This window comes from Panicum virgatum, chromosome 8N, assembly GCF_016808335.1.
Source record: "Panicum virgatum strain AP13 chromosome 8N, P.virgatum_v5, whole genome shotgun sequence".
Lineage (NCBI taxonomy): Eukaryota > Viridiplantae > Streptophyta > Magnoliopsida > Poales > Poaceae > Panicum > Panicum virgatum.
The window spans coordinates 19,347,804-19,419,892 of NC_053152.1; the positions used below are offsets into that span (position 1 = coordinate 19,347,804).

The 72,089-nt window shown below is 45.3% G+C and overlaps 3 protein-coding genes and 1 long non-coding RNA gene across 5 annotated transcripts; 2 read left to right on the forward strand and 2 right to left on the reverse strand.

Annotated features, from left to right (window-relative positions):
- Positions 1 to 21,901: 21,901 nt before the first annotated feature.
- Positions 21,902 to 30,091, reverse strand: LOC120686712 (ubiquitin-like). Of its 2 annotated transcripts, none has more exons than XM_039968921.1 (4): positions 29,989 to 30,091; positions 29,651 to 29,867; positions 29,517 to 29,583; positions 21,902 to 22,303 (listed from the first exon to the last, which is right to left on the reverse strand). In XM_039968921.1, the coding sequence occupies exons 1-4, from the start codon at positions 30,089 to 30,091 to the stop codon at positions 22,277 to 22,279; spliced, it is 414 nt and encodes a 137-aa protein (XP_039824855.1). In that variant the 3' UTR covers positions 21,902 to 22,276. The 2 variants fall into 2 exon arrangements, with proteins under 2 accessions (XP_039824855.1, XP_039824854.1); XM_039968920.1 differs by having other exon boundaries at positions 21,902 to 22,337; positions 29,506 to 29,583.
- A 15,405-nt stretch (positions 30,092 to 45,496) lies between these two features.
- LOC120686128 (ethylene-responsive transcription factor 2-like) lies at positions 45,497 to 46,938 on the forward strand. The gene has a single exon (XM_039968294.1). It carries the CDS (start codon positions 45,564 to 45,566, stop codon positions 46,692 to 46,694), a length of 1,131 nt encoding a protein of 376 aa, XP_039824228.1. The 5' UTR covers positions 45,497 to 45,563; the 3' UTR covers positions 46,695 to 46,938.
- Positions 46,939 to 55,751: 8,813 nt separating this feature from the next.
- LOC120686081 lies at positions 55,752 to 56,648 on the reverse strand. The gene is made up of 2 exons (XR_005679960.1): positions 56,171 to 56,648; positions 55,752 to 56,096 (listed from the first exon to the last, which is right to left on the reverse strand). It is a non-coding gene; the product is annotated as an uncharacterized LOC120686081 (long non-coding RNA).
- A 4,323-nt stretch (positions 56,649 to 60,971) lies between these two features.
- LOC120684867 (ethylene-responsive transcription factor ERF094-like) lies at positions 60,972 to 62,093 on the forward strand. Its single transcript, XM_039966733.1, has one exon. The coding sequence runs from the start codon at positions 60,972 to 60,974 to the stop codon at positions 61,941 to 61,943; it is 972 nt and encodes a 323-aa protein (XP_039822667.1). The 3' UTR covers positions 61,944 to 62,093.
- Positions 62,094 to 72,089: the final 9,996 nt, after the last annotated feature.

Here is a 72,089-nt window from a genome sequence, read left to right on the forward strand (position 1 = left end):
CCCATGAGCCAATAGAATTAGGTGCCAAAGATGAAAACCATGAGAAAGCGGTTCCAGTTAGAGATAAAGAAAATAAACGCACTTTCAACTCGTTTATTGAACCAGCTTCTCCTAATTGGGCAAGATACTGACTAATATGCTCAAATGTACTCCTAGTATCTTCCCCACTGAATTTAACAAACTCAGGCAACCTAAAACCAGCAGGGTATGCAACCGAATCAAACGAAGTAGGATACGGCTTTTGGTATGTGCGGGTTTTGCTTCTAACATCCACTCCAAAACTTTCTCTAAGAAGATTAGCCAAATCATTCTTATAATCAGTAAGCATTTTATCAAAATTACTTGAAGAATTTGGCTGTGTGGATATAGATACTTCTCGCTGGTTTGAAACAAACTGACCGGATGGACCGGTTGGACCGGTCGGTACAACCGGTCGAACCGGTTGGGGGGAACCGGTCTGACCGGGCTGATATACCGGTCTGACCGGTCTCTGCCGGTTTTGCCAACGCTGCACATATCGGTCAAACATCTCGTCGGAGATAGGACCGGGGTGTAGCACTGAATTCCTGGAGATTTCTGGTGGTGTGTACTGAACAATCTCGTTCGTTCGGCTAATGTTGGCCGAACCAGGAATACTCATAATAGGATCAGTGTATGTGGGTGTAACAGTTTGACCACTGAAATAATTTATCGGCATCCCATATTGAGGTTGACTCGTAGGAGATGCTGCCGATGGTTGAGGAACATAAAATTCAGAAGTAGAAACAGATGGAGGTTCATCGGCTGATTCTGGTTTCTTACCAGCCGATTCCCTTTCCTTAGAACTAAGCCAATTAACCCAATAAACATCACGCTCAGCTAATAATTTCTGAATTTGTTCCATAGTAACACCAGAGGGTGGAGCAGTTGCAGCAGGTGTTACATCAGTAGATGCATCCGAGGAGGTAGAAGTGAAGTCGATCTCTTTGATCTTGGTGACTTTGCCGCCTCGACCGACCTTGATGCTCGCAAGCGCCGCTTGTAGATCTTCTTCATCACGCTTCTTCTTGCGCTCCTCCAGCAGCAAACGAACGTCCTCCGGAAGATGCTCATATGAAGGGATGATGCTCTCCTTGTCGATTTCTGTGTTAGAGCCCATCTTCTTTGAAGTAGATTAGATCGGTTTTATTAACCAAGATCTTTCTTCCCCAGCGGAGTCGCCAAAAAGTATGTTTACGCAAATCTCGGTCAACACACGAACACACTAGATCGTGCGGCGCGAGAAAGAGCTCGATGCAGCTCTCTCTGCGTGAAGCGGTCAGACCGGTCTAAGGGACCGGTCGCCGGTGAGAATCGGCGACGGCCGACGAACGCGAACCCGGGAGGGACCCCGTCAGGGTAGGCGCACGTAGGGTTGTTCTAGGATCGGCAGGCCACCTAGAACGCCTTCAAACGGCGCGGAGACAAAGGAAGAACAGCAGAGGGGGTTGGAAAAGCTAGGGTTTGGAGAAGAAGATAAAAAGTAGAGTTTGTATTGATTTTGTTCGATTCATCCCTCTAATCGGCCGTGACCCTTTATATTTATAGGGTGGGGTGGACTTATCCCGCAAGAAATCCTGTTTACATATATAAATCTATAAAAATCTCTAGTTGTACTCGGACTCCATCTAGACCGGTCAGACCGGTCGAACCTACCGGTCAGACCGGTCGGCCCCTGTCGGACAGGTCACCGTGCCTTGACTGGTCAGACCGCTCGGTCCTACCGGTCAGACCGGTTGGTACCAATTTTGGCTGTCAACATAGACTAAAGTACGTCTTTAGTTTCGGTTGGTGGCTCTAATCGGCACTAAAAGCCCATAACATTTAGTTCCGAGTAGTAACACCAACCGGAACTAAAGGATAACTATTTGGTTCTGGTTGGTGGCTCCAACTCAGACTGAAAGAACATTTAATTTAGTCCCGGTTGGTGGTTCCAACCCGAACTAAAGAGTCCTTCATGAGTTAGTTTAAAAATAAAACATCCCATTCAAAGTCACATGTGCTGAATAGGTGGAGTGGTAAAAAATGTACGCGCAAGGTAAGATATCTTGTGTTCAAGTCGTCGGTGTAGAGTAATTTTTTTGCCTTGCTACGAACCTTTAGTTCCTGGTGTGGGAACCGGTTCTAACAATCCCGAATCTTTAGTCCCAGATTAGTAGTACCCGTTCTATACAAACGGGACTAAACATAAATAGCCTATTTTGTACCTCAAAAAAATATAGCCTATTTTGTTCTTGTGTAAGTACACTTAGAACATTATTACATGATATCCTTTCCAAATATAGATCCATGCTCGGACAATGTCTGATGCTACATGAATGAGCTAGTACTAAGTACTAATAGGTACATCAATGATTGGAGAAAATGAATTAATGCATAGGATAAGGCAAGTCACGCATACGCACTAACTAGAGTCTGCAGCTGCCTGCCGCTGGATTCTAGCTACGGACTTGCATAGCCCACTAAATTCAGACAATGCAATGCATTCAGCCTCGTTGGAAGATCTAACGCACAGCAAGTACTCTCCTGCTCCTTGATACGTGGCAGACAGGACTGCTAGCTGCTGTATCTGCACGGCATCGGGGCCAGACCAGCCGGCCGTCCCTGTCGGCAGCAGGCGGTGACGTGCCGACGGCCTCCACTCCGAGACAGGCAGGTAGGCAGTGGTCTCGATTCAGCGCCGGTGTCAGCGCTGATGCATCCGGGCCTACATCTGCTAACAGTAACAAAAATGTCAGAGCTCTGTACGGCACTAGTCATTCGCATCACTCGTTCGATAGCAACTCCAATCCCTCTGAGATTATATGGCACACACACACCTTGTTTAAGGTTTTAACTTTCTACCTTTTCATCTCGACAAGTCGACTAGCAAAGTAGCATACAGTGTACAAGTTTTTAGTGGTACGGGGTTCATAATTTCATACTCCAAGAAAAAACTTAATTATTAGGCTTATGCCATCGTGTACAATTTTTATTTTTACCATTTTTTCTAATATCAATTTTTTTTAAAGGAGAAACTCGGCTTTGATTGAAAGCAATAACAGTACATAGTGCAAAAACAAACAAAAGAGGACTGGGGATACCAGTTTACAGCAACTAAGCAAGAGCAACCGCTCACAAAACAACATCAGAAAGCTAAATGAAGCCAATGTCCGACAGGTCTGTAGCTGCAGAAATGAAATTCGTCGCCCAAGTCTTGAGGCCCTCCACCAATTCTCGAATCTTGTCATGATCAGAAGCCTTCGACAACGGAGTCCATCACTGCAAGAAGCCAAGACCAACGAAAAGAGGCTGAACACCATTGTTAGGAAAGGTGCCTTCAATGGCCATTTTGTTACAAGTGTTCCAAAGCGCCCATGCAATGCCCGCAAAGAGAAACATGCTAAGGGGTTTGGGCATTTTACATTTGGTAGGAACCCAAACAAGCACCAGTCTTCCCAAGTTTTTGGCCGCCCTGGCCAACCTAAAGCCCCACTAATGCCTGTCCAAATAAATCTCGAAAGGGAGCACTAAAAGAAAATGTGATCAGCCGTTTCCTGCTTTTGACAAAGGCAACACAAGTGACTCCCTCGCCAACCCCTATGTTTTAGCGTAGTGGCATTTTGCAGTTTGTCATTGTTAACCTGCCAGAGAAAGATTTTGACTTTCAGAGGCACCCGGATTTTCCAGAAGGAGCCTGAGTTTTGTAAGGTAACACCCATGTTAGTAATGAAAGAGTACAAGGATTTGGTCGAGAAAACCTTAGATTTCTCCAGATCCCACAGAACGTTGTCATTGCCATCTACCAAGTCAATCTGATTCAGCAGCAAAATCAGGTCATCAAGATCATGCTTTTCAGAGATAGACTCCTTCTAAAGGCAATGTTCCAATCAATGCCATCCCAGTGATCTATTACCCTAGCCTGAGGTTGACTACACATTTGGTAAAGGTCTGGATACAGGACCTTCATAGGAACTTCCCCAAGCCAAATGTCCTCCCAGAAAAAAAATATCTTCCCCATTCATTACTTGATATCTGGCCCCCCATTTAAACAAATGTTTGACCTTGTGTAGGCTTTGCCAAAATTGGGAGGTACCAGCACAAGGAGAACTAAAGAAGGAGCTAGATTGCAGATATTTAGCCTAAATAATTTGATACCACAGCTCATCCGAGCCCTATTGAATCTTCCAAATCCACTTGGCCAGTAGGCATTCATTCATGATCGTATTGATCATACCCAAACCATCTTGATTCCTAGGTCGATAGATAGTATCCATTTTGGCCATGTGGTATTTGAAATCTTCCCCAGCCCCTTGCCAGAAGAAATTACTCCTAACTTGATTCATTTCAGCATGTGTTGTTTTAGGCAGTAGGTAGAAACCCATAGTGTAAATAGGGAGGCTGGTTAAGCAGGAGTTGGTTAGAACAAGCCTGCCTCCTGAGGATAAGGTTCTGCCCTTCCAAGGATCCAACCTTTTCCTCATCTTGTCAACCACACTGGAGAAAGCCTGGATCCCCAGCTTGTGGCCAGGCAAAGGTAAACCCAAATATTTCATAGGCCAGTCACCTATTCTTCAGTTCAACATATTGGCCAGATGTTCTTTTTGCTCTTGATCAACCCCAAAAATATAAACATCACTCTTATGGAAATTGATCTTGAGACCAGAAAGCCATTCAAAACAGTAGAGGATCAGCTTGAGATAAAATTGAGTTGTAGGCCCCATCAATCATGGTAACAGTGTCATCAGCATACTGGATGTGGGAAATCCCTCCCGGGATTAGCCAATCCATGGCCCCAACCAGATGCCCTTTTTCCACAGCCTTATCAAATAAATTGCTGAGGGCATCAGCCACCAAATTGAAAAGGAGGGGAGAGAGTGGATCTCCATGTCTCAAACCCCTATAAGTTCTGAAAAACTGACTCCTCTGTCCATTAACATTTACACAAACTTTCCCTCCTTGGACAGTTTGCATAACCCAATTAGACCATTGGGAAGGAAAGCCTTTCCCCACCAAGATCTATTCAATTAAATCCCAAATGACTTTGTCATAAGCTTTCTCAAAGTCACTTTTCAGGATGATGCCTTTTCTCTTAGATTGTTTGAGCTCGTGAATTACTTCATGCAGCACAAGCACACCTTCCAGAATATTCCTTCCTTTCACAAAACCAGTTTGATTTTCTCCAATAACTTTTTGGGCCAGAGGAGAGAGTTTGTTGTTTAGCACCTTGGTGATTCCTTTGTAGTCCACATTCAGAAGGCAAATAGGTCTGTATTGTTTAATGTTGTTGGCCTTCTTAAGTTTAGGCACTAGGGTAATCACACCACAGTTTAGTCTTTTCATATTCAACACACCCTTGTGTAGATCTTTAAACAGAGCAAAGTAATCTTCATTTAAGAAAGACCAGGGGTTTTTGAAAAAGGAGGCACCAAATCCATTTGGGCCTAGAGCAGATGCATTCTTCATACTGGACAATGCTGATTTAACTTCTTCAACATGGAACTCCTTAGTTAGGGCTTCTTTATCAGCTTCAGTGAGAGAGGGTCTATTAGACCAAAAGGAGGGGGACAACTTTAAGCTCCTCGGAGGGCAAGAACCAAAGAGAGATTTGTAGAAGTTGGTAATATGTAAAACAATATCTTCCTGATTGGTTAGGGTGCCCTTATCTCCTTCTAAACAGCTTATGATATTTATCCTTCTCCTACCATTGGCAATCTTGTGAAAATAATCAGTATTAGCATCACCTTTGAGAATCCATTTCTTTCAGCACTTCTGCTACCAGGCTAGTTCATCCATCTGCAAAATTGTCTCCAACCTTTCCTCCAATCTATATCTTTCTGCCCATTCCTTAGGGGCCAGTGATCTTGCCTTTGCAAGATTATCTAAATATAGAAGTTTATCAGTTAAGGCATTCTTTTCTTTTAACTGCTCCCCAATCTGCTTTATATTCCAACCTTTTAAGTATTGTCTCAAGAAGCACAGGCTACCATGCCAAGCATCTAGACTGTCTATCTGTTGTGGTCTCCTCGCTGAGCTCTGCTCCCACTTATCCCTTACCATAGGGATAAAATTAGTAGAAAGAAACCACCTATTGTCAAAATGAAAGTATTTTGGTCTGAGAGCACCCTGCTCCCTAGAATCCAAGATAATAGGTGAGTGGTCAGAACCAATTCTTACTGGACTATAGGCATGTGTCAAAGGAAATCTGTTCTCCCAACCATCAGACATTAGGAACCTATCCAAGGTGACCATGGTAGGGGAAAGTTGCTTATTAGTCCAAGTAAATTTGGCACCACTTCTAGAAACCTCCCTCAGCTGGTGAACTCCAATGAAATTGTTGAAATCCTTCATCAAAGGTAGGCTATAGTTCTCAGTGCTTTTCTCCTCACAGCATCTTATCAGATTGAAATCACCCCCCCCAAGAGCAAAGGTAAGGAAGAATTTGAGCAAAGAAGATCTAGCTCCTCGAGGAAGAGAGTGGAATTATCATGGTAAGTAGGCCCATAAACTATAATAAGTGTCCATCTATAGTTAGACCTCCTGTCCCTGATGGTGGCACAAATGCTGAAGTCCCTGATCACATGTTCCTCCACTTCCAGCGAATCATAATTGACTCCAAGTAAGATACCTCCAAATTTCCTAGTAGCAGGTAACCAAAACCAGATAAGATTAGCCCCACCTGCTAATTCATGAAGGTCATGGTCTGTAAAATCCTGCTTCATAGTTTCTTGAAGACCAACAATATCAATCTTTTCTTTAGTGACATAGTCCCTTACTTGTCTTTTCCTAGCCTTTTTTCCCAGGCCCCTAACATTCCAAGAGAGGATTCTCATGAAGAAGATAAGAAATTAGCCCCTAGGAAGGGGTACACCGATGGCACATTCCTCTAGCTCCCTGCTACAATTGTCAATTCCATCCAATCCTAGACAATGAGAATCCTCCTCCCCTAGAGGAATTTCTCTGTTCCTAAGGTTGGCAAGGTAAGCCATATACTGAGCTTGGGCAAAATCAGCCCTAACAAGCTCTTCAACTTTTATAGCATCAAGATTCTCATCAAGAAAACTATCATTAACATCTAGATCTGTGGCAATTTTCCTAAGAGTATCAGTAGAATGATCATTTAAGATAGTGAAGGGGTTACCTGGAAGTTCATCTCTTTCCTGAGCCCTTCTGGCAGCTTTTTCAGCTATGGGCACCCCATCCCTAGGCACCCTGGAGCTGGTCCTTGTGGCTACAGCAACCTTTTGTTTACTTGGCTTAGTTTTCTTCTTTTTGGAGGGAGGTTTCACCCAATCCCCCTCTTCATTAGTGAGCTGGCCTTCCTGTGAGTTTTCCTGGACAGCTGACAACTCCTGCTCATTTTGAATCACCAAGGTAGGCCATTTGTTCTTGTCCATCAAGTATTCACCCTCCTCATTGTGGACCAGAATCTGTTGGGTAGGAATGAAGCTAGCATCCATTGGCATATCAGATTTAGTCAGGGCATCTTCTATCTCCTAAGACACCACTTGTGACAACTGGCTGCCATCTCCATAACCCTGCTCTTGCATACCATCAGGATCCTGACTCAGATCACCCTCCCTTGGGTCATTTGGTGCAAAATCATTAATAGGGACCACAAAATTAGCATGGGTTATGCCTATCTGTGCTTGGGAAAGATCCAGTGCAAAATCTTCCACATTATCAGCTTCCAATGGAGATCCATCCCTTATGAGATCTTCCATGCTGTCATCTTGAGATTCTTCATCCCCTTAGCTGACTTCATGATCTTTGACCATTGTTTTTGTTGGAAATATGCCCTAGAGGCAATCATATTTCCTTGTATTCATGATTAATAATGTGTTCCTTGAATATCCATGGATGACAACTTGTATTGATTAATGCTTATGTGAAGTATTTGTGAAACTCTTTACTTGTATGGATATCCTAAAATGTTTCTAGTCTGAGTTCATGTGAGGACACTCATCAATATTAGACTAGCACATGTATTAGTTGATTGACTACGTTTCACAAGTCATGGACATGGGGATGTCAAACTAATAATGTGGGTTCATGTGAGACATGAGACAGAACTGACCCACACGAGATGATGACTTCTCATTACACAATATGTACGTTGTGTCCTAAGACCTGAGATCATCGTATGTACTCAAGATGTGAACCGACTTACTTAGGAGCCATAAAACGCTGCACCGTAATAGGGTAGTCATAAAGGTGGCTTTCGGGTCTGTCAAGAAGTATGTTGTGAGACATAGTCAGTCAAGATGGGATTTGCCCCTCTCTACAAGAGAGAGATATATCTGGGCCCCTCGAGTGATTCGGATCAAGAAATGCATGGCCATGCTAGGTTTAAGAGTTAATCAAGGATTCCGAATCACAGGATCGAGAAAGAGTGGCCGGCTTCAAGCTAGACCAAATATCGTGAGGCAAAGAGAACATCATGTATAAGATTGTGATGGCTCGACAGATATGATTCGAGCATACTTAGGAGTTGACACGTCTTGCTAGAGACCGCTATCAACTATTGGCGAGTAGGAGTACTGAGCCATGTCTATTCACGCATGAGCCCATAGGGTCACACACTTAAGGGCTAAAAGCCTAATGAGGATGAGATCCAAATTAGACTAAGTTTTGATGCACTAATGGGCCTTGAGGGGCCCACAGGGTTGGACCTTCGTTGGGGGCTTAGAGCAGCCCACCTAAAAGGGGGCACCCGAGGTGGGGCTCACTAGGGCCCATCTTGGGGCACCCACCAGGGCTATAAAAGGAGGGGAGGAGGGGGGAGGGGGCACCCCAACCAGCAAACACTAGCCGCCCCCTCAGTTGGCGACCCCTCCCCCTCTCTCTGCTGCTCCTCCTCTCGTGCATCAAGCCCTGGTTGTTCTTGCGGATCTAGCAATCCGAAGTGCGACGCTTCTTCCTGTATGTGTAGACTTCGTGGAGGTGCTGCGCTTGCTGCACAAGGACGAGCCGATAGTGAGGTGGTTCACGCAACTGCACTGCCGGCTTCCATCTGCACTACACCGACGCGCTACAGAAGTTCCGCAACCTCGCGTCTAGTGGTAATCCCGTGATTTATAACTGCAGTAATCCTGGTTTATGCGGTAGAAAATTTTTGTTTTTGCTACACCATATTCCTACAGTAGTATCAGAGCCAGTGATGTCTTGTTATAGATTTGGATATGTGCATATGGAGATATGCGTAGTTTTAGATTGATCTATGACCTAGTTTCGTAAACTTGCTACGAAGGTTGTGCAACGACATACTCCTACCGGTCGGTTTTCCGCCATCAGAGTTGAGTGATCCACATAAATCCGGTCACTGCGGTTGGAGATCAATGTGATTGGTCGAATCAAAATTTAGGGCACAAGCCAGATGCATGAGATGCATAGGGCAGTAGATTGGATCCACTGTGAATTCCGTTTTGTTGTAAAAGCGTATTTTACTGTAAAACAGTCATAACTTTTGCATACGAACTCGGATTGAGGCGAATTTTATATCGATTTGTATCTACAGACAAAGTTAGACTTGTTTTAGAATAGCGTCCCTGTTTTCGTGAAATTTAGATTTGCGAAATTCAGCTCAGAAGATAGAGTTTTCGGCGATTTAAGTTCGGACGTCGGAATCGCATAACTCTATTTTGCAGGTTTTGTGATCGGTATGACCCCTATGTGTATGTGATGCATGTGTGTAATTGTTTCATGACCTGCGTGTCGTGATTATGAAAATTCGGCCAGAGACATATGAATTGTTGCATTTGATGTAATGGCCCGCATGCCAACCTGTGATGATCCAAGTCGTGAATGTAATTTTATTTACTAGCTATTAGGTGTAATAGCAAGTTCTAGTTCTTGGAGTTTTCATCACATGAAGGATGGTGCACATGTACATGGAGATGGATATCAACATGATGAATAAGTTCCATGAAGATGGAGATCTACATGGTGAACAAGTTCTATGGAGATGGAGACCACCATGAGAACAAGGGCTATACTGATTCACAATTATGTGCTTACCGTTCTTGACGTTTTACTACTACGAGCGTCATAGTAGAAGTAGAACGATCCCTCATTAATTTCGAGCAACATGTCCTACCAACTAAACCTTGCACTGTCCCATGTCTTATACGATTGGTGGTGGGTATATGAAATTAGGGCGGCACTGGTTTTCCTTGACTAGACAGGCTGTATCGGATACATGCACGCATAAAGGGTTGGTGAGCTTGACAAGATCACCTTAACGGTTAAGGACCTTAGGGCATAAAGGTTGGGAGCGAGACATGGAGATGTCACCCAACAACAAGAGTCATATAAGATATTATTAGCAAGAGTTGCTTACCGATCTACCTCGTCTTCTAGCAGTGATGCAAAAGCTCACTAGTGGACGTATTAGTTGTGGGTCTTGAATCACTAAGAATTGACAGAGGGATATTGATTTTTGTGGGAGTAAATTCTATTAAATTGTTTAATGTCATTTACTCCATCATGAATACTTTTGTCTTAGTATTTTGCATTTATTTATTGTAGATCAATGGCTCAAAACCAACCTTTTACTTTACGTTCTGTACTTGAGAGCAACAAATTGAATGAGACAAACTGCGCAGATTGGATCCGCAACCTGAGAATTGTTCTCAGGGCAGCTAACAAGGAAGATGTTCTAGATAACCCACTACCAGAGGAGCCTACTGCAGATGCCCCTACTGCTGAGAGGAATGCTTACAGGAGAGCGGTTCATAAAGATCGTGAAGTGAGATGTCTCATGCTAGATTGCATGGAACCTGAGCTGCAGATGCAGTTTGAGAATAACCATGTGGCGCACGATATGATCGTGGCGCTATGGGACATATTCCAGACTCAGGCCAGGACTGAAAGGTTCAATGTGTCGAAGGCCTTTGCTGAAACTAAGTTAGCAGAAGAAGCACCAGTAGGGCCGCATGTAATCAAGATGGTTGGTTACACACAGAGGTTGGAGAAGATGGGCTTCCCACTTGACCAAGAGTTGGCCACTGACTTCATTCTTGTCTCTTTGCCTCTGAGCTATGGAAACTTCGTCTCGAACTACCACATGCACGGGGCTGAGAAGGGCTTGAATGAGCTGTGCGTCATGCTCAAAACGGCAGAGAGTGACATCAAGAAAAGCACAAGTGGTGGCCATGTGATGGCTGTCCAGAATAAGCCTACTTTCAAGAAGAAAGGTTCTTCTTGGAAGAAGAAGAAGGGCAAGGCTAAGGTTGCGAACCCCAAGCCAAACCCTACACCCAAGGAAAAACATATACCAGCCACATACAAGGAGTGCTTTCATTGTCACCAACCAGGACACTGGAAGAGGAACTGCAAGTTGTACCTAGCCACACAGAAGAATCATTCTTCCACCTTGGGTACGCTTGTCGTTCATATTATAGAAATATTTCTTGCTGACTCTTATGTTAATTCTTGGGTATTTGATACCGGATCGGTTGCTCATATATGCAATTCGATACAGGGAATGACAAAGAGTAGAAGCTTTGAAAGAGGAGAAGTTGGCTTCCGCGTCGGCAATAATGCAAGAGTTGCTGCTTTGGCCGTCGGGACGATGCAACTACACCTACCATCAGGGTTTGTCTTGGAGCTTAATAATTGTTATTTTGTTCCTAGTTTGAGTCGAAACATTGTGTCTCCTTCATGTTTGATGAAGGATGGTTATTCTTTTGCGAGTGAAAACAATGGTTGTGTGATCTCTAAGAAAAATATGTTTGTGGCTTTGGCGTCCATTAAGAATGGGCTATTCATTTTAAATCTTGATGATTCTCCTATCTATAATATAAGTACTAAAAGGCCTCGACTAAATGATTTGAATCCTACCAACATGTGGCATTGTCGTCTCTGTCATATAAGCGAGAAACGCATGAAGAAGCTCCATGAGGATGGACTTCTAAGTTCGTTTGATTTTGAATCATTCGAGACATGCGAAGCTTGTTGCTGAGCAAGATGACCAAGACGTTGTTCACAGGTTTTCCAGAGAGAGCATTGGATTTGCTGAAACTCATACATACTGATGTGTGTGGACCAATGAGCTCGACTGCTAGAGGAGGATTCCAATACTTCATTACTTTTACTGATGACTTAAGTAGATATGACTATGTCTACTTGATGAGGCATAAGTCTGAAATTTTTGAAAAGTTCAAGAAATTTCAAAATGAAGTTGAAAATCAGTGAGGCAAGAAGATTAAAGCCTTGCGATCTGATCGTGGGGGTGACTATCTGAGTCATGAATTTAGCGATCATTTGAAGAGTTGTGGAATTGTTCCACAACTTATGTCGCCTGGAATGCTTCAAAGGAACAGGGTTTCCGAGCGACGTAATCGAACTCTGTTGGACATGGTTCGATCAATGATGAGCCAATCGGACTTACCATTGTCATTTTGGGGTTACGCTCTAGAAACAGCAGCTTTCACAATGAACAGGGTGCCGTCAAAATCCGTAGACAAGACAATATATGAGATATGGACTGGCAAGACTCCTAGTTTGTCTTTTCTAAAGATTTAGGGTTGTAGAGCATTTGTCAAACGACTCCAGTCTGATAAGCTTGCACCCAAATCGGATAAGTGCATATTCGTGGGATACCCAAAGGAGACCTTAGGGTATTACTTCTACAATCGATCTGAGGGCAAAGTATTTGTCGCTCGGAATGGAGTTTTCCTAGAGAAAGAGTTTCTCAAAGGAGAGAAAAGTGGAAGAACGGTGCAACTCGAAGAAGTTCAAGATGAGCCAATAGGACAAGACTCTACAAGTGACGCTAATGTAGCTGAACAAGTTGAGATGCCTATGGCAATAGAAGCACCTCCGCAACCACGAAGGTCAGCAAGGCTCCACGCAGCGTGGGAATTATTATTGTTAGACAATGATGAGCCTGCGACATAAGCAGAGGCGATGGCAGACCCTGACTCTGAGAGATGGCAAGATGCCATGAAATCCGAAATAAAATCCATGAAGGAAAATCAAGTTTGGAACTTGTTAGACCCGCCTGATGGTGTGAGAACCATAGAGTGCAAATGGATCTATAAGAAGAAGAAAGATATGGATGGAAATGTTCACATCTATAAAGCTCGACTTGTCGCAAAAGGGTTTCAACAAGTTCAAGTAGTTGACTATGACGAAACTTTCTTGCCCGTAGCGATGCTTAAATCTATTCGGATTATTCTAGCTATTGCTGCATATTTCGATTATGAAATATGGCAGATGGATGTCAAAATAGCTTTCCTTAATGGAAACCTGACCGAGGACGTGTATATGATGCAGCCCGAGGGTTTTGTCGATCCGACCAATGCTGGAAAGATATGCAAGCTTTAAAAATCTATTTATGGATTAAAGCAAGCATCTCGGAGTTGGAATATTCGTTTTGATGGAGTAGTCAAAGGGTTTGGTTTCATTAAAAACGAAGAAGAAGCTTGTGTTTATAAGAAGGAAAGTGGGAACTCTGTTGCATTTCTAATCCTGTATGTAAATGACATACTGCTAATTGGAAATAATATTCCTATGCTTGAGTCCATAAAGACTTCACTGAAAAATAGTTTTTCGATGAAGGATTTAGGAGAAGCAGCATACATACTGGGCATCAAGATCTATAGAGATAGATCAAAGAGGCTTATAGGATTAAGCCAAGATACTTACATTGACAAAGTGTTGAAGCGGTTCAACATGGAAGAGGCAAAGAAAGGGTTCTTGCCTATGTCACATGGCATACATCTTAGCAAGACTCAGTGTCCTACGACGACTGATGAGCGAGAGCGCATGAGCAAAGTTCCATATGCCTCAGCAATTGGATCTATCATGTATGCAATGATAAGTACATGCCCAGATGTTTCTTATGCTCTAAGTGTTACGAGCAGGTACTAGTCAGATCCAGGTGAGAGTCACTGGACAGCTGTGAAAAACATCCTCAAGTACATGAGAAGAACTAAGGATGTGTTTCTATTCTATGAAGGTGAAGAGGAGCTCGTTGTAACTGGTTACACTGATGCTAGCTTCCAAACCGACAAAGATGACTCAAAGTCTCAGTCCGGTTTCGTGTTCAAAGTAAATGGTGGTGCGATTAGCTGGAAGAGTTTCAAGCAGGAGACGGTGACCGATTCTACAACAGAAGCCGAGTACATCGCAGCTTCGGAAGCTGCGAAGGAAGGTGTTTGGATAAGGAAGTTCCTTATTGAGCTTGGTGTGTTCCCTAATGCCTCTAGCCCGCTAGATCTCTACTGTGACAACAGTGGAGCTATTGCGCAAGCCAAGGAGCCAAGGAATCACCAGAAGAGCAAACACGTTATGTGGCGATTTCATCTCATTCGAGAGTTCATCGATCGTGGTGAGATCAAGATATGCAAAATACACACGGACCTGAATATTTCAGATCCGTTGACAAAACCCCTTCCACAGCACAAGCATGAGAGGCACACAAGAGCAATGGGTATTAGATACATTCTAGATTGACTCTAGTGCAAGTGGGAGACTGTTCGAAATATACCCTAGAGGCAATCATATTTCCATGTATTCATGATTAATAATGTGTTCCTTGAATATCCATGGATGAAAACTTATATTGATTAATGCTTATGTGAAGTCTTTATGAAACTCTTTACTTGTATGGATATCCTAAAATGTTCCTAGTCGGAGTTCATGTGAGGACACACATGAATATTAGACTAGCACATGTATTAGTTGATTGACTAAGTTTCAGAAGTCATGGACATGGGGATGTCAAACTAATAATGTGGGTACATGTGAGACATGAGACAAACTGACCCAACACGAGATGATGACTTCTCATTACACAATATGTACGTTGTGTCCTAAGACCTGAGATCGTCATATGTACTCAAGATGTGAACCGACTTACTTAGGAGCCATCAAACACTACACCATAATAGGGTAGTCATAAAGGTGGCTTTCGGGTCTGTCAAGAAGCATGCTGTGAGACATAGTCGGTCAAGATGGGATTTGTCCCTCTCTATAAGAGAGATATATCTATGGGCCCCTCGAGTGATTCGGATCAAGAAATGCATGGCCATGCTAGGGTTAAGAGTTAACCAAGAATTCCGAATCATAGAATCGAGAAAGAGTGGTCGGCTTCAAGCTAGACCAAATATCGTGAGGCAAAGAGAACAGCATGTATAAGATTGTGACGGCTCGACAGATATGATTCGCGCGTGCTTAGGAGTTGACACGACTTGCTAGAGACCGCTATCAACTATTGGCGAGTAGGAGTACTGGGCCATGTCTATTCATGCGTGAGCTCATAGGGTCACACACTTAAGGGTCAGAAGCCTAATGAGGATGAGATCCAAATTAGACTGGACTTTGATGCACTAATGAGCCTTGAGGGGCCCATAGGGTTGGACCTTAGTTGGGGGCTTAGAGCAGCCCACCTAAAAGGGGGCGCCTAAGGTGAGGCCTACTAGGGCCCATCTAGGGGCGCCCACTAGGGCTATAAAAGGAGGGAGGAGGGGGGGAGGGGCGCCCCAACCAGCAAAGCCTAGCCGCCCCCTCAGTTGTCGCCCACCTCCCTCTCTCTCTGCTGCTCCTCCTCTCGTGCATCAAGCTCTACTTATTCTTGCGGATCTAGCAATCCGAAGTGCGACGCTTCTTCTCGTACGTGTGGACTTCGTGGAGGTGCTGCGCTTGCTGCACAAGGACGAGCCGATCGTGAGGTGGTTCATGCAACTGCACTACCGGCTTCCATCTGCACTACACCGACGCACTATAGAAGTTCTGCAACCGCGCATCTAGTGGTAATCCCGTGATCTATAACTGCAGTAATCCTGGTTTATGTGGTAGAAAATTTTTGTTTTTACTACCCCATATTCCTACAGTTTTATCAGTGTCATCTGTGGTGTCATTTTGCTTGTGATCCTGGTTCCCTCCATTGCTCTTATCTAGACCCTTTCTATCCCTTGTCATCCCAGAGCCAGAAACACCATCTTTGTTCCTGGAAGAGCTAGAACCTTTTTCATCCCAGAACTTGATTTCATACCCTACACCATTAAAGAAAATTTCCACCACTCCTCTCAATTTAGCTAGGTCTCGACAGTTAGCTCTAACTCTTACTGGTTCATTCCTAAGCAAACGAAGCTATCCACCTTGAGAGGTTCAGCAACCAGAGAGGCAACTTCTTTAACCACCTCCTCTTTCTTAGCAAATGCAGGTAACCCACCAATCCTTATCCAAGTAGAATGTAGAATAGAGGAAGCAGCTCGATCTATATTTGTTTTAGAGATCTTGACCTTGATTCTATAAATAGCTGAGCCCACATCAGTCAGTTTAGAGAAGGTGTTTAAAGACAGCTGATCAGGGAAAGCAGCACTGAATTCATTCCTGTCTAGCTCTTTGACATGGTAATACCAGTCTAATTTAATCAGATTCTTTAACTCCCTTTCCAGCTTCTCCTCAGTAGCTTGTCCTTCGATGACTGATAAGAGCCCCCGAAATTTTGTCAACTGCTTCAACATCAGGAATCTCAATAGAATAGAAGCCATATCTAGGAATCCCAAACCCAAACAATTTGAGCTTCTTCTCATGTCTACCAGCACACTCTGCCGCCATGTGACCAGGTAACTTGCATTTATAGCATATAGGATAATTGGTACATCCTAATTGGTGATGGCCAACTTCAGTACAGTGGAAGCAGATAACTGAGCTAGCAGCTTTACCTTTAGCTTTGTCTCCTTTGGGATTTGGTGGGATCTTCAAAGCCTCAGCAGCTGGGGGGGTGTTCATCCTCCATAGTTCTCACCCCACGCAGGCCACCTCCCATGGAGCCGCGCGTGTGTGGTGGAGGGGGCGCCACTCTAGGGTTGCCCCCCCCCCCGAGTGGATTGCGGAGGAGGAGGAGGGCACGAGTCCCTGTTCCGCCCATCAGATCTCCAATCCCTGGAGTGACCCTCCCTGCTTCCGCATTGAAGATTGTGACGGAGGTCCTGCTCCCTGGAATTATCCAGCATATCATCTTCCTCCATCCACTCTTCGAAATCCGGACGCCGCTTGCCAATCCCCTGCAGCGGTGGAACCCTCCTCGCCATCTCTCCCACCTTGAGAGCAGCCACAAAGGATTTGTTCAGCGGCGGCGGTGGACCAACACGACGAACTCTCCATGCACGATGCCCAAAATGACGCACCTCATCCTGACGGGCTGGGAAACCAACCCCATCAATAGCGCTTGCCTTGGAGATCCATAGCCAACATGGGCCGCTAGGTCTCCACGAGTGCGAGTGAATTGCCTCATGTGTGAGCCCAACACTGTAGTCCTTTTGGCCTTCGTCATCCTCCGGGTTTGAATCTTCCACCCCGCCAGGTTCCCCCCAATCACATGTTGTTCCGCCATGGAAGCCAGCCTGCAGTTTGCAGAGGGGATCCTGGACAGGGCTGCCTCCAACTTGGATGCAGCAAGCTTAAGCTCCTGCAAATCATCCTTCCCGAATAGAGACAGCTTGATTTCGCGAGCTAGATTCTCCCGCTCCACTCGCCGATCCCATGCCGAATGGTGCGGAACATAGTTCAACCCTGATCTCTGTTCACCACCCCAAGGCCGACCCCTTAGGATCGGAACCGATCTGGGATCCTCCCAACGTAGTGGGGGGAACTCCTCCATGGAGATCCCATTGTGAGAGGGGATCACCTCCTACAGCGAAGGCCCCCGCGGCGGCACGCTTCGGAGCAGAGGCGGCGAAAACCCCAGTGAGCGGTGGGGGGCCGAGGAGAGGCGGTGGGGAGCGAGGGAGCCCTCCAGAGACGACTTCATGAGAGGCCCATATGGGTGCCACACATTCTAATATCAATTTAGCCCCATGGTTTTTCTAGTATGTAAAACTAATGTCCGGGCCTGGTGGTCCCCGTGAAGTATGTGACTGCACAAGACCCTGTTATGAGCCTCGATCTTTTTCTGTGGTGGTAGTGGGGAGAGGTGAAACATCCCACCCAACACACTATTGGAATGTAAAACATGTCTAAACGTGAATACTCAAGCACTCCTCGTTCCCATATGAGACACGGGTGCCACTAGACGCCAGGACCAGGCCTGTGATTCCCATTCATCAACAACTGCCAACCAGGAATGGGCCACACTCGGCTCGGATATTCAAACACGTGGAGCCACCATATGTGCCATCATGTTTTTTTTTGATGTAACAGGAGGGGATGAGCATCCCCTACTGGTTATATATATATATTAATTGGAAGAACAAAAAGAAAGAAAGTTTTTACAGACCCACTCAAGACACAAAGAAAGAGAGAAAGAAAATCAAGCCAAGTAAACAGATTAACCAAAGCTGTTTATCCATTCAGCTAAACACTCTTTGTGTTTTGGCTTCACACGATGCAAAAGCAATGTGACTTCTTTCTTGAAGGTTGATCTGGCCAAAGAGATTGAAGCAGGATTATTCCTGAAAATGACATCATTTCTGGAGGTCCAGATGGCCCAGCAAAGTAAGATGATAATATCCAACGAGATGGGTGAATGTAGCTGTTCGTTGAAGCTGTCTATTGCCTCCAAAACTGTTACTTGGGAGGGGATATGAATAGTAATGAGGTTCCAACAGGTAGAGGCAAAGGGACATTCTAGGAAAAGGTGCTCCAGAGTCTCTTCCACTCCTGAGTTGCAAAGTTTACACTCGTATGAATCGAGTTCCATTGTTTTTTGTCTAAGCAAATTTCTAGTGCTGAGGCGATCCTTGAGCAAAAGCCAGAAGATAACTTTGTGTTTATTCTGATAACTTGAATTCCATAACCATTTGAAAATTTTGGGAACTTGTGCATGACCAGTCAGATGCAAATAGGCCTTTTTGGATGAAAACTGACAGTTACCCCATATATATTGCCATCAGTCCCTAGTATCTGAAGTTTGTTGATTGTTTAAAAGTTGTTGAACCTGCTCTAATTGTGAAAAAGCTTCCTCAGACAGATGTAAATGAAAGAGACTATGCAACGGTTCTGTTTGACGAACTGATTGGAAGGACAGGAGTTTATCTTTTCCAAAAGAGAAAAGCTCTGGGTATTGTTGTTGTTGCACCTGCCCCCCCCCCCCCCCCCCCGAGATCTGACCAAAATAGGCAGCTCGAGCCATTCTGGATATTAACCATTGCCATTCCTTTAAAAGAATCTAGGTGTTTGAGATTATCGCTCCACCAAAAGGAACCTTTTTTAATGTGACTTGGGAGTTTGCCATTCTTGTAGTGTTTCTCCCAAACCAAATTGACCCTAGGAATGTCTAGTTTATTATAAAACTTGTGCAAGTTCTTCAATAGGAGAGCTTCAATGTGTGTTTTCAGATTGATGACTCCTAATCCACCTTCTTTGGGTAAACATACCATTTGCCATGCTTCTTTTGGTGGCCCTTTATCATTTATATTTGTTCCTCGCCACAAGCAATGTTTTTGATATTTGTTAATCTGTTCAATCACTGTTTTTGGCAGTACAAAGCTCCCATTTGAAACATTGGTATAGCCGTGAAAACTGCATTCGTCTTTCGCAGGTGTCCAGCTTGCGATAAGAACAGATAGGTGGCCTGTAGACGTCTCTCGCACTTGGACACTAGAGGCAAAAAGTCCTCTACTTTGGGTTTGGTTGTTCCGAAAGGCAGACCAAGATAGGTAAATGGTAGGCTTCCTTTTGCACAATTAAAACTCACTGCTAGCGAGTCCAAAGTTTGCTCTGTTATGTTCAGAGGCACCATCAATGACTTGCTGTAATTAACTTGTAAACCTCTGGCTGCTGTAAAAACCTGTAGAATATCTTTCAAGACTTGAAGTTGTCTTAAGCAACCTTCCATAATTATCAAAGTGTCATCTGCATACTGGATAATTGGAAAGTGTTTATCTGAAGTGCAAGGGATTGGCAGATTGAGCTGCCCTTGTTCTAAAGCTTTGTTGATCAAGGATTGAAGTAAATCAGCTGCCAGAACAAAGAGGAGAGGAGAAAGAGGGTCACCCTATCTGACCCCTCTTCTGCAGTGGAAGGTTTTGCTGGGTACTCCATTGAGAAGTACTGAGGAAGTTCCTGAAGTAAAAATAGTTTGCATCCAACTTAACCATGTGTCATTGAAACCTCTTACTTTCATAAGTTCCAACATAGCGGTGTATTCCATTCTATCAAAAGCTTTCTCAAAATCCAACTTTAAGATAATGATTTCATTCCTGGATTGTTGACATAAATGCAGATATTCAAAGGACCAAGCCAGGCAATCTTGAATTGTCCTAATTTTGATAAACCATACTGGTTTTTGTGTACCAGTTGCATGATTACTACCTGAAGCCTGTTTGCCAACAGCTTGGTAATTATTTTCATGGAGCAATTTAGGAGTGAGATGGGCCTGTAATCTCCAACAACAGTAGGAGAGTCTACTTTAGGCAAAAGAGTAATAAAGGACCCATTGATGCTTTGTAGATTGATCCCTCCTTTTTGAAATCCTTCACAAAGAGCATAGAAATCTGGTGCTATAATAGGCCAACATTTCATGATGAATTCATTGTTAAAGCCATCTGGTCCTGGTGCTTTATGTGCAGATAAGCTTTTAACTATAGCATCAATTTCTTCATTGGTGAAAGGAGATTCTAAGAGATCCAGATTCTCTGCTAAACTGATTAGATCTTCTAGGTTTTGTGGTAAATGCAATGGGTTGGAGGACCCTAGTCTTTCTTTATAAGCATGCCATAACAGTTCAGCTTTTGCCTCATGATGGAAAACCTCAGTGCCATCACTAGATTTTAGGCAGGTGATCATCTTTTTTCTATGCCTTAAAGTTGCAGTAGCATGAAAGAATTTTGTTCCTGCATCTCCAAACTTTACCCATTTGATGGTACCTCTTTGCTTCCAATAGATTTTCTATTGATTAAGCAGTGAAATCAACTTAGCACTGAGAAGGTTCTTGAAATTCCATTCTTCCAGGGAGAGGTCTCTATGTTCTTCCAAAAGTTCCATCAGGGATAGCACGAGCTTGACATTGTCAATATTAGCAGAAAGACTGGAGATGTGTTTTTGCCAAGCTTTTAGGACTCTTCTTAAGTTTTTAAACTTAGCCATCAAACTTTTTGCTGCATCTGTCTGAGAAGTAGGTAGGGACCAGCCTTGTGAGACTACTTGTAGGAAATTCTCATGTTCCATCCAATAATTTTAAAATCGGAAAATGTTGCCTTTCGGGACATCTGTTGCCATCTCTATGATGCACGGAGTGTGATCAGACACTTCTGAAACCAGAGTTGAAGCTTTGGTATTTGGGTAGCAGAGTACCCAAGAGGCTGAGGTAAAAAACCAGTCCAATCGTTCCAAAAGAGGTGGGTGTTGCTTGCTTGTCCAAGTGAATTTTTTCCACTCAAGGGTATCTCTAAGAGCCCCAAGGCACTGATTGCCTCGTTGAAGAGAAACATTTCATTAATATCACATCCAACTCCGTTTCTACTTTCAGGAGATCTTATTAGATTAAAATCACCTACTAGAAGCCAATTTTGCTCATCTTGTATTTGAATGTTTTTGAACCACTCACAAAAGTTCCTTTTTCCCTCAGCCGTGCATGGGGCATACACATTTGTGAGCAACCACTAATTTCCATTAAATAAAGATTTCATTTCCAAAGACATTGAGAACTCATTTTGAAAGACTAATATTCCTTCGAGAAAGGCACCTTTCCAGGCCACTAACAAGCCTCCAGAAGCTCCAAGGGAAGGCTTGAAAACGAAATTGTCAAAGGAGCTAGGGCAGATATTTTTTAGAAATTGCACATCAGAAGATGTTTTTTTGCCTCCTGTAAGCATATTATGTCACAGCCACTTTCTACAATTTTATTTCTGATTGAGTTCCATTTAGAATCAGAGTTGATCCCTCTGACATTCCAGCTTAACACTTTGCAACACCTTTGCGAGACAGTTGTATTATTCATGAAAACCAAGAGTTTAATTGACAACTTGTGAAGGATATATAAATAACCTCCAGCTTAGTGACATAAGAGCATCTAGAAAGCAATACTGACAGAAGCACCCACTTAAAGTGTTTACATGAAAGACAGAGAAAAGAGGCTAGGAGCATGAAGAAAAAAAGAAGCCAACACAGCTGATTCAAGAGCCTGCAAAGGAGAGCCTTAGAATGCAGAACTAGAAACAAAAGCTTGTCTTCAGCCCAGCATGAAAGGGGCGGCTGACTACTTGCTTGACTTTTTGTCATTATTTTTGACATTTTTGGCTTGTTTGCATCCCTTCTTCTTTGGCTGCAGCACTTCACTTGCCTCAGCTTCATCTTTGAACTTCTTTCTAGGTTGGTCTCTAGGAGCCTATTTAATTGTCCTTTTGTGCCTTATCTCCAATTACTGACTTTGTCTTGGTTTTCTTTTTCTCCAAAGCTTCTAGAGATAGCTTAGCTTCTTCAATTTTGCAAAAGGCAACTCCCAGATTTTTTATGATGGAGGGGGAAATTGTTGCCGGTTCACTGTCACAAGCAAGGCAATTTTTGTGAAGGCAAGTGTCAGTCTTGAAGCCCCTCTGTCTTCTTAACTCTTAGACTTCTTCTGAGAGAGGAATCAACTATCACTTCCTCTATCTTTTTCTTCTTTATTTTCAAGCTACACTCACCCTGATCTGGTGCCAAGCTGCAAGAAGGAGATGTTGGTTGAGTCAGGTCCTCTAGAAATGCTTTGCCCTTCTTGTCTGACTAGCTAGTGAAATCCTTGTAGTGAACATCTGCAACAACTGGAAAACTCTAAGGAATGGAAGAAAGAACACTTCCTATATTTGTACTGAAGAACTCCCAGGCTTTGGATTGTAAAAACTTGCTGGCCCAATTGAAGTGAGTTGGTCATAGGAGCTGAGAAGTAAAGAAGTTACTCCATTCCGAGGGGATGCTGTCTATGGGTCTGGAGTTAGAGAGTTCCTTGAAGTGTTGAGCCCAAATATGAATTGCTTCAGCATTCTGCGGCACAGGAGCTCGTGAGGATAAGAAGTGAGCAACTCCAAGGTCCACTGAATGAGCATAAAATATTTCCACCATTCCCAGTTGAAGATTGTCCTGAGGAGGTAGCTGAGCAGGCTGATGGTTTGCTTCTTGATCTGTTGCAGCAGAATTACCTTCTAAAGCTAGTTCCGCATCACCCATAAGCATATCTTCTGGTATTTCCTCTACTAGCCAATTCATAGGTGCCTGTAACGCTTGAACAACATCCACATTTTCAACAGGTAAATCTTGCACTGGCTGATCAGGTAGAGAAATACTCAAGTCAAGTTCTTCTTCTATAACATTCGGGGCAACTTCTTCCATGATGATTTCTCCTTCAGCTGCAATTCCAACTCCTAGGTTTAGTACTTCACCACCATTAATTCCTTTCTCCACCTGATCCTACTCCATGGGTACCTCATTCAGATTGAGAGCCTGTTCAAGTAAAGGGACCTGGATGTTGGGTTGGGTTTCTTGAATGCAGCAGGCCAGGGCTCCCAATCTACTGCCGCCTATCAAGCATTAGCTTGATTTACATTTGGTAAAGCATGTAACGCACACACGGGAGGATACAGCGGAGGCGGGAAACCTGCAGTACGCCACCAAGGTGCGATAGGGGATGTCGTGGACCCAGCTGTCAGTGTCAGGATCATTGTATTGTAATCGCTTTCTGTAGTCGTGGACCCAGCTGTCAGTGTCAGGACTCGAGCATATAGGCCGAGCTCCTCTGTATCGCGGACATGAATCTTTCTTCTTGAGAAACAAGTATCGCAGGGACTCGGGGTTCGCCGCCCATCCCTCCTATCCGTCTCTGTGTTCTAACTGTGATCTTCTCACGCCGCGGCGATCGCCGGCGGCCACGGGTCGTGACAAAGCAGCATCTAAATCCTCTGCTTCTACTGGCCCTGCACCCACTTGTCCATGACCAAAGAAATCAAAAGGAGCATTGGGTCTTCATCAGGTGGCAGACCACCCAAGAGGTCATCATTGATTATTTCACATTGTATAGTCCATGATTCACCTTGAAAGTCTTCAGCATCTGAGAGTATAATATGTTGTGGGATAGATTCCAAATCCAAGACTCTAGCTTTCACTATCAGGCGAGCTAACTTTGAAAAATCTTTTTCTCAGGTCAAAACCTTGCCAAAGGAGCAGATAACATTATCAAGATATTCTTGCTCCCAATAATCTACTAGAAAACCCATCAACATAAGCCAACATTCTCTATTAAAATGCATAGATCTCCAGTTTCTGCCTCTATTGTGTTTAACGAAATTGAAGTTCACATCATCAAAAGCATGAGGGATGTTACAGATCAAATTATCATAGTCATGAATGAACTTGAATCTGACATAAGCATGGCCAAGGTGACAGGGCTAAATATCTATGATCTCTAGCCGTTTATGATCAACCAAAAATTCCTAAACCGCCTCTCTAATGTTGTGAAAAGAGATCAAGTTACCTGGGAAGGGATCCATTGTGACAATGGCGAGTTCCTCATTGTGCCTTCTTGGACGCACTGCTACAGCTCGGACCACTTGGGTTCTGTTCTCAATCGGCTGCCGTTGCATTCCTCGAGGGAGGAATGGCATCGGGTCTGCTCGCTGGAGCGCCATTTGATCAAGCAGAGGTGTCAATGGTGGGGGCGGCGGAGATCGCCGGAGTGAAGCAGAGTTGGTTTTTTCTTGTCTGAGGGTCTCGTGGAAGAAGAGGAGGGGTCACTGTTGATTATCACCTTTCCAAAGAGTACCCGATGTATATCGGAGAAAGACGCAAACAAAGGCGGACTGTACGATGAGGCCCCACCTGCCATAGGTGCTGAATCAGGTAACCTTGTAGCGTTACAAAAAACTGGCCCTGTGTCACTGAAAAGAATATTTTTATGAGATGCTGCTGCTGTCCATTCGTATGAGAAGCTTCCGAGGGAAACAAATTCAAGGTACCAACAGCATCACTCTGGGTATTCCCACTCTGGGTAATTTTTGCTCTCCAAAAAAGAGGATTAGTATGAGACAAAAAATGGCAAGAGGCTGCAACGTGTCCCCAACGTCTGCAAGTGTAGCAACGGATACTGTTCCGACAATTTCTCCTATCATGTGGGGGAAAGACAACGTGAACAAGAGGTTCCATGAAAGTCGCTTGCCTGATCAAGTCTAGGTGATAAAGCATCAAAGGTCCCACCAAGGTTTAAATCCAGATTAATTGCTTCATTACGATCTGAGTTTGAATTTGAAACATGCTCAACCGTATTTTTCGTTGTTTCCTTAAGACCCGCATTTGAATTTGAAACAAGTTCATCCGTGTTCTTCACAGCTAGAAAATTTCTGCCTGATGAATCTTCACCATGAGAATGAGGAGCTGACGAGAAATCTAGACGTTGAAAAGCTGAAATCCGCGGGTAAGTGATATGATTAAACACTGAACCCCGAGAGCCAATGGCTACTTGATTTGCTCCCGTTAAAGGATAAGCAGATTTTATTGCATCTGCATAAGAACGAGAACGTCTAGAGGAAACATGTGTCCAAGAGTTGAATTCTTCTTCGGCATAAATCTGAGCTTTTCTGATCCAAGAAGGCCCACCATTACCCCAAAGATGAAAGTACTGTTTGAAGAGATCATAGTAGAAAGAATGCAGCTTGTAAATCTAAAAGCCAACTTTCTTTGAGGAGACCACAAAACTGAAAACCCGATCCTGAAGCAAAGAGACCCAAAAATCTAGTGTTTGACCATCGAGTACAGCTTGAAGAATGTGACCTACTAGGAGAGGAGAGAGCTTGGATTTACATCGGCCAAAAGAGACAACCAGGATGAAACTTCCACGTTCAGAACCAGCGCGTGCGTTGATTGGAAGGCCAAACTTGTGCCGGATGAAAGCTTGGAAATCCAGACCCGGTTGAAGATCCAGAGAGAACTCCATGATCGGAGGAGAGGTTGAACGTACCTTTAGAAGAGGGAGAAGGTAAATCAAACGAGAGGAGAGAAGTGAACCTTCAGAGCGCCTCTCGAGTCACCTCCTTTTTTGTTCTGCCTCATTGTTCGGCTTCTCTCTTGCTTTCGATTTGGACGAGGTGTTAGTTTCACCGATGCTCCTTCCATTCTAGTGCGTTGATAATGTATAACTTTTCGTATGATCAAGTCGGCCATCATGTGATCCACTTAACTTTTTGTTGGCTCATTATGCTCGAGAAATATGATAATGTATAACTTATTGTAAAAGCTTCCATCCTAGGGCTTCGAAATCTCATGACCAACTCTGCTTGTTCGGATTTAGGGGGACGGGGGCTCCAACCCCACTACTGTCCAAGAACTCCATTTGAGGTAAAGGAGGAGGAGGAGGAGAACTGAGGGAAAAGAAGAAGAAAATAGGAAAAAAATGAGTGGAGATGGAGAAAGAAGGAATGAACCCGCTAAATTCCAAATCTGCCTCTGCCACTAGCAATTACCATGCCAATTTCATTGTCAAAGGTTTTTAGTTTTGGATCACAAGACTAGTACAAAGTAGCATAAATGTAGTATATATTACACAGTGGTGGAATAAATCTAATATTACAAAAGTTATGTTAAGTATCTAGAGAGGGAGGGAGAGAGAGACAGCGCTGTGGGTCGAGAAGTTGAGAAGAGGCCGTCTCGGAGAGGTGAACTTGACCATTTGATTAATTGAATTTTTTTAATGGAAAATCTAAACAAAAAGCCCTCTCCTTATAAGCTTATCTGTAGGGCCCGTGTCTTCTTCATTCCTTCCCTCGATTCCGAGCTCCAAGCTGTAGCTTGCGTTTAGATGGGGTTAAGGTTGGCGGTTTGGAGTTTGGGTGAGGGATTTGGTAACAGGCGAATGAGATGCATGGAGGAAGAAGATAATAGTGAAATTCGGAATTAAACTCATGCTGGATAATCGAGACATTAAGCCAAAGTTAACATGACATAAACGAGAGTGCCAAATACTCGCATCATCATTAACAGCACCGAAAATATGGTTCACTGACTTATTACAAAAACCTGCAAGGGAAAGCCGGAACAAGCCTCCCCAATTATTACCTTTACCAATGAATTGTCCATTTTTCGACATGACTAATTTATTGGACTCTAACACTACCTTAAACCCATCCTTACACAGAAGGGAGCCGCTCACTAGATTCTTGTTGATAGTTGGGACATGCTGCACGTTCTTCAGCTGCATGATTTTCCCTAAAGTAAACTTCAGATCTATCATACCAACACCGCGAACAGAAGCATGTGATCCGTTTTCCATTAGCACGCTTGAACCTTGGACGGCCTGATAAGAAGAAAATAAAGAGATGTCAGCACACACATGAACATTAGCACCCGTATCAAACCACCAACTCATGAATTGAAATACTGAAAGAACAGTAGATACATTACCATACCCATCATCATTGCTTCCTAGTGTCATCATGTTGACATCCTTGGATCCTGTCCCAGGATTAGCCTTTGCCTTACGGTCTGCACAATTTGGATAGTCTCTTGCAAAATGTCTCCCATCACCGCACGTGTTGTCTTCTTCTTCTTGAAGGTAGTAGTCTTGACAGGCTTGTGGGTAGTCTTCTTGTTCTTGCTGTGTGGGTGGTGCTTCTGCACCATGTTGGCGCTAGAGTTACCCTTGCCTCCTTTCTCAGAAGTATTCTTAGCCCGAGCTTTCTCCTCAAGAGATGCTATCAGGTTTTCAACTGATATTTCCTATCTCTTGTGTTTCAGAGTAGTGGTGAAATTCCTCCACGTGGAAGGCAACTTTGCAATTATGCATCCAGCCACAAACTTGTCAGGTAAAGGACACTTCAGGAGTTTGAGTTCTTTGACGGGAACTTGTACCTCATGAGCCTGTTCTATAACAGAACGGTTGTTCACCATCCTGAAGTCATGAAAGCTCTCTATGGTGTATAGTTCACTGCCAGCATCTGTTGCATCATACTGCTAATCAATGCATCCCACCACTCTTTTGCATCTGTTATGTGCATGTACACATCAACCAGTCGATCAACGAGAACACTTATCACGCATACCACGAAGATGTTGTTGGCATCCATGAACTTCCTCCTCTCCTCAGGAGAATGTTCACCTGCTGGAATACCAAGCCATGCTTCCCATAATGCAGCATAGTAAGCCAGATACAAACCTTGACTTACCATCTCTTAAAGTGCACACAAGTAAACTTGTCTGGCCTCAGTGCATCAGCAAAACAAGCCATCGTAAAATCAACAGATTGCCTAGAATAAGATTTTTGGATTGTAGAAATATTATGCAATTGCATGATTACATTTCAAAATAAATAAATCATGAATATTACTAGATCTAGCATGAACAACTCTATCATACTAGTAGCAAGGCACAACAGGATCATTGACTCTGAGAAGATAATTAAAAACTGGATGGAAAACCAGTTTACGTACCGAGCCTTGGCTTTTGAGAAGACGAACGGAGTTGACCGGACCAAGACGGTCATGTAGACGAAGTGCAGCAGTCGATGCCGCAGACGACGGTTCGCCGCAACGCCTGACTTGGACGAATGACGAGCCATGATGAAGATCTTGGAGCAGTCGCGCCGGGCGCTTCCCAAAAACCATATTCACCCTCTCCCGGTGCAGGACCTTCAGGCGCTTCCCAGAAACCATATTCACCCTCTGCCGGTGCAGGATCTCGAGGGCGGAGGTTCCAGAGACTTGCTCTCCCGATCATCGGTGCACGCCGGTGCTCGGGATGGTAACCCTAATTCGAGTTGATATGTTTGGGTGAAGGGCAACGAGTCATTTATGTAGGGAAGCCAAAAAAATAAAACAGCAAAAGGAAGCCGCGCCCGCGCAAGGCAAGGAGCCGGATTTTGGCACCACGGCACGCCCGGCGAGGGATCGACCACACGCATGTGGAGCTCCTTTTCTCTCCCACACACATAGCTTGGAGAGGTGAGTATAGCCTCACTATTTAAGTTAGCTATTCTCATCTTTCACAAGGAAGGTGGGACTATAGGTTGCACTATAACCTCCCTCATGCATACATATATGAGCCTTTGAGATTTATTAGGAATTTCTGAATTTTTCAATAGACCTAGCCTAAAATTCTAACAAGAAAAGCATAATCAATTCAACAGCCAAAAAGAATTCAGCATGAAAATTTCTTATCGAATCCCATAGCAACAAAAAAAAAGTCACAGTGTACATAAACAAAGATGGTCTATGACAGCAGGTACAAGATTCGACATGGTCAAATTTATATGAAATTTTAAAATCAACGCTAATCTTAAAATGACTGCAGGCATAGAAAAAGTTGGATGGGTTGCTCTGGTATCTAAAGCCAATAATGCATCAACATTTATATCTGAATAATGTCACATATATAAAAACACGCATTTTCGATCTGTGGAGCTGATGGTGGATGGTCGTTGTGCGAAGCAAGCGGAGAAGTGCCGGTGTTCTGGCGAGATGAGGAAAATGAACAGTTGCATCAGTCTGGACTGGTTTGTAATTTCGTTTATCTTCAGAGTCCTGGCTGTAAGATTTGGATGTACTGTGCTGTTTTTTCCCTTTTAATATATATTGCATCCTTATCTCGCAAAAAAAAAACACGCGGCTCACCTGATTGCTGTGGCCACATTTCTTCTTCCGGCAGTTTGTTGCCCTCATTGGAAGACTTGCGTAGCACCTACAAGGAACTGGTATATATCCTAACAAATACGGTTTGCAACCCGTTTGATCATGCTGATGCTTACTTGCGGCAGATCATATTCTTCTCGTTGTGCTGCAGCGCCAGGTTTCGAAGATTGAGGTCAACGTTACGGGGGTAGCAGCCGTTCCTGCCGCCGCTGCCACACGGGCGCAGAACCAGGTGGAGCGTGGACTCCTTCCGGATGTTGTAGTCGGCCAGGGTGCGGCCGTCCTCTAGCTGCTTCCCGGCAAAGATGAGGCGCTGCTGGTCCGGCGAGATACCTACAAGGTTGCAATCCAAGAAAATTATTGAAGCAACATCAGTAGAGAGCTACTAAAACCAGTACACAATAGTTTTCCAACTCGATGCCTTGACACTGAAGTCTAGGCTGGGCGTCTATACCTTCCATGTCCTGGATCTTGGTCTTGACGTTGTCGATCGTGTCGCTGCTCTCGACCTCCAAGGTGATCGTCTTCCCCGTCAGCGTCTTCACGAAGATCTGCATCTCGCCGGTTGTTGCTTTGCTTCAGAGCCGAGGGCCGGGATTTTCGATGGATGCTTGAGTCCACCGTCGTGGTCCTTTTGTATACGGTGCCGAGCACCGAACACGAACAGCCTACACTACTACGAGTAGGATACGGCCTCGGCAATCATCTGTATTGCCTCCTATTGAGCTCTTGCTTTCCCTTTTTCTTTGGAGCGAACTTTCCTTCCCTTTTTAGTGATGGCCGTGTAGGCGTTGGGATTTCTGCTACGCGGCCCATATTGCCGGCCCGAGATGTGTGGGCTGCATGTCCATTTTTCCAAAGTTTTGTTGCTAGTATTTTCTAGCTAGTTGCATATGCTGTTATGCACATTCTACAATTCACTCATATATATAGAATCGTTCCTTGTCTGAAAAGGATGCTGAATAATATACCTGGTTGTAGTTTTGCAGATGTACGCTTACCAATTATTAGTACCAACTAATATCGATGATTATGGTTCTTGCGATGCGCTGCACCTGCGCAAAAACATCACCTGAGAGCTACTAAAGCAACTATGATGGAGATAGTTTTCAGGATATTTAATACCATCTATTCACTATTATACACGCCTGCTAATGCTACCATATACATATGTAATAAACATCCACATTGTACTATGTTGTAAATTTGAGTCAAGTGTGCTTTTATTGAGTCGATCATTGCTAACATCACTTAAGCATATTGCTAGCATCATTTAAACATATGACCTCCGCATATGTGATGAATGTCCCGTTGCAACGCATGGCGTTAATCTAGTCTGTACAAGTTTTATTAGGACCACAAAGTCTAAACGTTCCTGGTTTCCAAAATATAAGGCCCCAACTTTGGCAAAAGAATATGTCGTTTCTCAATCTTTCAGTTATGTGCAGTTTGATTATTTTGGCGACATTTCAAATTGATTTGAAGTGTGAAAACGTAACAGAACCTATCCAAATTTGCTGTGCATGTAGATCAAAGACCTAATATCGCAAAGTTATGTAAAAACATTAGAGGTTTTACATGTAAATTTAGGAGAAACAGACTCCTCAATGTGTGATTTCTGGCTGTCAAAATGGCAGACTTGGCCAAACCTCTGAGGTGGCTGTGACAGAACCGCCAAGTTAAACGGCTTAATTAAGCGTAATGACCATCATTTGAACACATCAGGCGCATTAGCTTAATTAAATGTAACCTGACAGCCTGTTTCCAACCCACAGGCCGATCGAAACACACCAAAAGTCTCGCGCGACGGCAAGCACAGACGGTACCAGCATAATATAATTTCACAAAAATAGATAACAACATAAATATTTACAAAACAGCTTTAAATTTAGAATTTACATAAAATAAATGACAGCAGCGGAAGATAATATGACCTAAGAGAAGGAAATTTGATTGAGAACCAATAAAACAAAACAATAACTATGAACACGTGAGGACGTCACATCGAGCCCACTGATGCGAATCCTGGTTAGCTTCTATACCTGAAACAGGGTAAACAACAAACCTTGAGTATACTAATACTCAACAAGACTTACCCGACTTTTGGGTATACTTAGCCCACATATCTAGACATGCAAAGCTTTCTGGCTGGTGGATTTATTTGCAGAAAAGCATCTAAGGGTAGATCCTTAATTTCAAAATTTTGGCTCCAAATTTTAGTTATAAAGTTGCTACACATCTATGATTTGCAGATCTATAACAATCAATGTGAAAACATAATGGATTAAATAACATCAATATGTATCATATCATTTCGTTTCATTTCCTTACTACGATGTGACTCGAAGATCAAGGTGCTCATGTCCGATAGCGACTGACGGCGAATCGATCCGATTTAACCTTGCAAGGTCGACCTAACCAACACGGCACGTATTTGCCCCGTCAGACAATACGAACCAACTATTCCCCTCCCCGCCTCGAACTACAGAACCGCACCACCTGCATATAGTCAACCGAGCCCTACGAGAGACCACCAAAAGTAAACATATGCATCCCAATTCTCCGCGGCCACTCGACTGCCCTAAGGGGTGGGTAGAAGTTCTGTACTTTCGAAACAAGGCAGTACTAGGCTTACCGGTTTCGACTACCTCCTACTCCCGGTATGCGGTTAGTACAATTCAAACATGATCAGCAGGGCCAACAACGGTACGGTCCTCAATCGACTCGGACGGGGCTAAGACACCCAGAAACCCTGTCTTGCTGCCATACCTATATATCATCCACATTTCCCCGTCCGGTCTCAAATTTCCAATCATTCCATATTGTATTCCATATCTCATATACTTGAATATAAAGATAACTATAAATCTTGTGAGTAATCGGAAATTACTCGACTTCTAAGTATCCTATATCTCGCGAGTGCAAAAAGTCACTCGACTTCTATCGAGAAGTATTAAGCATAGCATTTCTATCGTCCTATACATGCTAGTATAATTCAGGGAAACCTAAGGATCATGCAACTAGGGTTCCAATCAACTCCTGAAATGTAATGCACAAGTAATAAATACATATATAGGTGTCATAATTTCAAATAATAGGATGTGCACCGGGGCTTGCCTGAGGGTAACACTAAGTTAGTGTTAATGCTATCAAGGCCTTGGGCCCTTCCGACATTGGGCCGGGTCTTCACGAGTTCCTTCTCCATCTTGCTTTGCCGATCCTGGGCTTCGCGATCCATCTGGAGTCGATGTTCTCACCACGGTTTCTATATGAATGCATATGAAATGCTGATCAATACAATGCACACTTTAAATCGTACAAGACAATTATTGGTCGAGTACAACTGCTAATATTTTACCCAATCTACACCTACCAGCCTTAGTACTACCGGTCAGACCGGTCCCTACTTCGTTCAGGCCAGAATGGTCGAGTCATGTCCTAGATTTATAGTTCGAAAACTACAACTACGAAACTCCTTCCTTAATTATACTTGGACGCTTGGTGAATTTAAAGAAGAAATACACTAGCAAGGGAATAATTGATTAACACACTATATGATGTAGCATGAACCCTAGCAACATGTTTCTAATATATGCTAACTAACTTCAACTTGAGCAAATTGGCGAGCTACTCTCGCCGGCGGCGAGGACGGCCGGCGCGAGGCAAGGTGGCGTAGCGATTAGCGCGGCTGGGCGAAGGTGACGCACGTAGCGGCACGACGCGGGAGCGGAGCAGGGACAGTCCACGGCGGCGACAGCCTAGCGGCGGAGGCAACGCTCGGAACGAGCGCGGAAACTCACGGAACGCGGAAGAACGAGGAGAGCACGAGAATCAGCACCTCACCTAGGTTCGATTTGAGCCTTTGGACGAAGGAAACGGTGGCCGGACGATGGAGTTACATGGTGTGGGGTGGAGTACTGTTTATGGGTGGTTCTGTGTCGCTGGGACAGCTGCTCCGGCGAGGGACTCGGCCGGCCGGGTGGGGGATAAGGGAGGAACTCCTGGGGCTACTACCTGTGCGAGGAATCAAACTTTGGTGGCTTGTGTGAGGAGTATTGACGACAGAAGCGAGCTCGAGCTTGAGCTCGTTAATGGAGGCACGAGAAGGATGAAGGGATAGGAAGGAGAGGGCTGCTGGGGGATAAGGTCGTGCTGATACACTGAACGAGGACGTGGGGAGGCTTTGGAAAAGCTCGGACTGCGGCTCGGACGCCCGCTCGCCGGCGTCGATGTTCGACGCGCGACGCGAGCGTGTGCGACCGGCACCATGGCCAATTTTGCCACGGTGACCACGCATAAAGGTGTAGCAAAATATCGGGGTGTTACAATCCTACCTCTTTAAAGAAATCTCGTCCCGAGATTTAAATAGAGAAAAAGTAATGGAGAACAATTGATAAACTCAGGGACACAAAAATCGGCCGATGTGGGATTCTAGTCTGTAGATTAATCAACGTGGATGGATTTTAATGGTATAAACATTGCCTACTGATCTGCTAATTCCTGGCTCGATATGGTTCTGGGAGGGATAAGTTTTATAGCAACCAGACTGGCATTGCCTAACTGGAGATTAACCGTGCCGCGGTGTGAACTAATCAATTTTTTTTTCACACTAAAAAGCTCCAGGGCTTCAGCTTTTGCAGCAAGTGACTGTGGATAATATATGTGGACACAATCACCATCAAAGTCGGCTGAAAAGGGCTGGTTGATTATTCTCGTACTAGCAGAAAGTATGATTTTTACAAAGAAGAGAGGTTCTAAGCTTCTCAACGAATATGAATCATGGAGATTTCTGAGAAGAATCAAATTCTCAATTTGGTGGTGATTCTAGATAGAAAAGACATCAAGGTGAGTTTTTAATGAACTCGGGGAAACTGAAAAGAAAGGGCATCAAAGCAAGTTTTTCTCAAGAATATTCTTGCTCGATATTGTTTATTAATTGACCTACATGATGCAAGATGCATATGCTGCCATGCATGTTAGTGTACTACTATCCCAGAAACTCAAACCTAAAACAGCCGGTTCGCGTCGTTATTTTCCTAGGGCCTACCCCCTTAAAATTGGACGAAGTAGAGAAAAATATTTTAAGGGTTGCATGAAAAGATAGTCGTAGCAAATCATATCCACACGCACTTAAGCACCAGCGCGCACCCAGTGGCTCAACGTATGGCTGCAGTCCACATGAGGCCCTAGATCCCGTCGCAACACTATAGTTCGAGGGACAATCACCACCACGTACGGAATCATAGAGAGCAATTCAAATAACACAAGTAATCAGAAAAGATTTACGGATTTTGAGATCAACATGAGTTCTACAATTAGTTAGTCGGCCACCCGTATTTCCCATGTTAAACCCATACCTATGCACCTCGGGATTATGCCATGCAACAAATATGCGACCTTATTCATGTTTATTTGAGCAAGAATGTAAGCGGATCGGAGTTAGGTGTATGAATCAAAACGATTAGAAATGAACGAATATGAACGCTGGAAGAACAACATGATGCTTCTGATCATCAAGAATAGCCGGTGGTGCGCTGTGGAACAAATGGATCACCACTAGAGTCACTGATGAGCGAAGCTAGACGGTCAGTCTTAGACATGGCAATGAGCTTTTGGTCCATGACAGCTGGGCCCGAGCCCACGTATCAGGTACAAGTATCTACATAAGCATAAACTAACTGCTCCATCCCAAGAGATAATAATAGTACTAAATACTAGTACTCTACTACTCAGTTGTTAGAACTACTAGCTTACTCCTTAGAGCTGACCCTGGGGCTGAGGCTTGACCTACGTTCAAATAAAACTAGGGCGCCAGAAGCTGATCGAACAACTATTAAATACTCTAGTGGAGATATTTTATGTGCATGAAGTACTAAACCAAGAATAGTTGGTCGAACAAATGGTCCCAAAGATGACATACGATTTCCAATTAACACTGACCAAATTTAGAAAACACCAATATTTGAATAATTTGGAAGGATCATTGAGCCACATATAGGAAAATTTTAGCTCATGCGATGGTATGTTAAGAAAAATTGGCTAGGAGATTCTTCTTAGGATAATATCCTTATTCGGACTTTCGAAGATAAAGAGAATGTTAAGAAAGACCTGACCATTACTACCGAGTCGTAACTATAAGCATCGAAAGCACTTGATCAAAGGGCCAAGTTTAGTATGGGGATCCATATAAACATTCCCCTAAGGTCGTTAAAATTTCTATAATATGTAAATCTATAATTTCTCACACCTTTCTCATAATCAAGTTTTTTAGGAAAAATTATTTGGATAGCTAGAAGTTGGACCGATAGTAGTGCAGTGCAAAATTTCAAAACAACGATATATGCTCTTAATGAACGAGTGAGTATTGGATGCACCAGAAAAACCACCCAAAACTCCACACATGATGATATGATGATGCATGCTCGTCTAATTTTGTCCTCTCCAAATTTGCCAACATAATTATATGGCAATATACGTGAATACTCGATGGCATACATACGTACTCTCCCTATTATATATCTAGTCGTTTTGTACTCGTTCTAACTCACACAATCGTTTGTTAGTGTACCTGCAGAAAATCACATGATATATATATATATATATATATATATATATATATATATATATATATATATATATATATATATATATATATATATATATATATATATATATATCCACGACTGGACCCTTCGTGCCAGCACACACGAACGGCCTCCATGTGTCCTACGCCACATGGGTAACGCATATGCAGTTGCCCACATATTCACACATACATCACCATCCACTATAGAGATGGCGCCCATGGGTTCAACGCTGCATGGACAGCGCTGCAAACGTTACCGAAGCAACGTATTCACTTCCCGTACAAATCGCCTTACGGGACACCCAAGGATAAACGTGCCCCAAGGTACACGGTCATGGCCAATCGCATGACAGATTTACATCTCGTAACATTGCCTTACAAGATGGCCGTGATTGCAATCACACGGCGGGAAGTCCGCACTCCATATCAGGCGGCAGATAGCGACAGGCTCATTTGAATGGAGCTTTATCACCTCCTTGTATACTCATCATACGGGATCCGCGCACGTATGAAACACGTGGGCTATTCTAAGGGACTACCAAGAATGCTTACCTTGCTTACCTTAGCGTAGATGCGTCGTTACAATATTAAATAAAAGTTATGCAAGAAAGTAAGTTTTGACATAAATGTAATGTGCTGGAAGTTAGTTCATATTACATAGAGCCACCCGATATAACTTACACTATATAGGACTTACGTACTAATCTTCCCTAATCCCTTAAGCGCAAAGAAACGTATTTTTGTAAAACTCATTTTTAAATTTTTAAAACACTAAAAATAATCATGCTAGTACCCTCCCTGGTGCATTTCAGCTCTGATACCAGCTGTGACAGAACCGCCAAGTTAAATGGCTTAATTAAGCGTAATGGCCATCATTTGAACGCATCAGGCGCATTAGCTTAATTAAATGTAACCTGACAGCCTGTTTCCAACCCACAGGCCGATCGAAACACACCAAAAGTCTCGCGCGACGGCAAGCACAGACGGTACCAGCATAATATAATTTCACAAAAATAGATAACAACATAAATATTTACAAAACAGCTTTAAATTTGGAATTTACATAAAATAAATGACAGCAGCGGAAGATAATATGACCTGAGAGAAGGAAATTTGATTGAGAACCAATAAAACAAAACAATAACTATGAACACGTGAGGACATCACATCGAGCCCACTGATGCGAATCCTGGTTAGCTTCTATACCTGAAACAGGGTAAACAACAAACCCTGAGTATACTAATACTCAACAAGACTTACCCGACTTTTGGGTATACTTAGCCCACATATCTAGACATGCAAAGCTTTCTGGCTGATGGATTTATTTGTAGAAAAGCATCTAAGGGTAGATCCTTAATTTCAAAATTTTGGCTCCAAATTTTAGTTATAAAGTTGCTACACATCTATGATTTGCAGATCTATAACAATCAATGTGAAAACATAATGGATTAAATAACATCAATATGTATCATATCATTTCGTTTCATTTCCTTACTACGATGTGACTCGGAGATCAAGGTGCTCATGTCCGAGAGCGACTGACGGCGAATCGATCCGATTTAACCTTGCAAGGTTGACCTAACCAACACGGCACGTATTTGCCCCGTCGGACAATACGAACCAACCATTCTCCTCCCCGCCTCGAACTACAGAACCACCCCACCTGCATATAGTCAACCGAACCCTACGAGAGACCACCAAAAGTAAACATATGCATCCCAATTCTCCGCGGCCACTCGACTACCCTAAGGGGTGGGTAGAAGTTCTGTAATTTCGAAACAAGGCAGTACTAGGCTTACCGGTTTCGACTACCTCCTACTCCCGGTATGCGGTTAGTACAATTCAAACATGATCAGCAGGGCCAACAACGGTACGGTCCTCAGTCGACTCGGACGGGGCTAAGACACCCAGGAACCCTGTCCTGCTGCCATACCTATATATCATCAACATTTCCCCGTCTGGTCTCAAATTTCCAATCATTCCATATTGTATTCCATATCTCATATACTGGAATATAAATATAACTATAAATCCCGCGAGTAACCGGAAATTACTCGACTTCTAAATATCCTATATCTCGCGAGTGCAAAAAGTCACTCGACTTCTATCGAGAAGTATTAAGCATAGCATTTCTATCGTCTTATACATGCTAGTATAATTCAGGGAAACCTAGGGATCATGCAACTAGGGTTCCAATCAACTCCTGAAATGTAATGCATAAGTAATAAATACATATATAGGTGTCATAATTTCAAATAATAGGATGTGCACCGGGGCTTGTCTGAGGGTAACACTAAGTTAGTGTTAATACTATCAAGGCCTTGGTCCCTTCCGACCTTGGGCCGGGTCTTCACGAGTTCCTTCTCCATCTTGTTTCGCTGATCCTGGGCTTCGCGATCCATCTGGAGTCGATGTTCTCACCACGGGTTCTATATGAATGCATATGAAATGCTGATCAATACAATGCACACTTTAAATCGTACAAGACAATTATTGGTTGAGTACAACTGCTAACATTTTACCCAATTTACACCTACCAGCCTTAGTATTACCGGTCAGACCGGTCCGTACTTCGGTCAGGCCTGAATGGTCGAGTCATGTCCTAGATTTATAGTTCGAAAACTACAACTAAGAAACTCCTTCCTTAATTATACTTGGACTCTTGGTGAATTTAAAGAAGAAATACACTAGCAAGGGAATAATTGATTAACACACTATATGATGTAGCATGAACCCTAGCAACATGTTTCTAATATATGCTAACTAACTTCAACTTGAGCAAATTAAATTCACCAAAGTAGATCATGAGTACATTCTAGTGATGAACAAAATCTAATATGATGTAGCTACTGGTACAGTGCTCTAGCTTAATTTACAAGATTATTCTCAAATACAAACTATTCCTTAACTCATAGATATACTAACATATGGAGAAACCAACTAACATATCAAACTATGTTTTCAGGATATGAAACTTTTATAGTGGACTACACATGGTTAAATTAAACTACTGCCAAAATTTCATAGTTCTTGGACTAATAAATTTGCATAAACTAATTAAATAAGCCTAAAACACAACCTAAATTTAACAGGAGCAAAAAGGTCGTTTCACAAGAATTAACATTTTTCCCCTGGAGATTTAGGTCTAAACATGCAAGCGAAATTGATTTTGTATTTTTAGGATTTTTCCTTAATTTACTAGACAATCTACAAGTTTTCGTCAAATGAATAAAAGCTGGAAATCCTCCTACCGGACCCGTTCTAACCGAGCCAGGGCCAGCACAGGGCCATGGCCGGCGGCGCGGCGAGCTACTCTCGCCGGCGGCGAGGACGGCCGGCGCGAGGCAAGGTGGCGTAGTGATTAGCGCGGCTGGGTGAAGGTGACGCACGTAGCGGTGCGACGCGGGAGCGGAGCAGGGACAGCCCGCGGCAGCGACAGCCTAGCAGCAGAGGCAACGCTCGGAACGAGCGCGGAAACTCACGGAACGTGGAAGAACGAGGAGAGCACGAGAATCAGCACCTCACCAAGGTTCGATTTGAGCCTTTGGACGAAGGAAACGGTGGCCGGACGATGGAGTTACATGGTGTGGGGCGGAGTACTGTTTATGGGTGGTTCTGTGTCGCTGGGACAGCTGCTCCGGCGAGGGACTCGGCCGGCCGGGTGGGGGATAAGGGAGGAACTCCTGGGGCTACTACCTGTGCGAGGAATCAAACTTTGGTGGCTTGTGTGAGGAGTATTGACGACAGAAGCGAGCTCGAGCTCGTTAATGGAGGCACGAGAAGGACGAAGGGATAGGAAGGAGAGGGCTGCTGGGGGATAAGGTCGTGCTGATACACTGAACGAGGACGTGGGGAGGCTTTGGAAAAGCTCGGACTGCGGCTCGGACGCCCGCTCGCCGGCGTCGATGTTCGACGCGCGACGCGAGCGTGTGCGACCGGCGCCGTGGCCAATTTTGCCACGGTGACCACGCATAAAGGTGCAGCAAAATATCGGGGTGTTACAGTGGCTGAGAATGGTGATTTGACCATGGTTTGGCTGAGATTTTGAACTATTGAGGGTGTGTTTAGTTCACTTTGTTTTGGATTTTGGGATTTTGGAAGGGAATCTTTCAACATTTGAAGTATTAAATGTGGACTAATCACAAAACTAATTATAGATCTCGTCTATAAACTACAATACGAATCTAATGAGTCTAATTAATCTATCATTAGCATATGTTTGCACAGCTTTATTGTAGCAATTTAGTGTCTAATCACGTCCTAATTAGGCTCATTAGATTCGTCTGGCGATTTACAGTCCATTTGTGTAATGCGATTTATTTTTCGACTATATTTAGTACACCATGCAGGCGATTTACAAAAATTTTGGATTTTGGGATTTTGGATCTAAACACGGCTTGGATCAAGCTTTCATACAACAATATCAGATCCATATCAAATTAAATACATCAGTCAGTCAAGTTTATTTTGACCTAATTGCAAGTAATTAGTTAAAATTTAATTTATACATCAATATAGATACTTTTGAAAATTTACAGCACTAACAGTTTTTCAAGTGATTGATATATTTAAACTAAAGTTTTCAATTAGTTTCCATGTGAAAATATGTTTATGAGCCACATATGATGCATTTGGCTGAGCATAAAAATCTATATTTAGACTTTTTGTATTTTTATTAACATTCAATGCAAATATAGCTTAAAACACCACTTGAATTGTTGTAAATTAATAATGATTCAACAAACATATACTCAGTTGCACATAAAAAATATTAATGACCAAAATGTACAGTGCCACATGCTAATGACATTCTTTGCGATGTAAGATTAATTATCTTTCTAAACACTAGAGGTGTCACATAGGAGGGAACACAACACTTTAATTTTTCTGAACACCTAAATGTGCAAAGCGCAAATATTTGCTTAAATATTCGACATCAAAATAAGTCTGTTAGATCAATGTTAAACATTCAAGTGTGTTAAACATTTCAAGTGGTATATTTAGATTTAGCCCAACCCAAGGTAAGCACAAACAATCTCTCAGTTCTATACTACTAAGAATGTTACTGTCCAATTAAAGCGTAAGCGCAACTTCGTGCTACCCGGTTGGTGGCGCGCGGTTTCGTGCAGCAAGAAGGCATTGACTTCGAAGATGCCTTCGCGCCGGTGGCGAGGATGGAATCTGTGCGGGTTCTCCTTGCACTGGCGGCGCAGGAAGGGTGGAAGGTGCACCACATGGACGTGAAGTCCGCCTTCAACGGCAACCTCAAGGAGGTGTACGTGCGACAGCCGCCAGGCTTCGCCATCGCCGGAGAAGAAGGGAAGGTGTACCGGCTGCGCAAGGCTCTTTACGGGCTAAGGCAAGCACCGCACGCCTGGAACGCGAAGGTGGACACCACACTGAAGAAGATGGGGTTCACGCAGAGCGCGCATGAAGCGGTGGTGTACAGGCGAGGGCAGTGGGCGCACTGTCCTGCTCGTCGGCGTCTACGTCGACGACCTCATCATCACCGGCGCCGATCAGGGGGAGGTGGAGAACTTCAAGGCCGCCATGAAGGAGCACTTCGACATGAGCGACCTCGGCCTCCTCTGCTTCTACCTCGGCGTCGAGGTGCGCCAAGATGCCGAGGACATCGTTTTTTGCCAAGCCCGCTACGCCGAGCGCATCCTCGAGTCAGGAGGAATGGCGGGGTGCAATCCAGCCGCCACACCAATGGAGGAGAAGCTGCGGCTCAACCGGGAGAGTAAGGCGGAGGAAGTGGATCCCACGCACTACCGGCGGCTTGTCGGTAGCCTGCGGTACCTCGTCCACACTCAGCCGGACCTCGCGTTCGCGGTCGGGTACCTGAGCCGGTTCATGCAACGGCCCACGGCGGAGCATCTACAGGCGGTCAAGCGTGTGCTGCGCTATGTGGCCGGGACCCTGGACTTTGGTTTGTACTACAAGAGGGCTCCGGGCACAGCGCGCTTCGTCGGTTACTGCGACATTGATCTCGCCGGCGACGTGGATTCAAGCAAGAGCACCAGCGGGACTCTGTTGTTCCTGGGAGATTGCTTGGTCAGCTGGCAGTCCGTGAAGCAAAGGGTGGTGGCATTGTCCAGCTGCGAGGCTGAGTACATTGCAACCACCACCGCAGCAACTCAAGCGCTATGGCTGTCTTGGCTGCTCGGGGAGCTCCTAGACAGGAAGATGGAAGCAGTGGAGCTTAAGGTGGACAGCAAGTCGACTCTAGCTCTGGCCAAGAACCCTGTCTTCCATGACAGGAGCAAGCACATCAGGACTAAATTCCATTTCATCAGGGACTATCTGGAGAAAGAGAGCATCAAGGCCAACTACATCGCCACCGCTGACCAGCTCGCCGACATCCTTACCAAGTCACTAGGCAAGACCAAGTTCCAGGAGATGAGGAGGAAGATTGGCTTGAAGCAGGTCACCTAGTGCTAGGCTTAAGGGGGAGACTGTTAGTGTTAAGCTAGCACTTGTATCTTACTTTATGCACTTTTTACTTTATCAAGTAGGGGTGCCTTGGCTCTCAAGTTGATCATGAGATGCCTTGGTTCCCAAGTAGCCTAAGCATCTTGCTTTGTGCTAGTAGAGGCCCTGCTCTATATAAGCAGCAGCCATCCTTTGTAACCGTGAGACAATTACCTTTACCATTTCAATCAAGCGGCTATAAGCCAAGCTGCCCTCGTTGGGTTCAGCTGCAATTGAGATGTTTTCCTGGGTATCAGTCAGGTAGAGAAAAGACATTCTACCAAAGCTAACCTAGCTCTAAAAATTCCATGCATGTAGATCAAGATATTTATGCATGTTTCATTTTAACACCATCAGAATGAGGAAAGATGGGTTTTCCTTTAAAATGGTTCTGCAAGTTTCAGCTCACAAAGCAAATTATTCTTTCATCAATGATTAGAACTAAAAAATTTCAGGAACCTATATAGATTTGTTAAGGTCAAGAGGAGTTTTGATGAAAGAAATAATCGTGGACAGGATGGCATAACGGGTACACTAAACTCAAGCAGGTCCAGGTTCTCCATAATCCCAACCTTTATTTTTAGGTTTTCAAAAAAAACCTTTATTTTTAGTGACATGAAATAAAGTTCCTGATCAAAAGAAAAGGATACATCTTTGCTCATCTAGCCATGTACAGCAACCGTACGTAGCAAACAAAAATGGGAAAATTCGATTCGTGCCACCACAACTCCGTGAAATTGGGTGTCACGTTCAAAATCATGCCACTCAATGGCATGATTTTGAACATGAGATCCAACTTCAAGAAATTGGAGTGGCATGGATCAAAATGACCCAACAAAAATCCACTATGCGCTTCTAGCAACCGGAACTACAAACCACAGGAGAATTAAAGCAAATTCCAAGAAAAATTTTGGAGATCCCCATCAATATTGATGCAAAGTGGCTACGCAAGATTGATCCAGTGGAATCCAACGGAAGTTAATGTACTTAGGGGCAAGATTGAAGGAGAAGCTGTGAGTGCATGTCTCAGGGATGCACCTGCTACACCGCACAGCTGAGCCGCCGCGCCGCCGCGAGCGGATCCGCCGCCCCTCCGCTCCGCCGCCGCGCGCCCTCCGCCGCACGGCCGCCGCGCGGCCCTCCGCGCCGCCGCCACCGCACACCCTCCGCGGATCCGAGGCAGCGCCGTCGGGAAGGCCGCGGCCTCCGCGCCGCGTCCGCCGCCGATGCCCGCACCCGCCGCCGGCCCGAGCGGATCCGGCCGCTGCTCGCCGGATCCGGGGCGGGGGCGGCGCGGGGAGGGGAGGGGACGGCGCGGGGAGAGGCGACGTCCAAGCGGGGGCGGCGCGGCGTCCGTGCGCGGGCGGCGTCGGGAGAGGGAGAAGGGAGAGAGAAGACAAAGAAAGAGAGAGGGAGTGCGGCCGCCAGAGAGAGCCCGTGATTTTCGCGTGGGTACGCGCGGGCTGGTAAGACCGTCCACAGTGGAGGGAGCAAATGAAGGAGCAAATACACTATTTGACATTATAGATGTACTGTTTGGCACTGTAGACAGAGAGGGCGTGGGAAACGAGGAGGGAGCAAATTTGCTCTTGCTCCCTCCGCTGTGGTCAGCCTAAGACTGTGTCCAATGCTACCCTCCAAAATCCACCCTAAAACGAATATTCTTCTCCCTCTAAACAGATTCCGCACTCCATATCAAAATCCTTTCCAATAATACACTTCATATCACACCATATATATCCCACCATCCAATATTTTATATTTCCCTCTCCAACTAACTCCAACTACCTATTCCCTTCTAATTACCTCTCCCCCCTCAAAACTAAAATAACTTGTTATTAATCAAAATCTGGACAGGAATACCAATGATAGTCTAGAGTGTATAATATATTTTTTGAAAAATAATTAATTAAGATAAGAATCAAATTTACAATTGCCTATTTTATTAATTACACGCAGACCACCCTGCGCCGTCTCCCCGACCCGCCGCCGTCGGCAGCTCGCGCCCTCCACGGTCCGCCAGCTCCTGCTCCCCCTCTGCTTGGGCCCCACGGGCGGTTGGAGTGCGTCCGTATGCCCCCCAACTGTGGAGGGTCCTGCCATCGCCCTCCATTTTGGGGGGCCTTTGACAGTGCTCCGTTGGAGCGGTTGGAGGAGGAGATGACCCCTAAAGGACGGTGCGGGGCGTGATACCGGCCGCCATTGTGGACGGTCTAAGCGGCTACGCGCGGTAAAAAAAATTTGTTTTTGGCACAAAAATTTTCCTTGACGCTGTTTTTGTCTCTCATCTAATTTGGTCAAGCACTAAACTCTTTCATGTGGGTCTAAAAGAGTTATTTTGTGAGAAGGATAGATGGGTTAGAGTGGTTGAGAATTGTATTCAATTCTTTTATCCTTTATAGTATAGATATGCAAACAGTTTGTTGACGGGTACCCAGATATACTCTGTTTTTTTAATACGTGTATATATTACGATTGAAGAAATCTTTATAAACACGCTTTGCCCACTAATTTCTCCCACTGCCTACATCAACAAATGTTAGCATATATATTAGCGACTGTTTAGCAAAGAAAGACATATTATTACTTGCAGTTCTGTAATCTTGAGGGCATCACAATTGATTTCCTTCCTCTTTCCTATGTCTCACACATGTCCTAGAAAGGCTCACATTTGTGGATCGAGGGAGTTCAATACATTATTTGTTCTCAGATTGCATTATATGTTCTAGATATGAAATGCAAATCTTCTGATACAACATTTGTACACAAAACATGCATTTGACTGACTTTTTATCATCTACTTAACCTTCCAAAATCCTGATATTCTCTGTAAAAGGAAACAAAGGGAGTATCTGACAGCAATTAATTTAATTCGATGCTTGTGTATTTATTCAGTAATACACACAGCAGAGGATCATCTCTTCCAGATATTTCTTGCCGGAACAGTACTACAGGAGAAGGAAGCAAGCATGGAAGCAGCGGTGGTGACGCTGGCAAAGCTTGTCGCATCCAGCCGCCCTACGTCAGCCGACGTTCCCGTGAGCGCTGCCGTCGAGCTGACCTGTGGTGCCAACGAGATATGGCGGGCCCCACGCAGGAAATTCCACATCAGCCGACGACAAGTCAAATCCGAACACCCATCAGCTCATCACGCCTGGAAACCAGGAGGCTCAAAACCTCACTGCTCACACGCTATCGAAGTCTATAAATCCCGGCGCATCGTCTCCCACCGCCGGCTCGACAAGCTTCTTCGTCTTCCAGCAGAGCTCCAGATGAATCACACATCCTCTGCCTCTGGCATCTACGACTCCGCCGGAGCTCCAACCGCGCCGCCGCTCCTGTTCGGCGCGGCCGATGACACCGAGGACATGCTCCGGCAGCTCGACGCCTTCCTCTTCGCCACGGACGCCGCCGAGGACAGCTCCGATTGGCTCTCTGCCTCGCCCTCATCTTCCTCCGAGCCATCTGAGGCGGGAATGGTGCCACTGTCGCCGAGCACGCCGGAGCAGCAGCGGCGGCCGGACGCGGGCGCTTCGCCGCCGGGCGAGAAGCGGCCGGCGACGGCCTTCATCGGCGTGCGCAAGCGTCCCTGGGGCAAGTTCGCCGCCGAGATACGGGACTCCACGCGCCGGGGCGCCCGCGTGTGGCTCGGCACCTTCGACACCCCCGAGGCCGCAGCGCTCGCCTACGACCAGGCCGCCTTCTCCGCGCGCGGCGCCGCCGCGGTGCTCAACTTCCCCGTCGAGCGCGTGCGGGAGTCGCTGGCGGCGCTCGCGCTCGCGGGCGCGGGCGGCGGCGGCTCCCCCGTCCTCGCGCTGAAGCGGCGGCACTCCAAGCGCACGCGCAGGCGGAAGGAGCAGCTGTCCCCTGCGACCGACACCGGCAGGAACCATCTCAAGCCGCGGCGACAACCCGAGCGCCAGTGCGCCGACGCGTCCCCCGTGCCGCTGCCGGTGCCGGAGCCGGAGCAGCGGGTGGCGGCGCTGTGCCAGTGCCACTGCGGCCGTGGCGGAGTCGTGGAGCTGGAGGACCTCGGCACCGATTACTTGGACGAGCTCCTCCGAGTGTCGTCGGAGTTGGAGTGTTCGTTGATACGTTGAGAGCATTGAGATTTGAGGCCGGTCGACGTCGTCGTCGCCGTCAGCCTCAGAACGTTCCAGGCTCCAGCACTGTCAAGCAATTGCCATCGCACGGCGACCCGACATTATTGTAAATTTCGGAATTAAGTAGTCGACCCGATTCTGCTCGTTGGCACACGTTATTATCATCTTGAATAGTTTAACTTATGCATACCACCCACTAACCAAACATAAACTCTAATACATCTCTCTCTTATGATGCCAATAGCTTAACACGAATGAGTTTCATGGGACATGACATGACCGCATGAAACTTTATTAAACTCGACAAATCAGGTACTCTCCTTTTCATTATTGTTGGATATCCAATTAAAAAAAATAGACTGATGAGCGAAGATGACAAATCCACTTGTACTTTAATTGTCTCTCTCAAGCGCTTTTATTGGCCGCAATCGGGGTATTAGCCATATGAGCTTTAAGGTGCTGTTTGGGAGGACTTCGCTTGAAACGGTTTTATTGGTGAAGCTAAAACTGGTGAAGCTAAAAAAATAGCTTTACGCGGCTACTGGTTCATTTTTACGGTTTACAAAACAACTTCACGCTAAATTGCAGATTATTACGACTTCAACCCAAGAATGCCACTTTGAGGTACCATGCAACCACCCTCTCAGTAACTGCAGTTAATTAGTGCTCATTGCATACGTTTCGCAATATGCCTGAACTGCTGAACCCGGCCCATTGGGCTCTCGTACATCTCATGCAATTAAAAGGGTGTTAATTTACCCAATGACCCGTATAACACGAAAAAAAATATTTCAGGTGTCAACTGAAAAGATGTCCTTCTCTACATAAATAGTGTACTGCAATTATCGCAAGGCAGGGAGTCCCAGGACTTGCAGCGTTATTCAGAAGTAATATATACATTGTTAAAAGCTAGTTGTGGGAATAATGCTACAAGACAACAACTCAATTAGTGTCACAATCAATGTAATACTGATACCAAAAGATTGGTTAGTACTCAACAAAAAAGCAATATAACCTTCAAACGCAGGACAAATAATACTGCTATTTTCATTTATATTTATTGTCCTGAAGGAAGTTGTCATGTTGAGGTGTGAACATTGTGAACAAGACAGATAATAAACTTGTACCTTCAAATAAAATAGTATTGATAAATACTACTAGAACGATTTTTTTTTGGACATCTTACCTAAGTCTCTATGATTGGTTCAATTACATGCCTGTGAAGATGGCGGGGTTGTCTCAGATCATAAGCCACTTGTTACTTAAGAATATTGCATCTAAAAGTGAAGTGTTTACGTAGGAGGATCCTTAAGTGACCCGCCGGTGAAAATTGGTTCAACAAAATCAAGGATAATTACCTTTTGTATAATTTAAATTAAATTTAATTACGAAAGTTTATTGATGGAAATATCATAGCCACCTCCAGCTCTTGTAAAATTTTGAGAATGCTAAAAACTATTTTAGACTAGTTGAATCAGAATATACACCATTGAGATATTTTCATGTGAAGTATAAGTGAAAATACAACATATATATATGTACATTCCATGTTCGGTAAACCAGAAAGATTGAAAACATTTTATGAATTTTATTATAGATGGGGATGGACAAGGAAAATCCCTCCATAAAATTTTGCTATTCAAAATTAAAAAAGTACAAATAAGATAAGTTTTACATCGATTTTGTGGAGCCATTTCTAAAGGTTGCTCTAGAAAGGACCTGCATGTGAAATGCTTTTCCAAAGGTTGTTCCATATTTGAGCTGCCTCTGAAAGTGGGGAAAAGAGTCATCTTTTCTATCTTTTTAATTAGGTTGAGTTTGACAATGAAATTTTATAGCGGGACGTATCATGCACATTCCCGCTCCCTCCATCCCAAAAAACAAGTCATTCTAAGATTAAATATTTGTTCTAAAAAACAAGTCATCTTACCCTATTTAGAAAGTGCATGTGCATGTAAGAACCATTAGTGCTAGATATGGGTAATAACTAGGTGCAAGCATGGTCATTTTATCTTCCTATTAATTCATCCTAAAATTTCTAGGATGGCTTGTTTTTTATGGAACAGAGGGAGTACAATTTATGAATTGAATAGTAGCAAACTTTTTAGGACTAGTGAAAATTCAGTTTATTCTATTGACACATTCCAGGGAGTAAAATACGATTTTGATGCCATAATTGTATATCTTTCATTGTAACTATATGAAAAATATTTGCTAATATGTTGTAAAATTTTACTAGATATTGAGATGGTAATGATATAGATCTCCACAAATTTTCATAGCCAACAAATTAAATTAAAGATATGCGAAAGGGACAAAAAAACATGAATATGGGTGTATGAACTCTAGGGAACCGCACGGTCCTCCATGTTGTTCACAGCCAAATTTGACAGAATCAGAGGCCGACGGGTCTGACCAATCGGGCCGACCGGTCAGACTGGTCTGCCCAGTTGTAATCCTAGTGGGCTTTGTTTTATTTTTAGGATCCTTGTGTAAACCGACTTGGAAGGGGTACAACTTTCCCGGTCTATAAATATAAAGGTTAAGGACGATTGAGTGTATTTCCAATCGAATCAATACAATTTAAATCTACTTTTTGTTCTCTCAAACCCTAGCCTTTTCCAAACCCTAATTTTTGTTCTTCCTGCGTCTCAACGACATTTGAAGGTGTTCTAAGTGGCCTGCCGACCTCAGAGCAACCCTAGCTCCGCGAGCTCTGCCGGGGTCCCTCCCGAGCTCGTGTTTCTAGTCTACACGGTATCCTGCACAGACCGGTCAGACCGGTCGGCGCATCCGGTCAGACCGGTCTGTCCAGGGTTTCACTGGTGTTGATCGTTTTGACGATCGTTCGCGTGTTCTAGAGCATTCGAGTGTGTTTGGCGCGATTCTGTGTCAACACATGTCACACAGCAAGCAGATGGATGACCACATCCATGAGCTCATCCAAGGCATGCCCATCGTATCCATGAGCTCGTCCGGGGAGGCAGCATTTAGGGATCAGCAACCTCCTCCATGGCAGTGGCAGGCCGGGTGGACCACAATCCTCCATGGTCGATGCGGTCGTGCAGCCAAATGGGTGCTTTTTTCTCGTTTGAGTAATGATTAGCGCAGATGTTGGCGCTCATGGATGCTAGGACTGGGAGATGAGACGTCACAAAATGCCCACGATAGCACACAATGTTCCAGCCCCCGTCTGCCTTCGAATGTCTTGCCACCTCCTTCGGCCGGTGGCATCCCCACCGCCCAACAACCCACCACCACTGCCTGTCGACCTCCCGACCCCTTCCTCTTCTATGGCTAGAGACGTTGGAGACTCCAGTGTGAAAATAGGTGTAACGAGATGCCTTCTCATGCTCTCGGCTCCGTGTTAATATAGCCAGGAAAAGCCCGTGGCGTGGCTTACAACTTGTACATGAATATTACAATACAACTTGAGTTACAAAGTCAAGAACAGAACAACTAACTCTATCCAAATCCTAACAACTAGGAGCCAATAGCCTTTCTGTCAATATCTCAAGATATTTCATAACACCTTGTCAATCACAACCGAGTTATGTCGTGGGATTTGTAGGGTACCCACAGCCGGGTGGCGGAGCGCACCCGCCTATTCCCAGTGAGGGAGGACTCGGGGAAGTACCTTGGCGATAGGGCAGATCTAGCTTTGGGAAGAAGCTCACAAGAACACACATGATTTAGAGTGGTTCGGGCCGCCGGAGCGTAATACCCTACGTCCACTGGGAGATGTATTGTTCTTGGTTGTGTATGAACATATCCTCTCCAGGCCTTGGCTTTCACCCAGCCTGAGTTTTCTTCTAGCGGTCGCCCCCCTTTTATAGACCAAGGGGAGCGGATACATAGGACGTTGATGCCCCGACAGGTGGGCCCAACGTGACTGTGGCTACAGTGGTAGCGAATCTTTCCTCCGATATGCGTACTGCCGCTCCTCTGACTCAGGGGGGTCTTCTCTTGTCCCGTCAGCTAGGTGTCCGTTGGAGTGGCGTAGCTTGCGGCGTGGCCTGCTGAGGCTATTATGTAGCGTCATAATGGGCGAAGCCGAGCCGTCGCATCCATCTGTTACGGCAGACTGGCAGACGCGGTATGGGCGGCGCCAGCGGTTCCACTGCCTTGGTATTACGCGATCAATAGTGCCCCCTGGTCAAAGAATCGCCTCGGCTTCCGCTACATTAATGCAGACGTTCACCTACCACAATGATTGCAGCGGTGGGTGAGGCTTAGTATGGAGACCAAGCGGCCTTGTATACGCGTCCGTGCGTGCAGACACGTGTCGGCTCCGGACCACCCCGAGGCAGGGCGTCGATTTCTTCCCTTAGTGAGGGGTCCGGTTACTATACAGGGGGTCTGGGACCCCATGAGGGGTCCGGGACCCCGCGGGGGTCCGGTCTCCTTGGGAGGTCCAGAGCCCCGGCTGCTCGCGCACGAGTTCCTGCCTCTTCCGGGACACGTGGTGTCTCCGGACCTTTCCCAACCGTGGGACGGGTCCGGACCGTTGCTGGGAGAACAGGACTCCGGACCGCAGGGGTCCAGCTGTTTGGATGTAGTTAAGGATAACTACAAGACCCTTGCCTAGACACAGCAAGAGGGGGTACCCCAGTCCTGGGGTACCGACAAGTTACAAGGTTGAGATTGTTTCTGAACAGAACCATTTGTCGAGTCGCAAGCAGTTTAGTAAACCCATCAGCGAATTGATCACTAGTACAGATAAACCTCACATCCAATATTTTTTTATTAACTTATTCTCTGACCAAATGAAAATCAATTTCTATATATTTCGTCCTAGCATGAAACACTAGATTCTTGGAGAGATATTTGGCACCAATATTATCACACCACAAACCTGCTGCTAACGGATGAGGGATTCCTAATTCATTCAAAAACTTGCACACCCACAATAGTTCTGCAGTGGCATTTGCCATGGCCTTATATTCAGCCTCTGTACTTGACCGTGACACTGTCGGTTGCATCCTAGCACTCCCAGAGATAAGATTGCTCTCAAGAAACACAGCAAAACCCCTATTGATTTTCTGCCATCAGGACAACTAGCCCAATCAGCATAAGAAAACGCACTCAACAACATTGATTTGGACTTGCCAATTTTCAATCCAACCTGTATGGTTCCCTTGATATACCTAAGTATCCTCTTGACCACAGCCCAGTGCACCATAGTTGGTGAGTGCAAGAACTGACACACCTTATTTACCGCAAAGAAAATGTCTGGTCTTGTTGGAGTTAAATACTGAAGAGGCCCAACAATGCTTCTATATCTTTTAGAGTCTTCTGCACCCAGTACATCTCTGTTATGGGTGGTCAACTAGGCTTATTGGGCCATATGGGCCCAAGTACTGTAGCGCCGCCAGTACTTTAGGGTTTGTTAGGGATAAGATTAGAAGTCTTAGGGGTCAAGTAAGTCACTCTATATAAAGAGAGGAGTATCAATCTAATCAAGCAAGGAAGAAGAATCAATTCTAAATCCCCCAATTTTCTTCGCGATTTTGGGGCCGACTGATCCCCTTGTTGCAGCCACTGCCATCTAGCAGCCCACATTGCTTCTCTATGAATTGCCCTACACGTGATGAGGCCCCTTTTTCTCATGTTGCTGGCGTGTATTACTTGCACACATGCGGCTTGGAGCTTTTCTTCTTCATGAGAAGAGAGGGGAAATCAAGTCCCGTACATGGTAGGTTCGTTTCCCTGGGAGCCAGGAGGACAGGTTGCTGCATCTCGAATAAAAGGTTGTAATTTCATTAGCGTCCTAGTCCTAGTCAACAGTAAAATCAGCCGAGATGTAAAAGGCTTGTTTTTAGGTGATAGGTTTGTGTTGGATCGAGTCAAGTTGTTGACCGGCGAGGGGTATGCTGCAGCTCGAGGACGAGCTGCTCCGAAAGGGGGGGGTAGTGTTATGGGTGGTCAACTAGGCTTATTGGGCCATATGGGCCCAAGTACTGTAGTGCTGCAGTACTGTAGCACCGACAATACTTTAGGGTTTGTTAGGGATAAGATTAGAAGTCTTAGGGGTCAAGTAAGTCACTCTATATAAAGAGAGGAGATGTATCAATCTAATCAAGTAAGGAAGAAGAATCAATTCTAAATCTCCCAATTTTCTTAAGCTGCTGGAGCAGCAGGGCCTACCCTATCCTCTGTCGTGTCCATGCCACCGAAGCAGTAGGGCTAGACCCTGCCCTCTAGCATGTCTCTACCCTAATGATCCAATAGCCATGACATCTGAGTGTTATGGGTGGTCAACTAGGCTTATTGGGCCATATGGGCCCAAGTACTGTAGTGCTGTGGTACTGTAGCGCCACCAGTACTTTAGGGTTTGTTAGGGATAAGATTAGAAGTCTTAGGGGTCAAGTAAGTCACTCTATATAACGAGAGGAGATGTATCAATCTAATCAAGCAAGGAAGAAGAATCAATTCTAAATTCCCCAATTCTCTTAAGCCGCCGGAGCAGCAGGGCCTACCCTGTCCTCTGTCGTGTCCATGCCGCTGGAGCAGTAGGGCTAGACCCTGCCCTCTAGCGTGTCTCTACCCTAATGATCCAATATCCATAACAATCTCCTTAAGTTATTGAGAGCTTCTCTGTCGTGGATAATGGAGTAGACAATAGTTTACAGGACTCCATGCTGACACGCTCCAATATGCTCATTGCATACCATTCCTGTGTTAGAACAGCTCACCCTTGGAACGATGCACCTTTATGCCAAGAAAGTAGTGGAGATCTCCCAAATCTTTGATGGCAAACTCCTCTTTCAGATCAAGCAATAGGGCTGATACAGCTTCCTCGGACGAGTTGGACACAGTTATATCATCCACATACACTAGCATACAGATTGCATGTTTGCCCTTGTTCTAGTAGAACAGAGACGTGTCAGTCTTCAAGGGAACAAAATCCAAACACTGAAGCCTATGACTGAAACCGAGAGTACCAAGCACGAGATGCTAGATTAAGGCCATAAAGAGCTTTATCCAATTTACAAATATAATGTGGCATGGTTTTCTCTTCAAATCCTAGGGGTTGGTGCATAAACACCTCCTCTTTCAAGAAATCCATGAAGGACTTCATTTTCCACATCAAGTTGCCAAAGACAGGACAAGACGTATAGTTGCTGCCTTAACAACCGGATTGAACGTGTCCTCATAATCGATGCCATAGCACTGTTTAAACCCTTTGGCTAGTTAACGAGCCTTATACTTGTCAATGGTCCCATCTGCCTTGCGTTTAACCTTATAACCCCCATTTGCAGTCAATGACATCTTCCCTCTTTGTGGTGGAACAAGATGTCAAGTCTTGTTTTTTTTGTAAAGCATCAAACTCAACATCCATAGCTTGCTTCCAGTGAGGGCTAGTCAAAGCATCATGTAAAGTTGCAGGTTCTTCAAAGGTAGACAGCATATTGACGTAGCGAATGGTGCCATCGGTGTAGGTTTTGGGTTTACGAATACCTTGCGAGAGGCGTGTAGTAGGGCGCTGAGGAACTGGAGCAAGGGCCGTGGACGACATTAGCACAGACGGATCAGGTGCCGCAGACGATGTGTGTACCGAAATGCCCTCTCATGCTCTCAGCTCCATATTAATATAGCCAGGAAAAGCCCCTGGTGTGGCTTACAACTTGTACAAAAAGATTACCATACAACTTGAGTTACATGTCAAGAACACAACAACTAACTCTATCCAAATCCTAACAACTAGGAGTCATAGCCTTTCTGTCAATATCTCCAGATATTTCAACACCCGGCTGCCCCTCTTTCCCAAACTCCAGCAAGATGTGTTACAGAAGACGAACACCAATACGGAGCCCACCTGCAGTGACTACGGGTCCTTCTGTGATGCGCCGACTCGCAGTCTCGCACGCGACTGAGAGTATATGCGCTTTTTATTCCTAAAAAATAAATTTAATTATGCAAGAACACAGAATAATACTATTATAATCAGTTTTGAACCGAGGCTGGTTTTTGGCCCTACAATAAAGTTTAATTTATATGTTGCCCTACTACAAATTTTTATAGTGTTTGCATTCTTTCTAATATTAATCCTCTTTATATTCGATCACACTGTAGAAGCGGGGTAGTTGTATCGGCGGCTACTTGGGTGCAATCAGGCCAATTGTGCAAGCGTGCAAGCAGCTGTTGTGATGTGTCCGATGACTATCCAACGGTGACATACTTTTTTACACATAAACCCTCCCAGCACACCATCAGAGATGCAAAACAAAAATACGAAAACCCCCTTGGCAAGATTAATCCCAATCGTAATCGGTGTGGTGTTCACTCGTTCGACCGCCGCCGGCCTGCCTCCATCCGAGCGCTGCCGCAGCTCGCCGGAACTCGGCCGCCGGCCTGCCTCCATCCGAGCGCTGCCGCAGCTCGCCAGAACTCGGCCGCCGCGCACCACTTTCCTCCTCGTTGCTCCACAAGGCTACAGGCTGCCGTGCCCGCCATCATGCCTTGGAGCACCGCCGACGCAGCCCCTAGGATGGAGGACGCCGCCCGCCATCAGGCCTCGGAGCGCCGCCGCCGTGGCCCCTAAGAGGCTAAGATGCAGGACGCCTTGACCCCTAGGATGGAGGGCAACGCCTTGACAAGTTCGTTGTCTGGCATCCTCTAGATGCCCCAGGTCTTGGCCACAAACTTCTTTCGCTGCCGTTGTCAAGGGCACTCCGTGGGCAATAACTGCTTCATTTTCATTCTATGATTTTGGAGGACGCAACATGGAGGTGGTAGTTGCTGTAATCCTTGTTTGTGCAGACAAAATTGTTGTTCCTGCCATTGTAATGAACATCTATACAATTTTGACGCACTGTAAAATTGAGTATGTACATCAGTTTTGTGTCGCTAATAAAAATCGGCTTGTGAGAATGCTCCCTGCTTCGATAATGCAAGATTGTTTTCTCTCTTATGTTAGCTAAATTCAGAGAATTGAGCAGCATAGATGCATAGTGTGTGTATGTGTTTGCAGACATCAATCGAGTTATGAGAATGAAAGAGTGATCAAGAATGAAAATAGATGATCTTTTACCTCAGCAATCGAGTTGTATGTATAGGTAACATGCTGCTGCTGCATATGAAATAAGAGCAGAGAAGGCAGGAAGTTGGGACAGGTGTTACAGTGGAGGAATTCTTGAATACAAATGTGTTCCAGGATCCAAAGAGAAAATAAAACTATAGAATTGACATAGCATCCAAATTGTTTTTGGCATCTAAAAAAATATAAGTGCACATTATTTTAGCAAATCATCCTGAAAGTGTAGCACTAAACACATTGCTTCATTGCCACAGGTAAATGCGAGCATGTTTGAGCCGCTGCTTCAGCTCCCCTTGTTTGGGCAATTACGCCTATTATGCCCAACTTCATCCATTATTATACGACTAACTATTCTCCTCCTGCAGCAAATAGGATTTAGCATTAATCATTCCGCGTTGTTCACCTGATGCAAGAAGCATGATCGTTGTTTCACCTGAGCCGGGCGCACGTAGGCGATGAGCTGATCGTTGAAATTAAAACCAGTGGACGCAGGTTCCAATACCGCAGCAGGGACCCACACCGACCAGAAGCCTGAACTATCGAGTCTGAGGAAGTGGTGCGCGGCGGCCGAGTGGTGGCCGGCGGCCGAGTTCTGGCGACCTGCGGGAAGAGACAGAGTGTCCTCCGTCCGTGCCCGGCCAGAGCTCGTTCTTGCGGTTGGATGGAGGGCGGCGGCGGCACCTCGTCACCCCGAACCGTGGAGATTACGTGATCACCAGGCACATGAACTCACGAACCGGTGAGGATGAGGTATAGTATTTGGAGGGGGCTTGTGCAAAGTGTACATGGGGCGGATCTGCTGGTGCGGGAGGGTTCTTCTGCAAAATTTACATGCACCGTTCGATGGGGATCGGAGGCCTAGCAAGCGTTGCTTGCAGCCTTGCACGGTTGTGCTACTTGCACTCCAGTCGGACCCAGTTGTATCAGGCAGCAGCTGATTGATAGGTAGGTCCAGCATGCATATGGACACGCACTCCGATAGCATTTGAGTCGGACTGTCTAGCGGGAGTGGGTCATCCAGAGCCAAGTGGTAGCAAGGTCCAATCTTGCTGTCATAAACGCTCATAAACGCAATGAGAAAAGGAACAGGACGGGAAATCAGGCGGCAGGAAAGTTCCGATTATCTGGCTGATTTCCTGGGAAAACCATAAATTTGAGTCGTGGTTGATAATATCTATTCTATATCACATCCACGTCAGTGTTTGCTCGTGCAAGAGCTAGCCGTCAAGGCCTGACAACTTTAAGGTTTCTACTCCATCCTCGAACCTTCCATCTTTTTATTCTGCGTAGGTAGAGCATCTTCGAAAGACCTTTTGAATAGGCATTCACCGGTCACCACCAGGTAATATACGTATACCTAGTCTACTACATACTGCCCCAGTTTACTATTTTTTGTTTAATTTCATCCATTAGAAAAAAAGGGCACGGATTGTCTTCAATATACTGTAAACATTTCAAATATAGTCATGATGAACAACTGAAACCGCCGGGTACGGTGGTTCGCACAGTCAAGCACAAAGTACAAAATGAGCAGTCCGGATAAGAAGTTGGAATTAGGACCGGCATGACCCACCCCCTGGAAATGGGTTTTCAGTGTTACCTGCCATTGCAAACAGTATTTGTAGCTGCGGGGGATAGTTACAATACGCGACTCTAGGAATAGATTTTCACCGCACCTAAAAACCATTTTCATAGTAGTGGCCACCAGGGTCCGGATCCATCCTCCCTTGCTACCGATCTGGGCTCCCCTAGGCTGGTGCCCCCTGTTGTGGGTGCCACCTTCGGGACGCCGCCGGAGGCGACCGACCGTCGAAGAGGAACCGGGGAATCCGAAGGGACCCGAAAGGACGAGGATTTCGATCAATGCGAAGACCGGCGGCTCGGTGGCCGAAGACACAAGGACGCTGGCGAAGCCATGGCAAAGAGGCCCGAGGGGACGCAGCCTTCGGAAGACGCGAAGCCCGGTGGCTGAAGGCGAAGGTCGCAAGGCACAAGGCAAGTCTCCGATCACCACCGAGTCGAGAAGCCGAAGAGGGGCATCCACCACCAAGTAGGCCCCGCGAAGAAGGCCTGGCAGAGCAGGCCCACAAGCATGACGTGGGACGGAGAGTTGTGTCCAGCTATAAACCACTAGGGGACAGATGTACGTAATTGCCCACAGTATATTCTAGGAATCTAGCAGTTAGGGGTGCATTACGGGAAATTTAGGCCGACAGGCAGGTGCGCCGTCGGCTATAAATACTCTTGTAACTGTTGATGATGGGACATGGAATACAAGAAGTTATTACGCTTGCATTAATTTTCGTGCCATTGTCTGTGACGCTATTTGCGAAGGAGGCTTCGCCCTCCAGTCTCAGAGCTGTTGTGATACGCCTTCACTCCGAAGGGTATCCTCCACCAATAGTTTTGGCGCCCACCTGCGGTTGGTTCTAACACACCACATGGCAGCGAAGAAGAAGACCAACGCTAGCGCGTCAATAGAGCCCCCCACTTCGACGGACAATGCAATCGTCACGACCAACAATGCTGGCAACAGCGAAGATGCTTCGGTCGACCACCTCGCCGATGGGGAGTTTGAGGTCGAGCTCCACGACATGGGCATCTCAACCGAAGGCATCCAAGCCATGCGCAGGATCGAAGCGTGCCTCGTGGAGCGGTCGCACAATGCCCAGCAGGCGGCAGCCCAGGCTGATATCCGTCGGCCGCAGCAATGACAACAAGAGCTAAGGGGAAGCAAAGAGCACTCACCGCCGAAGAGTTGCAGGAGAAACTCAACAAGCTGAAAGAAGAAGAGGTTCACAGCAATGAGATGCACCAGCCAATCCACCAATGCATGGTGGTGCTACAGCAAGACCAGGCCCCTCGCCCGGAGCCAGAGCCCGCGGACCTGAATGTCCATCAACCTATCAGGCCTCGCCCATGACTCATCATCCTCGATGAAGATATGTACTCAGACGAAGAAGAAGGCGAGTACAGAAATGATACAGCAGCAGCAGTGATGGACCCACGGAGGCCTCGGCACCCCTCTCTCCATGGAGTTCGAAGAGCCCTAGTGGCCGCCGCGTTTCAACCCGGCCATTCTTTCGCAGTATGACGGAGACTCCGACCCAAGAGAATTCCTACTCAAGTACGAAGCGGCAGTTGAGGCAACCGGAGGAGGCCCCGCTTGCAAGGTCAATGCCCTCATCCTATCCCTGAGGGGCTTCGCACAACACTGGTACTCAAACCTCCCAAACGGCCACATCCACGCATGGGACCAATTGCGGGTGGAGCTGACCGCTGCGTTCTGGGCACCGAAGCCTGATGAAACTACGTCATGCAACTTCCACAATTTGAAGCAAGGAAGCTCCAGCCTACAAGAGTACTTACACTGCCTCGTCAGGCTTCGTGCAAGGGCGCCGGAGGTAGCCGAGAAGACAATCATCGAAGCCGCAGTTGCAGGACTGAGCCTTGGCCCATGTGGAGAATACCTTGAGCACCGCAAGCTGAAGACCATTGACAAGCTCTTTTAAATAATGCAAGGATACTGCATCTCGGACAAGGGCAAGCGGCGAAGACTTGAAGAGATGAATGAGCAGCGGGCACGGAACCGCGAAAAATCGAGGCTACACCAGGCCGACTAGACGAAGACCCCAAAAGCCGGGAATACGGTCTCAGGCGATGAAGCGCACGACTCCCGGCCTCACAACAACAGAGGAGGGAGGAGCGACCGAAGCAACACCAACCGCGGCCGTGGAGACAACATCGGCCAAAGGCAGAAAACTCCATATTGTTGCATCCATGGCAAGGACAAGAGGCCTTGGACAAGCGATTGCCCCCTTGTCAAAGAAAAGAAAGAAGAATTTAACCGAAGCAACACTCAGCCGCCGAAGCCCGTCAATTACACCACCCATAACAACTAGCCGCGAGGCCTGCCCCCACTCAGTGGCAACCTTCACAACAACCTCTTTGGACTTCGGTGTACCCTACACTCTCTCCATCCTTCCCAGCATTCCACTACAACCCCACATACACACCTCCAGCCCTACCAGCCCCTTCGGCACCCCAAATTCCGCAAACCCACACCCCTTCGGTGCCACAACAAGCGTGGCAGCAACCACCCGCAATGCAAACCCCTACTTGCCTTCCCCCACCACCAAAGTTGGAGCTAGGCCAAGTCCCAAAAAGAGCCAATGATCCCATCGGAGGCATGATCAATGTCATTAACGCCATCTCCGGTGGATCAAACGAGCCTGTCCACGAGGCGAAGAAGCAGAGGAAAGAATATCTCCGCACAGTCTCGCATGTGTGCGAAGGCAAGCATTTCCGCACCCCCTGGTCCCACGTCCCAATCACATTCTCCGAAGCCGACCTCAGACTTCAACACTACCCACATAACGTCCCCCTCATCATCCGCGCAAACATCGGCAAAAACTCCGTGCACTTCACCAGAAGCAACGTAGGTCACATCCTCATCGACAATGGCAGCTCCCCAGACATCATTACCTGGTAGTGCTTCGTCAATATGGGTCTGACATAACAAAACCTACACAAAGTCCCAATACCCTCTCATCGGCTTCGGCGGAAAGAAAATAGAGGCCCTCGGCAAGACCGAATTGAGATTAAAAATTAATGGTTTCATCTATTTTGATACCGAGGGAGTATGCCTTATTTTCAATAAGATAAACGGTCAAACTTGAGATTAAAAATTAATGGTTTCATCTATTTTGATACCGAGGGAGTATGCCTTATTTTTCGTTTGTTCTGCGGAAAACTGTGGCAATGATTGAGGGATAAGAACAAGATTTATCAGGCTATCAACAGCATCCTGCCAGCGCCAGCATGTACGAGGCAGCCTGTTGATCTTTTATGACAAAAATGTTGTGCCTGGCCGCCTGCTACTTGCCAGTAGAATCTAGGAGGAAGGAAGAAGCATGGAAGGAGCGGTCGTGACGGCGCGGAGGACCTGTCCCATCTCGCCGCCCGACGTCACCTGTGGAGCGCCACCACTCTGCTGACCATTGCAATCATGATCTGGCGGCTTCCATCCATGGAGGTCACAGGTCAAACGGAGGCATATTCATCGATTAACCCATCCACTCCCGAGACTAGGAACCTGAACATTCAAAACTATAAACCCAGGAGGCTATAAATAGGCCATGATCGAGTTGTCTCACAGGCTCGATCAAGGCTGCTGCTACTTTCTTGTTTCTTTCTCTCTTCTTCTACCTCGAGCACCAGACACCAGCCCAGGAATGGAACACGAGCTTTACACCTCCTACCGGTACCCTGTAGCCGAACCAGCGGCGTCTCCCGGCTTCGACTTCGGCGTCACGGACGGCGACAAGCTACTGCAGCTCGAAGCCTTCCTCCTCGACGGCATAGACGACGCCGAGCCCGCCGAGGTGTGCTCCGACTGGTCCCCTCCATCATCGTCGTCCTCGGCCTCGAATTCGCCGGAGGTGGGAGCGGCAACGGGATCCGCGACCGTTGGCGACCCTCAGCATTGGGCGGCTGGAACGGATGGCACCCACACCAGCGACATGCTGCTGCAGCTCGACGCCTTCCTCCGCGGCACGGACGCCGACGCCGACGCCGACGAGGAGGAGTGCTCCATCTGGCTCTCATCCTCGTCCCCGTCATCAACCGAGGCGTCGACGGTGTCGCCTAGCAGGAAGAGTCAGCACCAGCTGCCGGAGGCGGACGCGGATGCCTCGCCGGGCAAGAAGCGGCCGGCCTTCATCGGCGTGCGCAAGCGGCCGTGGGGCAAGTTCGCCGCCGAGATCCGGGACTCCACGCGCCGGGGCGCCCGCGTGTGGATCGGCACCTTCGACACCCCCGAGGCCGCTGCGCTCGCCTACGACCAGGCCGCCTTCTCCGCGCGCGGCGCCGGCGCCGTCCTCAACTTCCCCGTCGAGCGCGTGCGGGAGTCGCTGGCGGCGCTCGCGCTCGCTGGCGGCGGCGGTTCCCCCGTCCTCGCGCTGAAGCGGCGGCACTCCAAGCGCACGCGCAGGCAGAAGGCCTCACCAGCCACCGACAGCAGCAGGAATCCAAAGCCACAGCAGCCGCCATTGGCTGCGGCCGTGCCGCTGCGGCAGGCGACGACGGCGCCCATGACCAGCGCCAGCCAGTGCCGATGCGGCATTGTGGAGCTCGGTGACCTCGGCGACGATTACTTGGAGGAGCTCCTCCGGGTAGTATCATCGTCCGAGTTGGGAGAGTACTAGATGACACTTGATAGGTTACCGTTGCACAGTCATTGTCTTGAGCGTCATCGCCATCGCGACGACACCACTACTGTCAAATCAGCGATCAGCCAAAAGCTCTGATCGTCTGACAGCAGAAGTCGGGAACTATCAGACCAAAGCTTGGAATTATCCTAGTTATCAATGTGTACCAATAGCTTGGTTAACTGGCGGAGAGGTTGTACCACCTCTAGCCACACCAGAGCTCAAATGACTTTTTCAATATCAAGATCTGCCGCTCTAGGCTCCCATAAACTTTCATGGAAATGATTGTGTGCGCGTAAGCATTTGCATACACTAAGTTTTGGAAAAAGGAGAAGGGAACAAATTAGGTAATAAAGTGATCATAGGCGGCTGCATTAGAGTGAAGTTTTAGATTATTTTAATTAGCTGAGCTGTGGCCCATGTCACTAACGGATATAATAATAATTCTTATATTCAAAGGTCTATGTGTAATGGATATATATGATGCTCCATCCTCCGATCAAACGGCGTTTCCTGACTCCAAGCACCAAGTCAAGAATGTTTCCTTTCCTTTTTATTTCTACTTGTTAGACTTAGGATCACACTAGTGCACGGATCGAGTAGGATTTCTCTCTCTTTCCTTGATCTGAGTACAACAAAGTCCTAGATCTACAACAATAACACAGAGAAAAGAGAGAGGAGCGAGATTGAGGACCTTCAGTGCCTGCAGAAGAGCTTGGCCCGGCTATCACAGGTTCGTTGATGGAGATCCGCTCAAAGGCTGCGACGAGCAGTGCAGAGGCGTCGTGGACGTGGCGTCGGAGTCGAGAACGGTGACGGCGACGCCGATGAATCAGCGTCGATGGCAGTGGTGGTGATTCCCGCTGCTCCAGCGCCCCTCTAGATCGGCTAGGGTTTAGGATGTGGGAGATGGTACTGGCGGCGCGACCAACTTTGTTTAGTGTGCCCCGGCCCCTTCACCCCTCTTTATTTTAGTGCTGTGCAGCGGGGGCCCACCAACCATTAAGGGTTGGGCGCCCCCGATCAGGGCGCAAATCAAGGGCCTAATAGACCGTTGGGTCTATTAGGAAAGAGATCAATCCAACATTCTCCCCCTTGATCTCACTTTGTACTTTAACTTTATACTTTTACCTGAAACTTTTCTTTAGTTGTTCCATCAGAGATTAATGAATAGAGCATGCTTTATCATCACGGTCCAAGGCCGATAGACTCAACAGCTACCACACACATCACTGTTTTTGAAACAAATTCTTTATCTTTTGGGCCCTTTTTGTTTTCCAGAAATCACAGGCTTCCCCTTAAACTCATGCCGGCTATGTGTTCCATGAACACATTGGGTGGTAAGCCTTTAGTGAGCGGATCCGCAAGCATTTTCTTTGTACTTATAAGCTCGAGTGTAATAGAGTGATTCTGGATTTTCTCCTTCACAACATAAAACTTTATGTCAATGTGTTTGGCAGCACCACTTGACTTATTGTTGTGAGCATAAAACACTACTAGTTCATTGTCGCAGTACATTCTGAGTGGTCTTTGAATGCTGTCTACCACTCTTAAACCGGGTATAAATTTCTTTAACCATTCAACCTGCCCCGAAGCCTCATAACATGCCACAAATTCAGCGTACATCGTCGATGATGCAGTGACACTTTGTTTGGAGCTTTTCCACGATATAGCTCCCCCTGCGAGTGTGAACACATAACCGGACGTGGACTTTCGGTCATCAATGTCCCCCGCAAAATCCGCATCTGAGTACCCTTCTATCTCTAGGGAATCGGATTTTCTGTATGTTAGCATGAGGCCTTTTGTTCCTTGCACATAACGTAATGCTTTCTTTACCATGATCCAGTGTGCCTGTCCTGGATTACTTTGATATCTGCCAAGTATCCCGGTAACAAATGCTAAGTCAGGGCGTGTACAAACTTGAGCATACTGTAGGCTTCCGACAGCTGAAGCATATGGAACCGCTTTCATTTGATCGATCTCATACTGGTTCCTGGGACATTGAAATTTCCTAAATCTATCACCCTAGACTATTGGAGCAGGTGAAGGCTTGCACATATGCATACTATATTTTTTTAGAACTTTTTCTAAGTATGCCTTTTGTGACAGTCCTAATACCCCCTTTGTTCTATCTCGGTGAATTTCAATTCCCAAAACAAAAGAAGCTTCACCGAGATCTTTCATATCAAAGTTTGAGGACAAGAATTTCTTTGTCTCCAGTAGCAGACCAACATCGCTACTTGCAAGTAGAATGTCATCCACATATAGGATCAGGAAAATAAATTTTCCACTTCTGAACTTTGCATAAATGCAATTGTCCTCCTCATTTTCTTTAAACCCAAATTTCCTTATGGTTTCATCAAATTTTAAATACCACTGCCTAGAGGCTTGCTTTAATCCATAAATGGATTTCTTTAAGCGACATCCCATATGTTCTTTTCCTTTCACGACAAAACCTTTTGGTTGTGCCATGCAAACATTTTCATACAAATCCCCGTTAAGGAATGCCGTCTTTACATCCATCTGATGTAACTCTAAGTCATAATGTGCCACCAATGTCATTATAATCCTGAAGGAATCTTTACACGAAACCGGAGAAAAGGTTTCGTTATAGTCTATCCCTTCTCTTTGCGTAAAGCCTTTTGCCACGAGTCGTGCTTTGAACCTTTCTATATTCCCTTTGGAGTCATGTTTTATCTTGTACACCCATTTACAGCCTACTGTTTTGGCTCCTTTAGGAATTTCCTCTAAGTCCCAAACACCATTGGAACTCATTGATTTCATCTCATCCTTCATAGCTTCCAGCCATTTAGATGAGTGAATACTTCTCATGGCTTCTTCATATGAAGTGGGATCACCATCCATATGAACCTCTTCTGTATTATAAACTTCATAGTCGCTAGAAATAGCCGACCTTCTTTCTCTTTGTGACCTTCTAAGGGCCACTACTTGTGGCACATTTTGTGCCTCAACTTCTGGCACATTTTCCATAGGGGGCTGTAGCTCCTCCTCCTCATGTCCAACCGCGGGTTCAGGTGGTTCCTGGATGACAGGTTCCAAACCTTCGCTCACTGTTGGTATGGGTGGAGTTGCGACAGGTGTTGACACCGTAATAACTAGAATAGTTGGCGCAGCAACAACCGAAGAAGGTACTGACATCACTATTTCAGGAACTTTTGGTGCAGCATCAACAAGTAGTGAGAAAAATGGCTCTTGAATCATAGGAGTAGGCACATACACCCGCTTCTCCTCAAAGTCAATTTCTCTAGGTACCATGCTCCCCCTGATCATTTCACTTTCTAGAAAGACAGCATGTCTCGTTTCTATAAACTTTGTATGTCTGTCTGGGCAGTAGAAACGAAAACCTTTCGATTTTTCAGGATAGCCTATAAAATGACAGCTTACAGTTTTGGGATCCAGTTTTCTAATATTTGGATTAAACACTTTAGCCTCAGCTGGGCTCCCCCAGACCCATAGGTGAGTCAGTTAGGGTTCTCTTCCTGTCCATAGCTCATACGTCGTTTTGGGCACCGATTTGCTTGGCACTCTGTTGAGAATATGGATGGCGGTTTTTAGCGCCTCCATCCATAGACTCAATGGCAATGTGGAATAACTCATCATACTACGCACCATATCCATTAGTGTACGGTTGCGCCTTTCAGCTACTCCATTTTGCTGAGGCTCCCCCGGTGTAGAGTATTGGACAACTATACCATTTTCCTGTAAAAACCTCGCAAAAGGTCCAGGAACTTGTCCATAAGGGGTATGTCGACCGTAGTACTCCCCTCCACGGTCTGATCTTACTATTTTAATTCTTTTGTCAAGCTGATTTTCAACCTCAGCTTTGAATATTTTAAATTTATCCAATGCCTCAGATCTTTCTTTAATTGGATAAATGTAACCATAGCGGGAGTAATCGTCTGTGAATGTTATGAACGAATCATATCCATCCACACTTTTCACAGGAAATGGTCCACATATATCAGTGTGGATTATTTCTAATGTTCCTGCACTTCGTGTGGCACCCTTTTTGATTTGCTTTATAAATTTTCCTTTAATGCATTCAACGCATTGTTCAAGATCAGAGAACTCTAACTGTGGAAGAATTTCACTCTTCACTAATCTTTCAATTCTCCCCCTCGAAATATGGCCTAAACGACAGTGCCATAATTTCGATGAAGTATTTTGAGTTCTCTTTCTTTTTTTTGTTTCTTTCTCTGACAAGGATTCATGCACATTCACATTACATACAGAATGCACTTTATCACGCATAGATAATGAATAAAGATCATTGTAAAGGACGGCATCACCAATACAATTATTATCAAACCATAGTTCACATTTGCCATTCGCAAAATGACAACCAAAACCATCTGTGTCTAAGCGTGATACACTTATCAAGTTTCTTTGAAGCGAAGGAACAAATAAAACATCTTTCAATACAAGCATGAAACCATTAACTAGCTCGATGGAGACATCACCAACAGCTTCAACATCTGCTTGTACTCCGTTCGCGACTTTAATGTGTCTTTCGCTTCTTTGCGTAGTCCTTGTCGAACGGAATCCCTGTAAAGAATTTGCAACATGCACAGTTGCACCAGAATCAATCCACCAAGTAGATTTAGAAAACTTTAAATACAGGGATTCATTAACAAATGAAATTACATTCTCACCATTCTTTGCCATTATCATCTTTAAGTAAGCGGGACAATCTGCTTTACGATGCCCCTTGTCAAAGCAGTGGAAGCACTCATCTTGTGCTGGAGGGCGCTGTTGCTGATACTTCTGTGGCATAGGGGCTTTGTCTTTAGCTTTAGAGGAAGAAACAGCATGGAAAGGCCTTTTCTTGTTATTATGCACAAAATTGACAGACCCACCATTCTGTTTCTTGAGTCTATCTTCCTCTTGTGCACACATGGCAATTGCCTTTTCCATGTTCCACTTCTCTGGCTGTGAGTTATAGTTTACAACGAATGTTGCAAATTCTTTTGGCAGAGAAGCGAATACCAAGTGCACCATAAACTCTTCTTTGAGATCCAAGTCCATTGGTTTGAGCTTGGAGTTCAAAGCACACATCCCCATGATATGATCTCTTATCGTACTGGCATTGCCATAGTACCTCTTTGTGACCAACTGCCCTATGATCTGTGTTGCATAAGTCTTTGAAGAACCAGTAAACTGATTCTTTATCTTTGCAAGGTATTCTGCAGCTGAATCACACTCTCCAATTGAACCCAGAATGTTAGGATCAATTGTGTTCTTTATCACTGCCACACATTTCTTGTTGGCATTATTCCACTTTATCTTTTGGAGATCATAAGCCATCTTTATGGGAGCATAGTCCCTTTGCTTTTCCTGCCACTCAGCATCAGTGTCAGATTCCCCTCTCACTGGAGCCGGTGGCTCAGTGGGCTTTGGAGTGGTGATCATCTCATCAACCTCTCCACAGACGAAAGCAAGATCAACCTTCTTGATCCATTCGCCATAGTTGTCTCCTTTTAGAGTCGGGATGTGACTGATGAATCCCATCAAGTTCATCCCCGCTGAAAATTTCAAAAAAATAGTGAGAACATAATAACAACAATTGTATGTAATAATTCCAATGTTGGTCAAAAATAAAACATACAATTGTTTATGCAATTAAATCTATATTACCGTTGGGCAGAAATAGAAATAAATGCACAAAACTATGAAATTACAGTATTGTAATTAACAACGTTGGTCAGAAAATTAACAATACCATAATCCTCAAAAATAACCTTTTAACCATGCTCTTAAAGTTTAATTGTCTCGTTGGTTCGAATTAAAGTAAAGAGCAACTATAATGACTTTTGCAGCGGAAACATGTAGAAATTTTCTATTTTCAGAAGCAATACTGTGAATTTTTAGCTCTAAACAATATACACGTTGGTGCAAAATTGAATAAAGATAAAACTATAAACAAATTCATACAAAATACAATTGAAATTGCTTCTGGAAAATAGAAAAACGATAAAACAGTACACTGAGCAGGCGGCCCAGAAGGAAAAAACGGCCCGCGGCCTGCTCGGCCACCTCTTCTTGGGCTCAAAGCCCGACAGCCAACGGCCAGGCCGCCGAATCGGCCTGCCGCGGCGTCCCCTCCCCCGCTCGCATGGGCCGCTTGCCGGCCCAGAAGGCGAGGCGCTCTCGCGGCCGTTGATCACGATCGGACGGTCGTCCGCGGTTTTCGCCAGATCAAAACCCGCGTCGCCATCGCCGCGCCCAAACCCTAGGATCATTCTCTCCCTCCCCCTTCTCTCTCCATGCAACGGAGGCGACGGCCACTGGCCATGGTGGCCGGGCGAAGCGGGCAGGGCGGCGCCACCGCGGCTTGCTCGCCGGCGCGCGCGCTCGCCGGTGGGTGAGCGCGCCGCCGTCGAGCTCGCCATGGATGGCGCCTCGCTTTCGAGCCCGCGCGCGTGCGCCCCGGCGGCGAGCGGCGGAGCATCCTATGCCGCGCCCCGACGAAGCGGGCTGCGCGGGTCTGTCCCGCACGAGGGCGGCCATGGGTGACGCATAGACCAAGTAAGTCCGGCATCCCCTTTCCTCTAGGGTTAGGGTTAGGGTTTCACTGTTGAACTCGATTTTCCATCGATTCTTTCTGTTCTTTTCGATTTGCATCGTATTCTTTCTTTTCCTTTGATTTCTTTCGATTCACAGACGAATCCAACTTTCCCAATCTCGATCTACACGAGTGTAGGCGACTGATACCATTGTTAGACTTAGGATCACACTAGTGCACGGATCGAGTAGGATTTCTCTCTCTTTCCTTGATCTGAGTACAACAAAGTCCTAGATCTACAACAATAACACAGAGAAAAGAGAGAGAGGAGCGAGATTGAGGACCTTCAGTGCCTGCAGAAGAGCTTGGCCCGGCCATCACAGGTTCGTTGATGGAGATCCGCTCAAAGGCGGCGACGAGCAGTGCAGAGGCGTCGTGGACATGGCGTCGAAGTCGAGAACGGTGACGGCGACGCCGATGAATCAGCGTCGATGGCAGTGGTGGTGATTCCCGCTGCTCCAGCGCCCCTCTAGATTGGCTACGGTTTAGGATGTGGGAGAGGGTACTGGCGGCGCGACCAACTTCGTTTAGCGTGCCCCGGCCCCTTCACCCCTCTTTATTTTAGTGCTGTGCAGCGGGGCCCACCAACCATTAAGGGTTGGGCGCCCCCGATCAGGGCGCAAATCAAGGGCCTAATAGACCGTTGGGTCTATTAGAAAAGAGATCAATCCAACACTACTACCTAAAGCCAAGAGCACTACCTGATTATTTTCGAATAAAATCTGTGACGACAACATTTCTGCTCTTTTGTTTTCAAATAATCCAAATAAATAATCCTTGAGTGGTTTAGCCCTCTTGTGTTCTCAGTTCTGTAGCTTTGTACGTGTGACGGTAGTTTTTCAAAAGTTCAGCTTTTTCAGTAGTTCGTTGAGGGACTTGTGATTGTTAAGATTGTTATATTGTGATCCAAATTCATTGCACAAGAAATGTCCAACTTCCAACGGAGCGGAGCGAAGGCCCGGTAAAGTTGAAAGGTGGGCCGGAGTGTAGCGGTACAGTATACATACCCTTTAGGGTTTGCTCCTCACAGTGTTATTTTCCTCTTGTAAGCCGCCGTTGGCGTTGTAAAACACACACCTGATATAGTGAAGATTTGCTGGCTGGCGCCTGTGTTTTTTATCCTTCGCATTGGAGGGGTTTTCCACGTTAAATCCTCGTGTCTTCTGTGGTTTGATTTCGTTGTTCTTCGTCGTTTTCTCGCTGTCGCATCTAACAAAGAATGTGTTTTTCAATATATGCAGTGTTATTCATACCGGTATACCGGAGAACAAGTAGCATTTTGTTGTGATAACTTCTGGAGAAAACTGTAGTGCTCATCGCTGAAAATAGTAAATATCATAACATTGATAGATGATCGAGCTAAAATAAAAAGAATAATCACTCAAGAAAGCTAATTTCGAAGTACAGTTAACGCTCGCTCTAGATGAGAACGTTCAAGGCAGCAATTTCAATGCACCCAAAACCATCTCATTTCTAGAGCTTTGGAATACCCTGGATCATGATCCACAGGGGATCCACTCCACAATGGATCTATGGAGAAGCTAGAAAAAAATGGTGTTCAGCTGTTGAGCCTTGCAAAACAGGTCTATATACAAAATATTGCAAAACATTATTGGTCAGCATCTGTACTCTTGCTTATTCCAATGTCTTATATCTCTGAGTCACAAACAAAACATTGTGACTGATAAACACATACTTGTCATATGTGTGGTCCGTTATTCCGTCCACCAACTACCTAACAATGGTTACTCCCTGAAAATAAGACATTCATACTCTCCCGGTTTCCAAAGATTTGGTCATACCTCCATACAGTATGTCATTATTTCACATAGACTAAGAAAACAAAGCGTAACAAATTTTGAAATAAAAATTAACCAGTGTACTAAATGTATAAATTTTATTTGAAACGATGGACATACAGATCTGTCTTAACTATTCTATATCATCAAGGTTTCCCCTCTACTATCCACACATTTCAATTAATAAGGTCTGTTGGAAACAACATAGAAGCCATCATATGCCAAAATATTACTCCCTCCGTCTTAAATTATTAGTCGTGTTGGCTTTTCTAGATTCATAAACTTTGTTATGCATCTACGTATGTATCATGTCTAGATGCGTAGCAAAGTGCATGAATCTAGAAATTCGAAAATGACTAATAATTTAGGATGGAGGAAGTATCAAACAAAGATGGTAGCAATGTAGATAGCTCGAGCATGCATCTGGACTAGCAAAGTGACCACATTCGACTTCGACCAGCCGGCTGGGCTAGTCTGTACCTAAGCATTGGAGATGCCATTAAGAGAAAATTGAACAAAGCAGTATAGGAAGGAGGGAGGAAAGCTCCGAACCTCAGGTTAATTTCCTACAAAAGTATAGGATCGAGTCGTTGGATTAAGTATTAATACTCTATCGGTTTCAAATATTACGATGTTATTTCAGTTTCTTTTAATTAAGTCAAACATCTCAAACTTCAACAACCTTTTTCCTTTCGACCAGAATAGTTGGATAAACAACGATCCGCTGGGTAATAATTATCAAGTGAAATGGTGGCAAAATGGCTGTCCGACCAAAATGGCTGGACTGTATGGTTCTCAAGATCGCGCTCTTTCAGTATGGTTCGATATAACTCTCACGCATGAAGGATGCAGAAACAGCATTCTCACATTTGTAAGCAAGTGACCCGCGTGTCTTCCATGTAATCAATCTGGCTGATAATAAGAAGCCATATATATAGGTCTCCATGGAACCTTTTTTTTTTAGATGAAGGAACATTTCGATATTACAGCTTCTACATCACAGTGTGAAAATATTCAGCCATTATTACAAATAGAGAACCATGTATGGAGCAAAAATGAATTTAGTAAATAGCTTATTATAAACAAAACCTTGTACTAAACCTCCACCCATTTTTTGCGAAGATTAAAATTATTGTACAAATTAAAAATTGGTCTCCATGGAACAAGTAAATTAAAATTATTGTGAGAGTTGTGAACACTGTGGATGAGGAAGAGTATATTTAGTTTGAATTAAGATTTTGGTCTCCTTCCAGGGACTGAAACTAGCTATCTCTATGCTGAACTGCTGATCATAAAAATGGCTAATTTAGAAGGAAGAACATTTTAGCCTGTTGCAATGCTATGTAACCCAGTATATGCACACGTGTTTGAATCGGAGGTGTGCATTTAAATTATTTTAGGCCAGAATATATGTACGAAAATGCCCACTAAGAAATTCTATATATTGTAACAGTGACTAAATAAAAAGGACTATGCATGATAAATATATATGTATATACACGTTTCCCAATGCGAAAAACAGAGAGAAACTTATATGTTTTTAGAAAAATAAACATGGAAAGGTCGCATATGCAAGTTAGGTCATTCAAATGTATGATATTGAAGCTAATATATATTGCCACATAATAAATTATTAACTTACTAGTCTATCAACCTGTGCTCCCGCACAGGCTAATTAGAATTAATGTAAGAATAAGTCAATAATTATAATTATCTATCTCACGCCTTTTTCATCTATTAAATATTCTACACATACTCTAA

Excerpts from the sequence above, each read along its gene's own strand:
- LOC120686712 (XM_039968920.1), bottom strand. The coding sequence starts at position 30,091 with ATGCAGATCTTCGTGAAGACGCTGACGGGGAAGACGATCACCTTGGAG. Across the intron at positions 29,868-29,988 it reads CAAGATCCAGGACATGGAAG|GTATCTCGCCGGACCAGCAG; the intron begins GTATAGACGCCC and ends GCAACCTTGTAG. Across the intron at positions 29,584-29,650 it reads AAGAATATGATCTGCCGCAA|GTGCTACGCAAGTCTTCCAA; the intron begins GTAAGCATCAGC and ends AGTTCCTTGTAG.
- LOC120686128 (XM_039968294.1), top strand. The coding sequence starts at position 45,564 with ATGGAAGCAGCGGTGGTGACGCTGGCAAAGCTTGTCGCATCCAGCCGC.
- LOC120684867 (XM_039966733.1), top strand. The coding sequence starts at position 60,972 with ATGGAACACGAGCTTTACACCTCCTACCGGTACCCTGTAGCCGAACCA.